This window comes from Parasteatoda tepidariorum, chromosome 9, assembly GCF_043381705.1.
Source record: "Parasteatoda tepidariorum isolate YZ-2023 chromosome 9, CAS_Ptep_4.0, whole genome shotgun sequence".
In the NCBI taxonomy this organism is placed as follows: Eukaryota; Metazoa; Arthropoda; class Arachnida; order Araneae; family Theridiidae; genus Parasteatoda; species Parasteatoda tepidariorum.
This window is the reverse complement of record NC_092212.1, coordinates 88,197,531-88,269,619: the sequence shown is the minus strand read 5'-3', so window position 1 is coordinate 88,269,619 and position 72,089 is coordinate 88,197,531. Positions and strand designations below refer to the sequence as shown.

General features: G+C 30.1%; 1 protein-coding gene across 2 annotated transcripts; it reads left to right on the top strand.

The window, feature by feature from the left end:
- Nucleotides 1-27,298: 27,298 nt before the first annotated feature.
- Nucleotides 27,299-68,794, top strand: LOC107455209 (syntaxin-8). 2 transcript variants are annotated; one of them, XM_071185214.1, is made up of 9 exons: nucleotides 27,299-27,490; nucleotides 29,317-29,416; nucleotides 32,968-33,056; nucleotides 38,372-38,476; nucleotides 42,430-42,554; nucleotides 47,465-47,557; nucleotides 52,681-52,782; nucleotides 64,021-64,092; nucleotides 68,588-68,794. In XM_071185214.1, the coding sequence occupies exons 1-8, from the start codon at nucleotides 27,468-27,470 to the stop codon at nucleotides 64,083-64,085; spliced, it is 702 nt and encodes a 233-aa protein (XP_071041315.1). In that variant the 5' UTR covers nucleotides 27,299-27,467; the 3' UTR covers nucleotides 64,086-64,092; nucleotides 68,588-68,794. The 2 variants fall into 2 exon arrangements, with proteins under 2 accessions (XP_071041315.1, XP_042908437.1); XM_043052503.2 differs by lacking the exon at nucleotides 68,588-68,794 and adding an exon at nucleotides 68,254-68,414.
- The last annotated feature ends 3,295 nt before the right edge of the window (nucleotides 68,795-72,089 follow it).

The following is a 72,089-nucleotide window of genomic DNA, read 5'->3' as shown; positions in this document are numbered from 1 at the left end:
AAACCAGTTTCATGTGTTTGGCCCTTTTCCCTTCCCTCTTCTCCTCTTTTCAATTGTATAGGAATGTACTACGATTTATTTAATAAATTTTCGTGAGGCTTTTCTTCAGAACTATGTAGTTTTCAGTTCCATATAGTTTTAACAAATTAAACGATTTTAATTTACATGAAAATCGAGATAGAAACCAACGTACTTCCTTCCTCTATGACTCTCCACACGAATTATCGCTAAGTCTTGTTGGGGAGAAGCTTTTTAATAAAAATCGCAGAAAACTACCAACTCGAAAGCTGTAGCTCATAGCCACCCCTGGGCAAACACACACATCTGCATTTTTTTTTTATCTGTAAGTTTAAAATTTTTTTATCTGTAAGTTTAAAATTTTTTTAAATATGTAAGTATAAAATCTATTTGGCACCTTAGCGATTGTAGTTGATGCGACAAATCACGATACGGAAATATCCCCTTAGAATTTATAAATTATAGATAGCTTTTATGAATGGCATGTAAGTAGGTATTTAATTAACGTCGCAATAGAGCTGCACAATGGGTTATTGGCGACGGTCTGGGAAATATCCCTGAGGATGATCTGAAGACAAGCCATCGCAATTTTGATACGCTGAAAAGGGAATGGCTCCTCTGCTTTTTTAGCCCGACGAACTGCGAGCGAAGTCAATCACTTTACGGTAGAGCAGTTTAAAGAGGACCGTTACCACACATTCTCGGTGCATACGCAGACCCTGACTAAGGTAGGAGCATACGGGGCAGTTGCCCCGAACCCCTACATTAGAGGGGACATCCAAATCGAATAGAAAGTTTATTTTACGTTACATTCTTTAATGAACTTTTTTAAAACAAAATATCAGTGCAGCGTAAAACCCAGCAGTTTTATGTTAGCTTCTTCATTAATCTATCGTATGAACACAATTTATATTTCATAGCTCTCTAAGGCGGAATTCAGCTAAATTTTCGCAATTACCATTGACAAATTATGCCAATCAAAAGCCTGTATTTCTACATACAACAAGATGCGATATTTTTACAAAAATACAGGCATCTGATGGGCTTAATTGAGCCATCGTAATTGCGTAAATTTCGTCCTAATGTCAGCAAGGATATGAATTTTCCCCTGCTAGATGGCTAAGTTAACAATCAGAAAACTGCAATCGGCATGATGCACATAGAATTATCAGAAAATCAATAAAATGGACCATTAGAGGGGAGGGACTTCATAGCTGTTTTTGGTTCTATATAGTTAATTTTCTTGTTATCCTTTACGGGGGGGGGATTTAAATACATCAAAGTTAAATACCTTTAAATTCCTCCATTTTAAATACCTTCATTAATGAAGTAGAGGGGCCCCGAAAGAAGTTTTTGCCCCTGGCCCCAATTACTCTTAGTCGAGCCCTGTCCTTACACAGACTGATCAAAGTGCTCACCCTCCCGTTTACTGCAGCCAGTGATGCTTGACTTCGGTGTTTTACTGGTCTTATGAATGGTAAAATTACCCGTAACTTTAAACCCAAATAAATCACATTAATAAAATAAAACTTCCTAGAAAATTAAGCCTGTTAACACATCCCCTCGAAAGCATAACATAAACTGAGGGATACACAGGAAGTAATCTAATTTTTTTTTCGGTTTTAGGAAGATGGTTATTGTTTTTATTCAGTTAACCATCCATATAGCCTTACTGAGGGTAGCATTTCATGTTTTCCTGCAGATTGAGGTCAGGAGAAAGGACAGGTCATTCATCACCTGCTCTCTATTATTCAAAAACCAATACTTTGAAGAATTTTTGTGTAGATGACGGCATTCTCTTGCTGGAAATTTCTTTGTTGATAAACATGAAACTCCTTAACTTTTGAATATTTGAATGAAAAAAAAAATTCTCAAATTTAAATAAGGGATTTGCGCATGTAGTACTTAAAAAAACATTGTTATACGCAATTGCATAATTTTCTGAAATGTTTTATAATTATCTGAATGTGAAAAATTTTCAAATATGAAAAATTTCTACAGTACAGTGCTAAAAAAATCATCTGTAGAAATCGCACTTCAGAATATTGGGATAATTATGCCTAGTTAAAAATAAATTTCCAAGCAGCCGTTTTCGTAAATTTTTAAGTATCTCAAGAATTATTATCGACCCATTTCATATCGAAAGGTACACTTTTCAATTGGAGATCGAAATGGGCTACTGGTGGCGCAAAGCAGAACTCTCTACTTATGGCGACACTTTTCATGCTTTCATCATTAGTGAGTGGATAGTCATAGGAGAAGGAAGTACGTTAGTTTTCGTCTTAATAATCAAATAGATTGAATTTTTTAATATTAGGATACTATATGGAACATAAAACTGCACTAAACATAGTTCTTAAAGAAAGCATCTTGGAAATTTTAAAAGATATTTTTGACAATTAACTGAGAGAACACACATTTTTATCACCCCAAAAACTCAATGCGTATAAAATAAAGCATTTTTAAAGCATGCATAATTTCTAAAAAAATTTAGATGATAACCAGTAGCAATCCTATAATAATTTTCCAAACCAAGAATCTAATTAAAGTAATTAAATTTAAAAAAAAAAACATAAAGGTATAACAAATAAAATAATCTAAAAGGTATGAATTATTTCGTCAAACTAAAGTCAGTTATTAAAACATTTTTTAAATACACATCAAACATAACCAGTTTAAAAGTTGCTGTCCCATATTTCTGCGTAATTCTAAACTCTTTCAATTTTATTGCTTAATTTAACTAATTATAAATACTAAGCAGAGTTGGTGGTGATCAAGCATATTTAGAGACATTCTGACATAGAGTTAAGTATCAAAAAACTTAATTTTAACGTAGAAAAACGGATTTCGGTGGACTTTTTAAGTTTTTTTGGTGATAAACTATTCAAATTGTATTGGTGTTTGCATGATATTCAATCACTATTTGTAGAAAAAAAATGCACACTTTTTACAAGAGAAAGTATTTATTTTAAAATATAAATAATGTAATGTTTATTCTTAGTTGCTTGAAATGCAAATTTATAAAAAGTTAGATTCACAAGGACCCTCTGAGCGCTTGAGGCTCTCCGGCACTGCACGGGGGTGCCCAAGCGTGGAGACGGTACTGAAATTTGGACATATTTTACATAAGAAAAAAAATTATTCTGAAAAAGCAGTAAAACTGGCATTCCAGGAACATTCCTTGACCAGTCCCATTTACAAATTAAGGAATATAGCAAATATATTTCCATGAATGAAATAGTTCTTATATCTATCTGCCAACTTTGATTTTTTTTTCTACAAATTTCATACTTGACAATCTAATAAGAAGCTTGTAAAATTATTTTTATCTGGCGATCTGGCAGACCAAGGAAGAGTTTGACAAGCTTGCAGACAGTTCATAGCAACACGTACCGTATGTGGTATGGCATTGCCTGCTGAAAAACCAGCCCAGGGCGCTGCAAAAGGAACCGTAGCAAAACAGGTCATAGGATGTCGTCAACGTACCGCTGTGCAGTAAGTACCTCTAATGACGACCAAAGGGGTCCGGCTGTCACTAGAAATGGCACCCCAGACCATAATGCCTTGTTGAGGGCTGGTGTGGCGTGCAATAGTGAAGGCAGGATCTGCCCTGTGCGTCTCCAAACACGTCTTCGATGATCGTCAGGACACAGTTGGAAGCAGGACTCGTCGCTAAAGACTATACGTCCCCAGTCGGCATCATTCCAGCCATATCTGTTCAAAACATTCATGCATACGAAATTTNTTACTGTTTATTCTAAGTGCAAGCCGTGCACCAACATACATTAGTGTTACTATATTGTTCGAGCAGCGTGATTAAGTTCAATTAACAAATTATCATTATGATTTGAATTTCGATACTGGTATATTGTTAACAATGTAAGAAGTGTCTTATAACGAATTTTTTTTTCAAATGACAATTCTTGCATCTTGAAATGGCGGGTCTCCAAAAGTCGATTCTTATAGTGATTCCTCTTTTAAATACAAATATTAAATCAGGTAACAAATACACGTATACAAAAAATACTACTCAAGCGAGTCTCAAAACACAATGATCAATGAGTCAAATGGCCTCAAACCACACCATAAACAGTAACCCGGAAGTATAGGCAGTCAAGAACTTGCAGCGCTCCCTAGCGTATAAATAACTATCTATACCAACAAAATCATCTTCAGAGCTGTCGTGAAAGCGGGGCATTTGTCCAGGGTCCAACATTTCTAGGACCCAATAGGTACTCAAGACGATATTTTAAAAAATAATAATAAGAGTAATTTTAATTTTTTTAAATTTATATTTACCATTGAAAACTTTGAAAAACTTCCTAACTATTGAAACATTTTGGATAATTATTTCAACGATAAAAATTTTAATGATAGAAAAATAGCATAAAACTTGAAGAAAAGAAAGAAAAACAAAAAATGCTGAGTTTTTTGTTCTTAGAAATAAATAAAGGAAAAAATTATATAAACTGATTTTCATAAATTTTCCAACAAAAGTTAATACGAGAATGGACTCGCGAAATACTCAGTTCCCCAAAAAGTCTAACGTCGGAGGTGACCATCTGAAAAGATAATATTTCACTAAAACTATTTTTATATTACAATTTTATATTACAACATTTTTATTACAACATTTATATTACAACATTTTATATTACAACATTTATATATTACAATCTGAAAAAATTTAGTTCACCGATACCCTCTGAAAGGGTTTTGATACTCTACTACGACAATCCGTATTTTATTATAACTGTTTATCAGGGTTATATTCTACTAAAATTATCGGAAAAGATTTTATTCTACTAAGACAATCAGAATGAATCATATTTTACAATAACCATTTGACAGAATTATATTCTACTAAAACAATCTAAAGTTATATTTTAAGAAGCCGTTTGAAGGATTCTGTTTTAATAAAACCAACTTAAAAAAGCATTTTTTACCAAAAGCATTTGAGAAAGCATAAGAAAAACATGCTAAAAAATTATTATTTTACTTTATCGGCACAAAGTAATCATCATTTTACTAAAAATATTCCTTCAAATTTTAAAAGTTCTCAAATTCCACAAAATTTAAAAACTGGGTAATGTCAAGCTTATTTTTCAACAAATGATTAACTTCTTAATAATTAGTCAATGCAAAATATTGTGATCTTCATTTTTATCAAAACCACCAGAAAATTTTAATTATTTTTCTAAGGGTTACAAAAAATTAAATTGAGAGATCAAACAATATATGACTTGAAATAGAATTAGGAAATTATGTAAAGGCGGCTTTGAATAAATTTTTCCAACCCACCTTTTCGTTTATAGAAGATTTAGCGAAATTTACATTCAGAATACGCATTACGTCTGTAATGATTCCTTAGAGCTCAGGAGTTAGAGGGTTCGCCTTCTAATGAGGTGAACCGGGTTCGAATCTCAGCGATGACAGGTCGATATGAATTCCACACCCTGCTCGCGCCGACCACAGTGCTGACGTAAACTATCATCTGTGGTAGACGGATCTTGGGGTAGAGTCCCCTTGTCGTCAAGCTAACCGTGGGAGGTTTACATGGTTTTCCTCTCCATGTAACATAAATGTGTGTTTGTTTCATCAAAGAAGTCCTCCACGAAGGCAAATATCTCCTAATACTTGATCCCGGAGTCTAGATTGGGTTCAAAATTACAAGACTACGGAGTTGAGCATTAGAAGTCTTAAACCTAAATTGCGTCGGCTGTTCAACAACGGTTATAAAATAAAATGATTCATAAGAAATGTTATGAAACATTGCAAAACATTAAACACTATTTTTTTGAGATTGCAATTATTAATTTTATTCTCAAGAGCCCCGGAGACCTCTTGCGGAATTATACAAATTTGGAGGTTTGTGACTATCTTCACCCCGACCTTACGTTTTTTCAGAACTGAAACAAAATAAGTATTACACGAAAGACTCGGTCATCCTTTTGAAGGAACGATATTGGAGCAATTCATCTTAATTCGTCTGCCCCACGAATCTGCATCGGCGAAAAAAGAATCACAAAACCAATTTTTTTGATCAAGAGCCAAGTCCTTCCCAAATGCAAATTCTCTACGTTTTACATATTATTCAGAATACACGTTTTGACTGAGTTTATTTAGGCGGCATAACTGAAGTTATCTGTGTTCAGACACAACAATCACGTATCAAACTTTTTCAGTTGTGGAGCATCTCTGCAAATTTTTAGTTGTATCTCGCGGCAGCTATATACTGTATATTTAATACAGAGATGCCAACTTTCCAATACTAGCCACCAATGTTTATAAAGAGTTAGCGTTTAGAAAAATCAAACTAGCGCAATTATAAGGTTTATAAATTAGTTCTATGTAGGCATACAAAATTATGCTATTAAATAAAATAAAAATTTAAAAGAGCTGCATATAGATAATGGAGCAATTGAACCACTAAACACTTTTGCTCACAGCAAAATGTATAGTGGTTGATGAATATTTTATTTTATAACCGTCGTTGAACAGCCGATCCAATTTTTTGAGTTTACGACGACAAATGCTCAATTCCGTAGTCTTGTCATTTTGAACCTAATCCAGAAGACAAGGAAACTCCTGGATCAAAGGGAAAAATTTGGCTTCGTGGAGGACTTTTCGATGGAACTAACCCGCATTTGTGTTACATGGAGAGGATGACCACGAGAACTTCCCATGATTAGTCCGACGGCAAGGGCACTCTAACCCATAATACGTCTACCACTAAGGATATTTTACGTCGGCATTGTGATCGGTCCAAGACGGAGGCGGGATAACGAACAGCCATCGCTGGGATTCGAACCTGGGTTCACCTCATTGAAAGGCGAACAATCTACCCCCTGAACCATCAAGGCTCTGATGAACATTTGAGTTAAACTCTTTCCTAGATGGCGATAAAATAAAGTCCTAGAATAACATAGGAAGATGAAATAATTGCTTTTCCTTATTTCTTGATTTTACCAAACCTTTCTTTTATTCATTTGTTTTAGAAATATTTAAGGAGTACAAAAAAAGTTATTGTAGATCAGTTGCAAACTAAACAATTTCATAACTCTCGATAGTTAAGAGGATTATTTTAAACAGAAACATAAAATTATTTTAAACAGATTATAACAGGAATTCTCAAAAACCGTAACTCTTAATACTCAACAGATACTGTTATCTCGTCTGTAAAATTGAAAGTGGCCCAGGGAATAGAACGCTCCGAACGCAGGGATAGAACGCTCGCCTCCCAATGAGGCGACCCGGGATCAAATCCCAGCAATGGTTAGAATTCGAATTCCGCACCCGTCTCTCCCCGACCACAGTGCTGATGTAAAAATATCCTCAGTGGTCGACGGATCATGGGTTAGAGTCCAGATTAACAGTGGGAGGTTTTCGTGGTCTTCCTTTCTATGTAAAGCAAATGCTGGTTAGTTCCATCAAAAAGTCCTCCACGAAGGCAAAATTTTTTCCAATACTTGATCCAGGAGTTCCTGCGCTGACAATTCAAGTTTCAATGAAAGGAAGAACGAATCGAAATTTTATCATCAAAATTATAACTATAGTCCGACTAACTAGAGTTCTCAAATAGCAAATCCAGCTCTCAGACTGGGTTACAAGACACATAACATTAGTTTCCTCGATGCAAATTTCAATCGTTTATCGAAATATAAACGAAATATATCGCCATACTGTCATTTATCAATACATTGTTTTAGCAATCAGGACAATACAAGTTTTATTCCATAACATCATTATCATCATAATTGGTCAGACACTCCAATGTGGGCCAATGCCTTTCTCTGAAGATTTTTCCACGACGACTTCCGACTCATCTTTGATCTCCAATTCGTTTCATTAATTGCAAGAAAATCAACATTCCTCACTTTCTTATTCCAGTGGGTCTAAGAAGCGGTATCTTTTTTATTGTATTGTCATCACTCACTCGAATCACGACGTGGGCCATCCGATTCATTTATTGTTATGTATTTAATAATATCGGGTTGTGTTTATAAATCTTGTACAGTTCAAATTTAATATCTTTTTCCGGTTATTTTTATTTTATTTTATAACAGTCGTTGAACAGACGACCCAATCCTGGGTTTACGACTACCTATTCCCAACTCCGTATGCTCGTAATTTTGATCCCAATCCATAAGACAAGGAAGCTCCGGAATCAGTACACCCAAACATATTGATTTGTTATGGGAACTCGGAGGACTTTGTGACTCCAAAAGATTTAACAAGAATCAGTCACCATTTACTACATGGGGAGACTTCGCCGGGCGCCCAGGGCCCATGGCGACATGGGCCCAGTACCCTACCAACCAGGCGATCCCGGCCCTTCCCCAGTTGTTTTCATTTAAACTACCGAATGTACTCCGCAAAATTCGATAGAAATACTACAGTAATAGTTACCGCTATTTACAAAATATACCGTCATGTTGCCACAGGACATTTATCGTAAATGAAAATTTCAACCAAGTTCAATCTAACTTAAATTTTCTCAAATTTTCACTGAAACTGTGTCCAATACATTTAAATATCATTTCAATATAGGGTGGTATTGCAAAATTTATCACCATTTTATGGTCATTCCAACCATTCTCCGATTAAAAAGAAAATAGAAATAATAAAAAAAGTTAAAAGAACTTAAGTTTACAATTAGAATTAAAAGGATAAAATAATTTTATATTTCTGACAAACCTAAGACAAAGAAGACGTTGAATACATCAATTTCGAAGGACGTGCGAAATTTTAGGTTATAATAAAAGTTTATTAATAAAGTGATGAAACCAACGTTTTTCGTTTTAGGTTCGACTAAAATAAGAATTGAATATTTACTGTAGGGTTGGAAAAAAAAACCGTATTTTTTTTTAAAAAAAGTCCTCAAAAAGTCAGGTTTTTTTAAACCGGGATTTGTTTTGGTTAATTTTTAAAAAAAGTTAAATGTTCTGCCCAAATTTAAAATAATTAAACCATTAAAAAGTATTTCACAGAAATAGTTTTAAGTATTGATTCACTTTTGTTTATAAATATTTCACTTTCTCAAAAGTGCAATTTTGAATTTCATAATTCACTTTTGTTCATAAATATGTGAACAGGATACAAAAGTGCAACTAAGGATATTAAATATGCATATTTATTATTTTACAACTCCTCTTAGCAAAAAATATTTAACAACTAAATATTTTTTAGTAGTCTCCTTAATTGTTTGTATACATAGAAATGTCGTAATTCAAGATTATTTAAATTAATATAATTATTTAGAATAATACAATTTGAAGCAATAAGTGAAGTATTGTGAAGTATTTAGTGGTGCTAAAATAAAATTTTTTTGTTTATTATTAATTGAATCAATACATATTTCAATATAGATGAGAGTGAGACATTCTGATCAAAATATTTTTCAATTAAAAAATTCATAAAATTTTGAAAAGAAATGAAAAATACAAATGGACTGCATAAATATAAAATTGTAAAGTTACGTTTCAGCACTTAATGATTTGAAAAGTAAATTTCTTTTTTGACATTTATTTTAAGATGATAGAGCTTTAAATTTAATAATAGTCTCATTAACGCATTGCAGCATTAAATAAATTTAGAGATAAAAATATTTAATACTTTTTGACAGAATAATGTATCAGAATATGAAGTTTAAATAAAATATGAAAAATTTAATTTGAAAATTACAATAAAGAATATAATTGTACTCTAATTCACGATACAAATTTATCTACACTATTGACCTAAAATAATTCCAAAGTTAAACTAAAAACATTACATTTAGAAAATGGGAAAAAAACTGGAAAAATCCAGGAAAATCAGTTTATTTGCTCTTTTTCGACTTCTTTTGTAACATTTTGGATATTCTAGCATGCATGGGGTGTTTTCTGTATGGAATAATAAAAAAAAAGAATAAAAAAATAAAATGGCTCGAGAAAGGGTCAAATTTCAAGACCCCCTAGCTCCCTTTAATTTCTAGGTATAATTTTCAAACTCGGACCCTAAGTAGGGGTCTATGGTCCGAACAAGGCTGGCGAAGAGAATTTTTATAGACCAATTAGGGGGGTCACAGTGGGCCCCTAAATGTATATTGCGAAGATGAGAGGAGAGTGCTTTTGAAGCGAAACTGTGGTTGGCTTCGCGTGTCATCGTGGACTAGAAGGTAAGCCACCAGACAAGCAAGTTCGCTGCTGGAGTGAGGGGTCCTGGGGTCGAATCCCAATGACGGACAAATTTTCAGAAAAATATTTTTTTTTCTTTGTTTATTTTAAATTTTATTATTTTTTTATGCGTTTTTCGATATTTTGGAGGGTTCTGCATGTAGGAAATAATTTTTTTTTATTGGGAATTTATCCCAATCTTCCCAATCAATATTATTAAATCTGGATTTATAACCTTAAAAAACATCAGTGTAGGGTATACCGAGCCACTTAAGGTTAAGTGCCACTGCCCGGTATACCCTACACTGATGTATTTTTAAGGTTAAATACCACTGCCCGGTATACCCTACACTGATGTTTTTTAAGGTTAAGTGCCACTGCCCGGTATACCCTGCACTGATTTTTTTAAGGTTAAGTGCCACTGCCCGTTATACCCTACACTTATGTTTTTTTAAGGTTAAGTGCCACTGGCCGGTACATATTTTACCGATTCTTGGTGTGTACCGGGCAGTGGCACTTAACCTTAAAGAAACATCAGTGTAGGGTATACCGAGCAAATGTAAATGTATGGCCCGATACTCCAAACACTGATGTTTCTTCTGATCTATCGTTATTCGATCGTTATCGATATTCTTCTGATTCGATATTAAAATATCGAATAAATGTAATTTTATCCATGAATAAATTCATATCAAATCGAATGTAATAAATATTTCGGACATTCACCAAAGTCACTATGTGATTGTTAACATTGAAGGGCATTTAGCAAATATTTCGGACATAAACCAAGCGACTACGTGAATGTCGACATTTTCGAGACTTCGGTCATTCATTGTAACATATATACATATAGAACATGAGATAATTTTTTAATTTAATATTAAGGGTGATGTTTTCGCATTTTGTAAACAATCATCACAATAAAGGATATGATTTAAGAATTATGAAATCCGTAATAGTGATTGCTGAAAGAAAAAAAAAATAGATGACGAAATCAGGCGAATTGGACTCCTCAAATGCGTGTTTCGTTTTGAGATTAGGTTGCAATTGATATCATATGAAAAATATCGGCCTTAAAAAACTATGGAGAAATCAATAGCAATAATTGCTGATATTTCGACAAATACTCAAATGCACGATTCGAGCTTTCCATATTGTGTGAAATATATCGGGATGTTTAAATCAGCGTGAAAATCAATCGAAACATTACATCGTTTTACGATACTATCGGCGAAAATTGAGAGCGTCAAAAAGTGATAATTTAAATGCATGATTTAAATATTACGCGAAAATTTCTGTAAAAAAGAAATTCTTTTTATTTTTCAAAGGAAAAATCTTTCTGCAAGAATTCTGCCACTGAGATAAAAACCTAGACTATCGCTAGACTAGAATAATAATTCGCATTCATACAGTTGCCACATATTCTTTCTGATATAGGCAAAATATTTATATATTTTGTAGCAACCATATTACTTTAAACAATGGATAAAATGTTAACATAGCTTAGTAAATCAATGAGATTTATATGGTTTCTGAATGACATAATCATCTAAGACTTTAAGTATATAATAAAATGTATCTGGAATAAATTTTGGAAATAAAATTATAAGAAGAATTAAAAATCTTGCTGAACTCAAAGTTTAATTCTCACATGAAAAGTTTAAAAAAATTCAATAACTTATTTTTAAACTAATAATTATTTTAAAAGAATTGATTCGCATATGACAGGAGTAAAATATTTTAAATTCTCATACTTTAAAAATATTTTTTTAAAAAGACTACTGAACTGAATTTTATACTTATTAATTGTGGATTGAGAAAATTGTTTGATTATTATTTATTAATCTAGCTAGAAGGAACATAGCTAATAAGCTTTCTTTTATAAACCTCAAATAATTTTTCTTTACTGATAAGAGTAACATGTTATGAAGTCTGCTATAAAATAAATGTTTTAAATTTTCGCTTTTACAATTTGTGAGTCATTCAGCGAAAAAGTTATACGAATTGTTGAAAATTTTCATGTAAACCTTAATGACGTCATCTATTAAATTGTAAAGTATCTACACAATAATTTATGGTTAGATTTAATTTGAAATTTCATGCTAGTCAAATGAAAAAGAATAAAAAAACTAGAGTTGATTCTCAAGGATTTTTTTTTTTCATTGCTGAATTCCAGTACAATCCCGAGGCGATCAAACTACAAGCTTAGAATGCAAGTAGAATTTTGTACATAATTTTGTAATAACGGAATTTTGTAATAACGGAGATATGCATACTGCAGAAATACAGTTTTTTCCCCCTCATTTAAGTGATGAAGAACAGGCACAAATCAAAAGGCCTCGTGATTGGTCCCATTCATTTATGCGCGAAAAAATACATCAGAAACTATGCCTCTCTACGAAAAAAATGCCGTGAGTATTAATTTTTCCTGAGAGAAAGCCTGATTTTAACACCAATAGAAAAACAAATTCAACAATCTCACTATTTTGGACGAACAGTACGAAACCAACCAGGCAAAATGTACTCAATCTGTAATAATTTGAGCTGTATTTTCCTTAAAATATCTTCTTATTTTAAAGCTGAGAAAATGTGAATTTTTTTTTCGGTTAATAAAAATTATCGGAGTATATTTATTGTAAACGTAGCGTAGAGCACAACTTAGGATATCTTTGATCATAGATCTTGTCAATTCTTTTAGAAATCCAGCGACATCTAACTCCCATTCGAGAGGTAGAAGAATCTTAGTTTTGTATTGGGTAAGAAAAAACATTCATGGTTCTACCAATATATATATATATCACTGTGCATAAGGATTAGACTCCACTCGTATTAGTACTAATTAAATTCGATTGTAGTTCATCTATATGCACATACAACAACCACCAAGTTGAAAAAGAACATACAACTTTGACAGCGTGTTTTTTAAAGAGATAAATATAAAAAACTGAATAATTCTTTCCTTTCAATAGTGTAATTAACCACCCTAATCGATAGCATCGCGAAATAAGGCGTATCAAGCAAATTAAAAGTTTAAAATATAAACACGTTCCTTATAAATCTATATTTCTTCTTCTTCGTCAGCACTACAGCCTAGTGCAGGCCAAGGCTTTCTCAATTAGCTGCCTCCAGGCAGGGCGACTTTATAAATCTATATAGATAAATTTTTTTAAAAAAAACTCAGTGATCATTATTCTATTTTACAGTAATGCAAAAAAAAAAAAAAAAAGAACGCTTTTACAATTTACTACTTTATGTTCAGCGCAGCATTTTCGGCTATTGTGCCATTAAATTAATTGTATTTGCGAGGACGAGATTTAATTTTTAAGTTTAAGTTTTGGAGGTAAATGAAGACACAACACAAAATATTACTATAATTACATCCACCAGTATATGAACAACCTGTCCAATATTAATTATTATGAATAGTGTTCGCACTTGCTCGAACCTATAAATAGAAGATCAAGTTCTGAAATGAAGAAAAATAGAGTTCAAGCGATGATAAATTGAGAATTACTTTTGTCGTATTTACATGCAATCTTGTCATATTTTTAAAAAATATAACTAATACGTTATTTTAGAAAATAGATTTAAAGAAAAATGCTAATAAATACGAATTTTACATTTTCAAACTATAATTCATTGAAATTTCTTCTGGGAAAGAGAATATTTCTCATCGATTAAAAAAAATATATGAATAAATACATTTTAATTTATCTTAAGCTTTCGAGCGTTGTTAAAATCTTACATACCTTACTCCCCCTTATTTCCTCCTTGGAATGTTCTAGCTAAAGTCGATAGTTCAAAATCTCTGATTTAATGTTCTTCATCAATGTTTGAATTTAATGACTCTTACTATATTTACAATTAGATTTGCCTAAAGTATATTAAAATAAGTTACGAAATGCTTTACGATTTTAAAATAAGCTGACATAAATCAAAACTAGATATTTTATTTCCCATTTCAATCACCTAGACGAAAGCATAGTTTAGTGAAATCCCGCTATAGTGAACACGGTTTACAGTGAACTCCCGGATATAGTGAACGAAATGTTTGCTACACACGAATAGTGTTATTTTTTTGTGGATATAGTGAATAAAAAAAAGAGAAAAAGTTCGATATTATGAAATTTTTTTCTGTCTTCAACTGATCTTTCTTCTTAATTTTTTTTTGGTAATAATTTTGAAACTTCTACTTCAAATAAATACATATACCGATCTAAAGCATGGAATGTCGCAATAAGCATTTTTTTCTTGTTTGCTTCATTATTGAATGGGTTCAACATTAAAAAAAAAAGCCGCAATCTTCCAGTATCTGAACAAATGCTTCAAGTCGAAGCAGATGAATTTGGTGAGACTACTTTTATGCTGACAGGTTGAAAAAGCGGAATAATTATAGGAGAAAAAATTCAGGAAAAATTATCGGAGTCAGGATATGTTTCCATATCTGATGTGGAGGATTGATCATGAGCTAATGATTACTATTTTTTTATATTTTGATTTTTGTACTCAAGACAAATAGTAATAAAAATCCAAAGTTAACACATTTTTGTTGCTACGTATTATTTTTCAGTCATTTTTGCATTTTATTTCATTGATCATTCAATTAAATAATAATATGTAATAAAAAGGGGGAGTCGGAAACCATTAGTTAAAATTGGTTGTGGATCGGATATAGTGAAGTCCCGGTAATAGTGATCCAAAATTTCGGTTCCTTGTAGGTTCACTATAGCGGGGTTTGACTGTAATATGAAAAAAAAATGAAATATCACATAGACGAAAATCGCATACCTATAAAAACAAATGATTTTATATATGTATACGATTTTCGAAATAGTTTTCATCATCGCCAGTTTATAAATGAAACTATACATCTAATTTTCTAATGAAGTTTTTCTACATCATTTTATTACTACCTTATAGTTAACTTGCTTCCGTACCTCTGAGAATCGAAACTTGAGATCAAAAATTCGTCAATTTCTCGATTGACAAGAGCCCTCAAATCTCATTTGGAGCACTGTACTTTATACTAGTTTTAATAGTTTCCTGCTTGCATTTTATGACCAAAATGAGTTTAGCGTCAATAAAAATTTCGACTAGTTTCCGACTAACTGAAATGCTTAAATGTTATGCCTAATAACGATAATCAAGTATAAATTATACATTAAGTACAAATTCACATATTTTGCATTTTAATTTTATATTGATATTTTGGATTCTAATTTTGTATCGATATTTTTTCAATTTTAATTTTATATTGATTTTTCCTAATTGATATTGTTATTTTATCCCCTTCATCGCTCACAAAAATAAAAGAAAAATTATGTTCTCATTTAATAAATTAAAAGTCTTTTTTTCATTTGATTGGATTTAATCAACAAAGAATATAAATTAACTTCTAAATAAAATGATGGATATCTGTATCAAAAGACATACCCGTTTTTTATATTTTTCTGTAATATTCATTCTTTAACAAAATTTTCAGGTGATTTAAATAAAATAATTTAAAGCAATTTAAATTGCACAATACTTCCTGATTTCAAAAAATTTTGGAAATGTTTTTCCCCTATAAGATTGAGTAGCTGAAAAATATAAGTACTACTAAATTTCAAAGAATTACAAAATTTACTAATTTAAATGACACTCTATAAGTAAATTGTGGATATAAAAATTACCTTTACTTCATCTTGAGAATTGCACTCATTTTATGCCCCCTTTCATAAATTTTTAAAAGAGTTTCAGAATAATAGTTTAAAAATAAATTCAGAATAATACTTTTAAAGTTAAATATTGAACATTCCCACGCTTAGCACAAGTCAGAAATAATGCTAAATTTGATAAATTTTTAAGAAGTTATTAAATTCAAAATATGACTCAACAAAACGTTTACCTATTTATCAAAATAAAAAAATGCCCCCCCTTTCTCTTTGACAAATCAAATTCGCATTGCTTATTTTTAACTTGCACATTTCGAACAAAAAAAATAGCTTATAAAATAATTACCTTTTAATCTTGTGAGGTTCTCTGTAGATATTCCATGATGTCAGACATTTTTTAAATGCATCGATTTCATCTACTCTCTCAATCGCCGTTTTAAATACAAATTCTGATGAAGTTTTTTTTTTCTTTTTTGCGTCTATAACTGTTGTTGGGAATTGCACCAACAATTTTGGTAGAACATCCGATTTAAAGTAGGAAAAAGAAAATTTAGTGAGTCTCTATTGCTTAATTATCAAGCACAGTTCACTCCGTGAAAACAAAGAGTTTTGACATAAGAATTTGGTCCGCTTGTGCCCCAACTAATTCGTCTATAATTTATTGCTTGGCCTCAAGTTTGCTTTTACCAAAATTGTTAAATGGAGCAAAGTTTGAAAATTATAGGGCATTATAGAAGCTAAATATAGGCTCCTATGTCTATACGGAAAGCGCACACACAAAAAAAGTTTTACATTACAATTTTTCCCCATTATGCCCCAATAAATCCGTCGATAATTTTAGAGCTCAGAGTTGTATTTACTTATATTGAATTAATAAATAAATGGGGCAAAGTATGAAAATTATTGGTTAATATAAAAGTAAAATGTAGTCCTTTATGTATATGCAAATTACAAAAAAAGAAGGTTCGACATTATAATTAGAATCCCTTACCCGAACTTTTTACCCGAAGACAAGCACTTTACGATAGAACAGTTTCACAAGGACTGATATCGAGCACAATCGGTCCCTACGCCGGCTAATCAAAGTGGTCACCCACCCGCTTACTGATCACTGCCAGTAATACTTGACTTCGGTATTCCATTGGGAACCGTTTCTTTACGATCAGTTCACTGCGGGACAAAAACTTGAGAAGGATAATGCAATGATACATTCAGGATGGCAATGGAATGCTTATCCGCAACTTTCAAGTTAGAGAGCATTTGGTGGAATGGTGAGACCACTTATCCAGGGAGGTCCCTTTTATCATTCTGTAAAAATTTCTTATTCTCTAAGTAACATTTGCTAGAATTTTCCCCAACCCAGAAAAGACACCTCATCTCGCTCAACTCCCAGAAGATATATTACAAACGAGTATTTTATTCATATTCTGCATGCATGCTTGTGTGCTGAATTACATGCATGTTCTCAATTACATGACATACATTCAATTACACAAGCACGGGTTTTAAGTCTTTATCATGTAGGTATGTAGGTGCTTTATTTACGTCGCACTAGCGCTGCACTATTGGCGACGGTCTGGGAAACATTCCTGAGGATAATTCGAAGACATGGCATCACAATTTTGATCCTCTTTAGAAGGGATGGCACACCCGTTTCGGTAGCCCGACGACCTGCACGCGAAATCGAGCACTTTAAGGTAGAACAGTTTAGCGAGGACCAATACCGCATAACCTCGGTCCCTACGTAGACTTATCCAAGTGGTCACCCACTCGCACACTGAGAGCAGCCAGTGAAACTTTACTTCGGTGATCTGCTGAGAACCATGTCTTAACGATCAGTCCACAGCGGAACACTTAAAAAGTAGGCCAAAAAGAATATTCCTAACCCTTCTCATATCCTATTTGTGTCACTATCGATTTTAGCGACACCTGTGCTAATGATCTAGGGTGACACGGACAAAAAAATTTTTTTTAACGATGTTTAATAAATATTTTTCATCATATGTATATATTTTTAGATATTTTGACACATACGCAACGATTTAAAGTTAATCCGAAAGTTCTCCTGTGAGCCCAAAAAACATAAAAAATCATTAAAATGTCCGCCAAATGACCCCCTCAAATGCAGTATTTAATATTAATTGGAAAGTAAAGGAGAACAATGTCTATAACTGAAATGGACAATAGTGTACTAAAAAAGTAGGCCAAAAAGAATACTCCCGACCATATATGGCAACGTTACTTTTAAAAAGTAACGAGTAAAAGTACAAGTATTTCTAAAAAAAGTAACGAGTAAAAAGTAAAAAGTTCTTATTTTAAAAAGTAACGAGTAAAAAGTACAAGTAAAAGTACAAGTACTAAACAAAAAAAGTAACGATTTAAAAGTACATTTCTAGGAAATCGAAAATTCAAAGTAACCTAAATTTTATTGAATAATATTCTTATGTTCTTTAGCGTTTTTGCAAAATTGTTGTTATTTATTTAATTATTTTTAATTTTTAAAGTTATGGACATTAATTTGTTTTTAAATTCGGAAGAATATTATAATGTAATTTTATAATGTAATTNACAATTTTGATCCTCTTTAGAAGGGATGGCACACCCGTTTCGGTAGCCCGACGACCTGCACGCGAAATCGAGCACTTTAAGGTAGAACAGTTTAGCGAGGACCAATACCGCATAACCTCGGTCCCTACGTAGACTTATCCAAGTGGTCACCCACTCGCACAAAGAGAGCAGCCAGCGAAACTTTACTTAGGTGATCTGCTGAGAACCATGTCTTAACGATCAGTTCACAGCGGAACACTTAAAAAGTAGGCCAAAAAGAATATTCCTAACCCTTCTCATATCCTATTTGTGTCACTATCGATTTTAGCGACACCTGTGCTAATGATCCAGGGTGACACAGACAAAATAAAAAAAATTTAAAGACGCTTAATAAATATTTTTCATCATAAGTATATATTTTTTGGATATTTTGACACCTACGCAAAGATTTAAAATTAATCCGAAAGTTCTCCTGTGAGACCAAAAAACATAAAAAATCATTAAAGTGTCCGCCAAATGACCTCCTCAAATGTAGTGCTTAATATTAATTAGAAAGCAAAGGAGAACAATGTCTATAACTGTTGTTGTTGTTCATTTACGTCGCACTAGAGCTGCACAATGGGCTATTGGCGACGGTCTGGGAAACATCTCTGAGGATGATCCGAAGACATGCCATCACAATTTTGATCCTCTGCGGAAGGGATGGCACCCCCGCTTTGGTAGCCCGACGACCTGCACGCGAAGTCGAGCACTTTACGGTACAACAGTTTAACGAGGACCAATACCGCACGGTCCCTACGCAGGCTGATTCAAGTGGTCACCCACCCGTACACTGACCGCAGCCAGTGTTGCTTGACTTCGGTGATCTGCTGGGAGCCGTGTCTTAACGATCAGTCCACTGCGGGACGTCTATAACTTAAATGGACAATAGTGTACTAAAAAAGTTAGCCATAAAGAATACTACCGACCCTTCTCATATCATATTATTATATCATATTAAATTTTTTCTCTTATAAAAATTAAGTTTTGTAAATATCTTTAATTAAATCTAAATCCATGTTTATAAATTATATGAAATTGAAGTGTACATTGCTTGAAAGTTTATTACAAAATTGTTTCTTAAACGTAAAGAATAATTAAATCTTACTTACCTAAATATTCCTTTTTATCATATCTATGACATAATATTTAAGAAAAATTAAATATTAGCCTAACAGAACTAATTTCGATTCATTGGTGTTTTTCCTCTAAACTATTGTCCAGTACACTAACTAAAATCTAAAATCTGTATTATTCAAAAGAATTGTTTTGGTGTGCCAGTTTAAATTCAAATCATTAAATTCAGAGAATTATTAAAACTTTCATTCGATTCTCAGACTAAACATATTTAGATGAATAAAACTTTATATCTGATTTAATTTTGGTATTACAAATTTTTAAATATTCCTTTTCAGTGTATTTCCACCCAATACATCATGCGTTACTTTCATATTTTAGAATCGATTGAAGTAAATGTGTGTGTGTGTGTGGGGGGGGTAATTTCTAATTCTACTGCTAAAATACACTTAATCTGAAGTTAAAGCAAAACTTAAGTAAAAAAGATTTGAGGAATTTATATCTAATAAACAAAATTCGTATCTCAAATTTGCAGGCTATTATTGAAAATAAACTAACTCTCAAACTTGTTTTAAAATCTTTTAAAAAAAAATTCCAGAGTCCAGGTCAAAATCGGTATTTATGAAATCAACATTTTAAAATTTCAAAACTCTTTGAGGTAACGAGATGCTTAGAACACACGGCATGAAATAGATAATTATGAATTAATCCCCACCTCACCAGTGAAATACTTATTAAATACCAGTTATAGTATTTAAGTTAACCCGTACTGTTCGAAATACCAATTATATCTTACTATTCCGGATCTATCGGTTCGTGTACCTATCACTTAAATTATTTAAAACCTTTCATGCTATAACGACTCGCTGTCTCGTCATAGTATCGCATTTTCCAAATTTTATTTTTGTCCCAATCTTAGTTAGCTTTGATAGAAAACAATTAATATTGTATAGTTAAGCTGGCACTTCACACATCAGGTCTTATTTTTATTTACGTAACTGTATTAAGATAAATTTTACTAAACAAATTTAAATTTAAATTTATAATTTGTTGATCATTTATATAGTATCTTTAGGCAATAACCATTCTATGTATTTATTTCAAATTTAAAAGAATTAATGTGCTTTATATATATATATATAAATTAACAGTTTAAATTCTTTTTACAGCCCTATAACTTAAACTGAAAGTAAAAGGTAGTGCCAATTTTATGTAAAATTGCAATCTTAAATCTGATTTAGTGAATCTGCCTTTTATATAAATTTACTTTAAGTTATATTTTAAAAAATTTAATTTTTTAAATTTTTCTGAAATTAAGTTTTAGGTGCAATAGAGACCTCTTAATTTTAAAATTAAAATCTTTTTTTCCTTAATTTTTTAAAAATATTTTTTAGCTACTATTTAAAATGACAAAATTGAGAATTAAATTTTAATGCACTCAAGTTCATTCTTTTTGTTCTGATACATATTTTTACAAGGAGAATTTTCAATAAATTATAAATATTCATGACTCTTGCATTGCGTAATTAAATATCTGATATATGATATATATGATGGCTTATTATACACTTTAAGAAATCCAGGTTAATATTTCGATTGATGTGTAAATAAAGTGCAAGTTTAATGTGAAATATTGCTAAAAGAAACTCTTTTGTAAATGTTGTTAGAGCTCCATGAAAAATAAGGAAGATATTGTTTAAAACTAATTTGCAAATGAGAGTAACATGTAATGCTTAGATGCAGTTTGAAATATATGTAATTATAAAATGTTTTAATAAAAATATTCGATCGACAAATTGGTTAGTTTTACTTTTCTTGTGTATAAGAATTTCTTTTTTTCCAGACTAATAAGTTGTTCAGTTCTAAATTACAACTTTGCAGATATTAATGATATTCAGAAATTTATCTTGGGATTTTATTTGAAATTTGTATTAGGGAAATATTATGATATTACTTGAACTAGTCTCTAAATACTTTTCGGACCCTTATCAAAGCAAATTTAGATTTCATCAGAACCGAATTTAGTTCAATGTTGAGACACTAGACAAGTATTTAGAAGAAATTTCATGCCTGTCAACATGAACACTTTTTAATCGCTTGAAAAACGTGCCACGAACATCATATTGCTTTTGTTCAGTGGCCCCCATCCCCCCCAAGCTCTTGGGTGCATTCACCCTCACCCAAAAAATTGCTCACTTCCCCCTTCCATGTTAGCTTGTTCGAAATAGTGCTACTTTGCTTGCATTCTACTCATAATATGACAAATGCAGACCTTGATCCTGATTGTGAATGCTGAAAATATGTTTAAGCAAAAATAAATAATTAAAAAAAGATGGCACAAAAAATAATTGAAAATGGGCCGACTAAAACTATTACAATAAAGGATAAGTTACTGATGGCACCTGTAGATTAATGAGCTCAGAAGTTTTAAACTAATAATTAAAAAAAAACAAGTTTATTGAAGTTACCAAACAATGCAGCAAATGCCAAGCAACAATCATCATGAGAGTAGGGAATTTTAGCACAATTAACCCTTTCAGGCAAATGTCCATTATAATAGACATGACTTCGAGATTTTTTTTTAGCCCTGTCAATCGCCGTTTTTTTTTTCAAAAAAAAATTATGCGAATGGTTCTTTATACCATTAAGAATGTAAACATATTTTTTAAAACAAATTTTCATTACCCATTTTTAAAAAAAATAATTTTTTTAATTTTTATTTTTTTGCTAGGAGAGAGCTTTTGAAGCGAAACTGTGGTAGGCATCATGTAGCACGGTGGACTGGAAGGTAGGCCACCACACGTGCAAGTTCGCCGCTGGAGGAAGGGGTCCAGGGTTCGAATCCCGGGAACGGACGAATTTTGAAAAAATTTTCTTTCTTTTTTTTGGCTTATTTTAAAATATATTATTTTTTAATGTGTTTTTCGATATTCTGGAATGTCCTGCATGTAGAAAATAATTTTTTTTATTGGGAAAGTGGAAAAAAAATTGGAAAAATCCACGAAAATCAGTTTATTTGCTCTTTTTCAACCCCTTCTGTAACAATTTGGATATTCTAGCATACATGGGGTGCTTTCTATGTGTGAAATCCAGCAAAGAAAACGTAATGGAATAATAAAAAAAAAAGAATAACAAAATGAAATGGCGCGAGTAAGGTTTAAATTTCGAGACCCCCTAGATCCCTTTGATATCAAGGTATAATTTTCAAACTCAGACCCTAAGTAGGGGTCTATGGTCCAAACATAACTGCCGAAAAAAAAATTTATAAACCGATTAAGGGGGTCTCAGAGGGCCCCTAAAGCTATATTGCGAAGATAAGAGGAGAGAGCTTTTGAATCGAATCTGTGGAAGGCTTCACGCATCACCGTGGCCTGGATGGTAGGCACCAGAAAGCAAGTTCGCTGCTGGAGGAAGGGGTCCCGGGTTCGAATCCCGGGGAAGAACAAATTTAAAAAAAAAAAAATTTCCTTTTTTTTTTGCTCATTTTAAAATATATTATTTTTTAATGCGTTTTTTGGTATTGTGAAGGCTCCTGCATGTAGGAAATAATTTTTTTTATTGGGAAAATGGGAAAAAACTGGAAAAAACCTGGAAAATCAGTTTATTTGATCTTTTTTTACTTCTTTTGTAACAATTTGGATATTCTAGCATGCATGAGGAGTTTTCTGTGTGTGAAATCCAGCAAAGAAAGCGTAATGGAATAATAAAAAAAAGAATAACAAAATAAAATGGCGCGAGTGAGGTTCAAATTTCGAGACCCCTTAGCTCCCCTTAAATATCAAGGTATAATTTACAAACTCAGACGCTAAGTAGGGATCTATGGTCCAAACATAACTGCCGAAAAAGAAATTTATAAACCAATTAGGGGGATGTCAGTGGGTCCCTAAAGGTATATTGCGAAGATAAGAGGAGAGAGCTTTTGAATCGAATCTGTGGAATGCTTCACGTATCACTGTGGCCTGGATGGTAGCCACCAGAAATGCAAGTTCGTTGCTGGAGGGAGGGGTCCTGGGTTCAAATCCCAGGAACGGACAAATTTTCAAAAAAATTTCTTTCTTTTTTTTGCTTATTTTAAAATATATTATTTTTTAATGTGTTTTTTCGATATTCTGGAGGGTCCTGCATGTAGGAAATATTTTTTTAATTGGGAAAATGGGAAAAAACTGGAAAAACCCAATAAAATCAGTTTATTTGATCTTTTTTTACTTCGTTTGTAACAATTTGGATATTCTAGCATGCATGAGGAGTTTTCTGTGTGTTAAATCCTGCAAAGAAAGCGTTATGGAATAATAAAAAAAAGAATAACAAAATAAAATGGCTCGAGTAAGGTTCAAATTTCGAGACCCCTTAGCTCCCTTAAATATCAAGGTATAATTTTCAAACTCAGATGCTGAGTAGGGGTGTATGGTCCAAACATGGCCCCAGAAAGGCTAGTTCGCTGCTGGAGGGAGGGGTCCTGGGTTCAAATCCCAGGGACGGACAAATTTTCAAAAATTTTCTTTCTTTTTTTTGTTGCTTATTTTAAAATATATTATTTTTTTAATGTGTTTTTCGATATTCTGGAAGGTCCTGCATGTAGGAAATATTTTTTTTATTGGGAAAATGGGAAAAAAAACTGGAAAAATCCAGAAAAATCAGTTTATTTGCTCTTTTTCGACTTCTTTTGTAACAATTTGGATATTCTAGCATGCATAAGGTGTTTTCTGTGTGTGAAATCCATTAAAGAAAGCGTAGTGGAATAATAAAAAAAAAAGAATAACCAAATAAAATGGCGCGAGTAAGGTTCAAATTTCGAGACCCCTAGATCCTTTTGATATCAAGGTATAACTTTCAAACTCAGACCCTAAGTAGGTGTCTATGGTCCAAACATAACTGCCGAAAAAAAAAATTTATAAACCAATTAAGGGGGTCCCAGAGGGCCCCTAAAGCTATATTGCGAAGATAAGAGGAGAGAGCTTTTGAAGCGTAACTGTGGTAGGCCTCACCTATCACCGTGGACTGGATGGTAGGCACCAGAAAAGCAAGTTCGCTGCTGGAGGGAGGGATCCTGGGTTCAAATCCCAGGGACGGACAAATTTTCAAAAAATTTTTTTTTTCTTTTTTTTGCTTATTTTGAAATATATTTTTTAATGCGTTTTTCGGTATTCCGGAGGGTCCTGCATGTAGGAAATAATTTTTATTTATTGAGAAAATGGGAAAAAACTGGAAAAATCCAGGAAAATCAGTTTATTTGCTGTTTTTCGACTTCTTTTGTAACAATTTTGATATTCTAGCATGCATGGGGTGTTTTCTGTGTGTGAAATCCAGCAAAGAAAGCGTAATGGAATAATAAAAAAAGAAGAAAAAGAAAATAAAATAGCGCGAGTAAGGTTCAAATTTCGAGACCCCCTAGCTCCCTTTTTTATCAAGATATAATTTTCAAACTCAGACCCTAATTAGAGGTCTATGGTTCAATCGTGGCCGCCGAAAAATTTTTTTATAAACGAATAAGGGGGGTCTCAGTGGGCCCCTAAACGTATAATGCGAAGATAAGAGGAGAGAGCTTTTGAAGCGAAACTGTGGTAGGCTTCACGTAATACCGTGGACTGGATGGTAGGCTCCACAAAAGCAAGTTTACTACTGGAGGAAGGTGTCCTGGGTTCGAATCCCAGGGACGGACAAATTTTCAGAAAAATTATTTCTTTTTTTTTTGCTTAATATATTTTTTTTTAATGCGTTTTTCGGTATTCTGGAGGGTCCTGCATGTAGGAAATATTTTTTTTTTATTGGGAAAAATTTTTGCCAAATTTTGTTTGGGAGTTTTGCTGTTGGATTGTGGGATCGCTCACGTATTTTGTGCGATTGTATGTAAGGGTGTTGCTGAATTGTATATAAGGGTGACCGCACATCCTCGGTCTGAGGGGAATTATCAACTTTCATCTATGTCAACCTTTATCTATCAAAAAGTACCTCTAGATAGAATCAAGTTAACATGTCTTATATACTAGTTCATTCGTTCGTTCTAGTGGAACTGGGAGTCTGAGGCCTTATGGCCCTTTGTCTTATATACTAGTAAATTGGTATTTAATATTTATAGTGGTAGTTACACCACATTACTCCCCTTCCAAAATTTTATCTCTGATAGAATTCGATGAACAATTACCACTAGTTGATTAATGCTTTTTTTTCATATTCATTTATATCATTTTCTGCTCATCATTTTTATATTTTTTATAGCATTTCGCTCATTATTTTCATTTTCTTTTACAGCATTTCGCTAATTTTTTTGTCTTCTATTCTTATAGCATTTTGCTTATTTTATTTTTCTTCTTCATTTTTGTTTATTACCGGTCCTTAGGAAAATTTGCCATAGAGAAACCTATGGTAATCTATGGCAACCTATGGCTACCATAGAAATTTGTATGGCAAGATACCATACGCCTGCGGTTATAATAGAGATTTGTATGGCACAATCCCATGAACTTATGGCTACCATAAAAATTTTTATGGTATGATACCATAGGCCAATAGTAACTATAGAGACCTGTATGGCATTTATATGGCACGTCACCATTCTCCTATGGCAACCATAGAAATTCGTATGGCAGTATACCATAGACCAATGGTAACCATAACGATTTGTATGGCAGTATACCATAGGCCAATGGTAACCACAAGGATTTGTATGGCACGTCACCATTGGTCTATGGCAATCATAGAAATTTGTATGGCAATATACCACAGGCCAATGGTAACCATAAAGATTCGTATAGCTATTTTATTTTTTTAAGCAAATCAACTGTTTAATATTGTTCATCCATCAATATTGGCAAGTTCTTATCACGTCCGGGTCACCATTGTGGAAATTGTAATTATGGACTATGTCAGCTTTTATCTATCAAATGGTACCTCAAGATAGAATCAAGTTAACATGTCTTATATACTAGTAAATTGGTATTTAATATTTATAGTGGTAGTTACACCACAGGTCCCTACGCTAACTGATCATCCACCAGTACACTGACCGCAGCCAGTGATGCTTGACTTCGGTGATCCGCTGGGAACCGTATCTTAACGATCAGTCCACTGCGGGACCATTTTATAATGAATAAGTGTAAGTATAAACAAAAGTTTCCGAAAAACAATGTAAATCGATGTATGCAAGCACGCTTTTCTGGTCAGGTTAGCGTCATTTTCCGCAATAAGTTGTCAAATCTTGTAGTTCTGCTTTAAGGAAAGTTTTGGCAGCGAAATGGCTGTGAAGTGAGCCTATATAATTCAGGGACTCTTAAAATCACAACATGTCTCACGTGTTGCGAGTGTATGCTAGTTATAAATATGATTAGTATTGTCAAAAGATAAAGTATTATTCATTTTCTTTTAGTCCCGCAATGGACTGATCGTTTAGACACGGTTCTCAGCAGATCACCTAAGTCAAGGGCGAGCATCAATGGATGCGGTAAGTATGTGGGTGGGTGATCACCTTGATCAGTCTGTATAGGGACCGAGGGTGTGCGGTATTGATCCTAGTTGAACTGATTCTACCGTAAAGTGGTCGACTTTGCGCGCATGTCGTCAAGCTACCGAGGCGGAGGTGCCATCCCCTCTGCAGAGGATCAAAATTGTGATGGCATGTTTTCGGATCATCCTCATGGATGTTTTTCAGACCGTCGCTAATAACCCATTGTGCAGCTCTAGTGCGACATAAATGAATGTGAACAACAACTATGACAACATTTTTTTCTTAGGTTTTACTTCGGTGTTCTTCTGCAACAATTCTTTACGATCAGTCACTTACGATAAACGAAAATACAGAAATAGGCAGCTAAAGTCGAAATAGTTTCTCTATAATTGGTTAATTGATTGAAATTTGTTGATAATTTTTTTGGTCATTTTCAATTGTCATATGATGAGTGTTAAAATCTTTTTCTTAGATGATGTTTGTACATAATATCTAGTTATTAATTTTCTCTCTGAACTAAAATATTAATCTAAAATGGCTTTCAGACAAGATTCTTGGTGAGAATGTGCCAATTTCTTTTTTTATTCTTAAATATGTACGATATAAGTGGCATGTCCATGTAAATTTCTCAGTTTCTTTACTTTATATATTATATGCATTTCTAACGGATCATTACAAATTGCGTAATTCTAAATGTTATTTCTTTTATATATACCCACTTTTATAGGTTTTTTTATTAATATATAAAAGCAAGATCACTCATCTAATTTTTCTCATTAGGAAGGGTGAAAAAAAAAGTCTTTCAAGTAGACTGAAAAAGAAAAAATAATATTATTTTGGCAGAATGTTTTTCGAATTACTTGGGAGTACATTTGGTGCTGTGATATATGACTAATATCACATACTGTAGTCTTTTTGTAGGAAGATATCCTTATCTTAACCAAAAAAGTTGCAAATTTTGGCGACAACGAGAGTCTTTTAATGATTACAGAAAGGCTCATAGCCAAATCACGACTTATTGTTAATTTTGAAATTCTTGCAAGAACAAAAATTCTTTTACTCCTTTATCATGGTAGTTGGTGCAAACTGGTGCTGATAAGAAAATATTCTACTGCCTTAAGAACATACTTTTTTTAAACTTCATGCCATGTCTCTTTTAGGTTTTGTGCCTTGTACATTATTTATGTCAGAAAATAATCAAAATTTTGATTAGGCGATAAAATAGCAATTAAATTTGTTTAGAACGATGTAATTTGTAATTGCAAAGCTATAGTTGAAATTTTAAAACATCAGCTAGTCTAAAAATGGTTAAAAGCTAGTTAAAATTGTTATGTTCATTATTGTTATGTTAATTGCTACAAAATAGACTGTTAAAAATATTGAATAATTTTATTGTGCTGATATTAAATAGAAAATAATAAATACACAACTATGATGAACACTACAAGTGGAAGTTTACTTTAAAAAACTGTTATTCAATTCGACCACGTCTTCATTAATTACTAAAGATAATCTTTTATGTCATTGTCTGATGCCGCCACGAATTATTTTCAGGGGTAATTTGTCCCATCACGCAATTAAAAAGCTCTGAGAGTGTCCTAACTTCTGTGCTGCTTATCATTAATTATAGAATCTAGAATCCCCCTAACACTATAATGTAAAAGATTTAGATCCAGTGAAGATGGGGGTCACTGTTCTGCCTTAATAAATTTCAAAAGATTGAGCCAAGCCATATGGCTCGGTGTTACGGTGCAGAATCTTGCTGAAATATTCTATCAGGTTTTGAATGCAGCATGTGGCAATAAATGTGTAGTCAATGCTTCCTTTTTGTAATGTTCAGCGTTGATTTTTACCCCTTCATCAATGAATTTCAGAGGAAATTTTCTTACATTACAGAATTCTTATTCTGAAAGTGTTGCACAGTTCGTGCACTTTCAGGTATTTCATCAAAGGTTGTTGAGCGTGCAACATTATTCTTAGCATTATGACTTTGCTCTGTGCAAAATATTTTCTCAGAAAAGATAATTCTGTCAACACATTTGTTACTGTGCCGGTTCAGCAATTTCTTACATTTTTGTAACCTTCCTTTTTAAATTTTTGTGTTGTCAAACCTTGAACTTTTCTTTTGCGATCAGGGCTAAAACCAGGTCTTCATTTAATATAACTTGCATAGTTCTCCAACTCACTTCAGCAGCTATTTTACTGAAGAATTAAAATTGATTTCTATTTTTTCACAGTATTTAGTATCCACCCTGTACTAAGAGAAGATTCTTTTGATGAAATGTCATGAAGTGTAAAAAGAAGTTTTTGATATCAAACAACACTTTGGATTCTAAATATCTATTCATCTGAATATCTATTCATTATTGTATATTTTATTTAGGATGGCTTCATATAATTCTTGTGAAAGTCTTGCTAGAGAAATTATGGAAAAGATATCTTATCGTAATCAGCAACCTAAAAATAGCGTAGCCAGTGGTAAGGTTAGTTCCTTTCAAAATTTTATCTATTTTTTTTGTTGTTGTTGTTCTTGTTGAAAATTCCTTTAGTCACATGGGATTGCTCTACGTATCCATTGACTAAGATTGGTTGAGGGTAATTATTACCACTAGTAACTGTTTTATTTCAATCTTTTTAATATCTCCTTTAAAACAAAATAAAGTGAAATTTTTCGGAAATTTTCTGACTTACTAAGAAAATAGAAAAAGTGGTTATCCAACTAAAAATCTGAAAGAGCTAATATTTGATGTAATTTTTAACCCATGTGACTAAAATATGTTTTTGTTGTAATTTCTCTCTTATTGTTGATTGGACAGTTATGACCACTAATGCTTATATTTGAACAATGAAGATTTTTATATTCACAGAGTTTTAAAGTGTAGTGATGGTCATTATTGTCCATTGGAGTATCAACAAAAAATTTGAGTGTTTTTTTTTTCATTAAACAGCTGTTTGTTCAAATTGAAAAGTAGATAAACTTCCAGATCCTGAATGGTTATTTTCTTTCATATTGGTAAAAACCGTCCCGAAAGTTCTTGTCGAAGAAACTCTTATATAATTACAATCTAATTTAAATAATTGTTCCTATTTACTAGCTTTTAATACATCATTTAGAAATAAGTAAAAATTACAAACAACAATTGGAAAGAAGAATAAATTGATTCTTAAGAAATAAAAACAACTGTTTTTTTTCAATGCTTTTTATTAAGAACTTTAGCAGAACTTAATTTAATAATACAATTGAATTAACAACGCATCATAATCAGCTCTACCTGTTCTAATTCTAATAGCATACTAACTTCGATAATCATCTATTCGGTATGAATTTTTAAAACATCTGTGAATTAATATACTAAAGATATTTATACATAAATATTTTTATACAGTATTTATTTTTACATATTTAATAATAAAATGAGTAAATTTATTGAATAAACTTATTAATTTTTAGTTGTGAGTATTGTACAATGCATATTGCAGGATTGTATGAGTATTGCACGATTGTATCTGCAAAATGCCAACGATTGATTGCCAACGCCCGGTGGCTGAGTGGTAGTGCTCCACTCTCCCATGCCACAGATCCGGGTTCGATCCTCGGGCCGGGCAAGATTGACTCAGTCTATCATCCCTTCCATGGGTCAATAAATGAGTACCAAGCATGCTTTGGAACTAAACACTGGGGGTTTCGCGTTCCTCTGACCTCCTAACCGGAACATCTGCTCCCCAGACCCCTAGGTCAAGAAAACTGAGAGGGGCAGAGTAGGCCATAGCCCTCTATGGGCTGTCCCGCTTCTGAGTTTAGTTTAGTTTAATAAGATTGCCGGATTACAAAATATGAAAAAATAAGAGTAAATAGATGGTTCTTTTATGGGGCATTCTTACTGAATCGGGTTTGTTTTGTTTGTTACGTGCCTCCCAAAAGTGATTGCTACACAGAGGTGGTCTTTCCTGATGGTTGCACTGTATATATATACATACAGGGGTCTCTCTGAGCCGAATTTACTACCGTTTAGCACTACCTTCACAAATTCAACTTTAGGGAAAACGGTAGTTTCACAAAATACTTTTTCTTAAAATTTTATTTTTACCATGTTTTTGTGTTCATTTTTTAATATAATATTTATTTTTCACAAATTATGTCTAAATTTTCACAAAAAGGTACCTTTCAGAAAAACCTAGACAGACCCCTGATATATATATATACATACATACACTCTGGATGATCATTTCATAAAGGAACAATTAGTATACGTTGGGTCTACCGCTCTAGAAGACTACATGGGGAAATGAACATTGTACCGTTTGTTTACTGACTTAATGACTGGCACGGTGATTCAGCTGGGTTAATATTAAGGTTCTCTAATTACGTTAAATATGACTCATTATTTGAAATTGCGTGTACACTAACGGCATACCTAGTCCTCATTCAAGATTATTTGTCGTTTGAAGTTTGTGCTGACAAATAGTCTGAAAAAAGTGAGTGATCAGGCAAAGGACAAATAATTTTAAACAAGATGGTGCATATAGAAGTGAGGGTGTGTAATAATCAGTGTTTTCATCTCAGAAAAAAAATGGGTGAGAATTTCTCACCCTTTCTCAAAAACAGGGTGAGATTTCAAAAAGTTAAGTGAGATTTCAAAAATTAAAAAAAAAAAAAAAAACACAAAGAGACTTGAAAAAAAAAATCATTTCTTTAATTATAATGCATTTTTAACATCTTCTAATTTTTAAAGCATTGAATATTTTTGCTGCATCATCATATGGAAAATGTTCTACATCTACTTTTTCATCAGCTATTCTCATTAGGTTGCTCAAATGCGTATTTGTTTCGTTTTGATCGTTTCTACCCACATTTGTTTCATTTTCATTTGTCCGTTTCGGAGTAGAAGATATTGGCTTTACAAGGTATTTGTCCATCTTACATTAACGAGCAAAAAATTTGAACGTCTTACATGAAGAAACCTTACCTACGGTAAACACGTGGTTGCAGAGAAATGCGTTCTGAAAGAGGTTCCGTGGTTCGGAAGGATGGTGTTCTGTTGTTCTTAAAGGTTCTGAACAATACTGGTAAATAGGGAAGCTAGATAATGGGGCAGATGTTGAAAATAATAAAAGATCCAGGAAGAAAAGTGAAACGGATTTTATTCTAAATGGCGCAAATGAGAAATTTTTTTCAAAATGCGAGAAATTCGCGAATTTTGAAATTTTTTTATAGAATGCGCGAATTTCTCGCGGTAATCATTTTTTAATGCGAGAATATTAAAAAATATGCGAGATTCTCGCGTTCTCGCGCTGTAGTGAAAACACTGATAATTGTATCTATGTAGCCGGTAAAGCCAAACATTAGCTGAACTTGGCAAGTCTATCAAATCAATAAGTCAGTAAATGGACTACATACAGTCCCTGGCTAAGTTATTAGACACACTCTAAGATTCTATGCTAAATCTTAATTATGAGGTGATACTATACAGCTTTATGCGACTGTTTGCGCTTGCTTATGCTCGTGTATCAATGGGTTAAATTAGACGATATGTAATATCAATTCGATGATTGGATAAATTACACGATATATTCTATAAATATAGAATCATTTATATTATCAAACATTATATTAGTATATTATAATAATTAGACCAAGTTATTAGACACACTTGTAATGTTTTAATAATTGCATGTTTTCCACGAGTTTATATACAATACTTTCATATTTAAACATACATGTGATGGGTTTTTATTCCGGAGATTTTTTATATACTTAATATCTGTATTTATTTTTAACTTATTGCATGACAATGTTAACCAATTATTACACGATCATAAACAAGTGTAAACAGTCCCGTAAGAACACTAAAGCTGTATAGCAACAACTGATAATTAAGATTTTAACATAGAATCTTATAGTGCATCTAATAATATGGCGAGGGGCTGTAATGCTCATTTTACCATATAGGCTTTGGGAGTCGCGGGCCAACAACCTGCTACTTCTAATTCATACTTATTGTTATAAATAATAATAATTATTTTTACTGTCTAGGCGAGTGCTCAGGCCAGGAAATTAATGAAGAAATTCAGTGACAATTTATCAAGCTTAAAGCAAACATTGCTTGCCTCAAAAGATTTACTGTATGTTTTATTTCTTTTTGGTTTTATTTCTGCTAATGAATGAGTTATTAATAACTTTTTATCTATATTTTTAATGTTTATTGTATTAAATTGTATTGTGCAACAGATTTTATTAGTGTTACTTTTAATTGATTACTTAATATCTAATAATCTAATCAATTAATCTTGCAATAATTCTTCATTTTTTTCTTGACTAATATAAGGATGTAATGTAAATAGTAAAGGCCCGGATTTTGATAATTTTTCACTTTTATTTTTTTTTTAAATTTTTTTTACTCTTTCTCTTGAATGGCACTAAAACTTAGGAGTACCTTTCTTTTAAATGTTAAGATTTATTTGCTAATACATCATTTTTAATGAAATTTTTCTAATAAATTTTTTTATTATCTCCTTTTTCCTTTTATAAAAGCACTTAAAGGTGCTTTTTTCATTGGGTGTTTTTAAAAAGTGCTTCATTTTCCCTTTTCTAAAATGAGATTTTTTCTGCATGTATTATGCAAAAGCGTGCTATTCACATTGTTCTATTCAACGTTTTCACAATTTATTCAGCCACAATCTCTTTCGGCTTACCGTCAGTCCATAGTGTAGGAAAGTGCCAATCATTTTACAAGTTTAATGAAATACTTGGAAGTCTGCACGTGTGTCTACCGGGCTGGGTTCGGCGAGATTATTGCACTTTTATGCAACTCTGCTGCATTGCAATTGCGAAATGCAACTCTGCTGCATTTCGCAAGATATTCTCAATTTCAGGCTTCATTTTCCACCCTCTGATATCAAACCGAAAAATCTCTCGAGCATTTAATAATAGTTCTTTGTCAGAAACTAGTTATTTTATCATGATCACGTAAAATCTTTGAAAATTAGTTTGCATTTTGTTAATGTATATAGTGCTTAAAAATATAGTTTGAGTGCTTAAAAAGTACTTAAAAGGTGTTTATTTTTTGTTGAAGGAATTAGCTAGGCAACCTGATGCTGTAAATCTCAATATCGTTCACGATATTGATTTCTCCATACAAGACTTTTTTTTTCCTTCTCACATTTCACATTAGTTTCAAACTTTTCAAGAATATCAATAATGTTTTAATGCAATCTTATGTAAGTTTAAAAAAAGGAAATAATGTTTGAGATTTAAGTTCTTGTTTGATTTTAAGGCATATATTTCTTTTTCTTTTAAATCTCTATTTAAGGCATTTAGTGATTTTAAGATCATCAATGTCTGGCTTCTAGTATTTAGTATGATGTAATTCAATACATGGTTACATTGAATGCTTAGATGTTTTATTTTAATCAAACATTATTTCCATAATATTAAAGTGAATTGAAATTAACAACTTTTTTACTTATAAAATGTGAACTTTCTGAGTGTACAAATTAATTATTTGAATGAAATAAAATAACCAGACAGAACAAGACTCGAATTTAAATTGACTTTGTGCTTTCTTAACGCTAAGCATACCAACACTTTACAATACAATACAATACATCTTACAATAACTTTTGACTGGTTATGGTATGTTTAGTGTAAATATTTTTGTTATTAAGTTATAAACCAAATAATAGAATAATATATTTTAAGGGGTCACAGTATAATAAAAATGACCAAAATATCGATTTTTTTTATTGCTTATAATAAAACTTCAAATGATTTCAAATGCACTGGAAAAAAAAATCATCTCTCAATCTAAATTTTTAAAAAAGTTATGAATGATTTTAAATTGTCCTAATACGGAAACTTGCTTAGCAGACGGATTTTAAAGTGATTTTTCTCATAGATGATAATTTTGTGTTTTAATCTTAATCAAATCCCTCAGGAATTTTTTCTATTTAAGGTAAAGCTTTGAAGTAAAGTTTATTATCTTAAGTATAATACACTTATTTAAACTGTGCATGGAATAAGCATTTTAGGAGGTATTGAATTTTTACATCATGTTATATATCTAACCGGAATTTTTTTTTCCTACTCTTTTACAAAATAATCTATAAAAATATTCTAATTGATATATTAACAAATGAATGCACAAATTTGTTGAGATGAATATTGTAAGCATGAAGAAAAAAAAATTTCTGAAAATATGTTAAAATAAAAAAGCCTTAGGGATTTAAAAATTGTTAATTTTTTCAAATTTTTTTTAAATTTGAAAAAAATAAAACAATTTAATTATTTTTTTAAGACTGAAGATAAATTATTGATTATAAATTAAATGAGCATGTAAAGCATCCGCAAAATGAGTGATTATACCTTTATTTAAAAAAAGTGTTTCAAAGGTACTGTGACCCCTTAAGCTTGTTTGAATAAGTTCATTTATTTATTTTTGTGGCTTATTTTTAGTTTTCAAAAATTTAAAAAATGTATAATTGTTCTGATTTGTTTAAATTGTTCTGCACTCTAAAATAGTGCTGTTATGTAGCAGCACCTACTTGGTCTTAGGAAGAAAAAAAAATTCTAATTTTCAAGAGAGCACTTAGTTCAGAGAGTTCTTAGCAATCTTACAATTTTTCTTTTATAAATTCAATATGTTTTGTATCATAAATATGTTTCCCATAAGTTATCAAAATAGAATATAGATATTTTTACATCATTCACATAGATATTTACTTCACGTAGATATTTTTTTTATTAAATTAGCAGTATCGTTTATTCCCCTTGAAGTAATTTTTAGATATTGATGAGAAATAAATAATTTTAAGATAATATTAATCTTTAAATTATTTGGAGAAAAAGAAACACAGATATTTACAAGTAGTTTGTTTGTGCTTAAGATAATGAAATTATTAAAACAATATTTTGAAATCTTGCTTTAAAGAATTTCTATAGTTATTGCAGAATGTTTGCAATTTTACCATCAATCACACTAAAGGTTTCATTTGACTCCTCAAAAAAACTTTTTATTAAAATCTATTTCCATCATATAAAAGAACAATTACATTGATGAAATTAATTTGTGCATTCCATGCTTGTAATAAAACAGGGATAGCACGTACTGTAAAAAAAAAAAATTCCCTTTAGGAATTAGTCATGGAAGAAATAGGTTTCTTCTAACCCACTATAGGGTTGCCACTCCACAGAGAGAATAGGGAAAATACAGGGAATTCACCTAAAACAACAGAGGTAATGCAGGAATTTGTTTCTTATTTTTGTCTTTTAAAAAATGGTGACAACTCAAAGCGTATTCTATGACAGTAGTTTCCAACTGGCGGCCTGAGGGCGGCATCCGGCTCACGAACTAAAATATATTAGTTGTCATTTTTTTGCAGACAATTTTCATAAAAACTCTATATGGGTTTAAAATACTTTTCTCGTTAATAAAAACCTAATTTCTTCATTTCTGTGAAATTTAACATACCAACGGTATAAAAAAAATTTTATTTCTCATGTTTTGCATCCAAGAAAATATTTATTCAAATACAAAAATAATCGTGTATGTTACTCTTTTTTATTTATTTATTATTTTTTTTTTTGGTATTTTGTCAATATAATTTAGCATATGCGTATCAGAAATTTTCTCAAAGAAATTCTCTAATTTAACTTTTTGAAACCACTCATTTTGGATGAAAATATTTGAACACACATTTGTAAATTTTAAATTTAAAATGTAAATATCTATTCTCTGGTGGTTGTAGCAGACAAACCTCAATTTTTTCATTGAACATTTTGTGTGCTACTATGTAAGTTTTAATACCTACCTTTTTAAAATTTTATATCTTAAAGATTAGATATCTGTTGCACATTAATTGTTTAATACATAGGTGCACATTAAAGTTATTGTAGCCTAAATTTTTTAATATGCAATTAAATATTTTTAAAAATCAACTTCATATTTTAATTTGTAATTCAATACTTTTGTTTTGTATAACCTGGTAAAAATCTGAAGTAATATTTAATGCTCCTTCAAACATAAAAAGAGTCCTATATAAAATTTTGGTAAATTTGCTGCCCGCCATTTGATTTGTGTTTTTAATTGTAGCCCCCGACTTCGTGTAAGTTGGAAACCCCTGATCTATGGGATATTTAACTATGATATTTCAGCTATACTAAGCTATTTGCTATAGCATTATTTAAGTACGTCTAGTTTAAGCAATATTATTGATTTTCGAGCTATTTAATATGTTATTATAAACTGTGTGGAATTAATTAGAAAAAAGATGAATAATAAATTATATTATATAATTATTTAATAATTATATGAAGAACTTTTAAAATATCTTAACCAGTCTTCATTAATACCACTAAATTAACAAATCACAAACTAAATGTATACATTATCACAAATCACATATTAAATTCACAATTACAAATAGCTCTAATTTATTCAAATGCTGTGAAGATTCAAATTGATATTTAAATAATTTATACAGACTTTAAACTTCTGTATATAACTAAAATAAATTATATGGAAGCAGTAAATTTTTTCAAAGTGAAAAACTTTTTAGTACTATATTAAATTTGATGTGTTCAAATTTAAGCTATTGCATGGTTCAAATATTGTGTGTAAATTTCTGTAGAAAAGAAAATAATTTTTTCTTCTTTCTACTTTTCAAAAGAAAAATCTTTCTGCGAGAGCTGTAAAGTTTTGCGATATAANTGCCTGTGTTGGTGGATCCGGTTTTGATGTCATCTTATCAAGCTTCTGCAAATCTGATTTCTTTAATTTGCTTGGCCGTCCACTTCTTTTTGTCTTTGCATTATTTTGCATCAATCCGAGTTTTGAATTCTTGATGCGACTGATATGACTGAGTGAAATCGAAGTACCTTTCTTTTTAAAATGGGTTTGCATAATCCTGTGGCTCCATTGAAGTTCTAAAAATGCTTTTACTTGACCAATTAGCTTTTTGTCAAATTTCTTCAAAGGTATCTTTGTGATTTTATGAAATAGCATTGCAATTGAAAGTCTAATAGCAGAGCTTTAGATCAGTATGCTATATATGTAAAAAGGTTTTAAAACTTTAGTGGTAGATAAACACAAAAGTGATCCCTATACTTTTTTGTTGCCCTGTAAATTGAAAAGTACTCAAGAAAATATCGGGTGTAAAGAAGCAAAAATTTGGTGAAATAATATGAGTAGAAGTTTGAGAACTTTTAAAGAACATGTGTTTTTCAGAAGTAAAGTTTTATTCTAAATAGTATTCACTTGTCAAATTAACTTGTCATTTTGACTTAATAATCTTGAACAAATATTTCTTTCAGATTATGCAAAAAATTCAAAATTAAAATTTACATGTAAGGCAGGCTGTTTATAAAATTATATTAAAATTTATTGAATGAATTTAATTATTTATATTGGTAAAGTAATTTTTAACTGATTATTTTTTAAAAGGACGGAAGGGGAGTTTGAAAGACGAGAGAGACTCATTGATGGCCTAAACAATAAGAATACTCAAATCAATGACGCCTTCAGTGGCAGAGAAGAGGGTGGAAACAGGTATTTATTTGCTTTGTTTTGCATATTTTTTGCATTTAGTATTTATTTCTATTTATATTTTTTGCACATAAATGTTAATTTAATTTATTTTTGAAATAACTAAAATTAAATATTGACTTTATAATAGGAGGGCTACTTTTTTTCTCAACCAGAACACAATAGAAACCACAGAGGAAATAAATAATGTTTTATTTGCAATATTAATCTACACACCTTTTACAGTAATTCCTTTATACCTCCTTTCCATAAACCCATTTTGCACATTGTTTTTACTGCTGTTTTTTATGGTTTTACATGCTTTTTCATTGTTTTTTTTTCTTTTTCTAAAGATGTTTTCCTTTTCTTTTTTTTATCACTTGGGAAAGAAACATAATTTTCCTCTTGATTTTTACAATTTTAAGAAAAATATTACTATTTTTTATTATTATTTACTGTGTACATCTTTTAATAATAATAAAAAAAATCCTTAAATGAAGAAAAATACCAAATTAAGAATATTAGTGATATCTCATTGATGAATGGTCAGTTTAGAAATTAATGCTCTTTAGATTTTTGGCATAGACATATTGTTCATCACTTACAGATGAATAAATAAAATATTTGCCTAACTTTTGGTCAAATTTTTTTTTTTTATAATATATTTTTTTGCAGTCTGGTTTTATATAATCACGAAAACTTTAGATATAACTTTTTTAATCTTAATTTCTGATGTATACATTATCAATACTCATATTTGTTTTTTTTTATGAATTTAAAAATATTTATTAACTAAACTCAGTGGCGCTACAGCCCATAGAGGGCCAGGGCCTACTTTGCTCATCTTAGTTCTCAGCTACCTTGGGCTCTGGGATGCAGGAGCAGATGTTCTGGTTAAGTAGTCACAGTCAGCCTATCACGGAATCCCCCAGTGCTTAGTCCCCAAGCGTGCTTGGTACTCATTTTATTGACCCATTGAAGGGAAGAAAGGGTGGATCAACTTTACCCGGTTCCAAGGATCCAACCCAGGATCTGTGGCACGTGATCACTCAGCCACTGGATGTCAATTTTTTTTTAAATATTTTGAAAATATTTGAAATTTGTAAACTTTAATTTCTCTTGAACGAATAATTCATTTTTTAGAAATTTTTTAACAGTCTACAATCTTCCAATTTGTGATCTCTGAACATTCTACAACTAAATGCAAGTTTTGCAGCTTTTCTGTACTCCTAGTCTATTTTCTAATTTAGTGTGAATATATGAAAAGTTTAACAATCAATTCAGCCAACTTTTATCACTTGATGAAGCATTCATTATTAATGAAATACACCGAAAATCATATTGCAAAAAAGGAAGTTATTGAAGGAAGAATGGCATACTCATGTAAAAAAAATTTTTCTTGTTTATTAGCAGCTAAAAAATATTGGAATAATTCTCAGTGTTACATTGCATAATTTGTTTTTCCTTGATGCGGGTGTTTGATCAGTCTAAATAAAAGTCTTGAATGTTTAAATATAACTCTTTTATTCTTTGATTTGACCATCAATAGGTAAAATTATAATATGAATGTGCCTATTACTGGATGAATGAAGAGAGAATTTATAATTTAGATAGGAACCGTTGTTAGTAGAATAATTGTTAGTGGATCCAGAACCATTGTTGGTGGATCCAGAAATTCAGAAGTCTGAAGGATTGGTAGTTTCCAGAGTCTAGCGGAATCACTGTAGATATAAAATTATACTTTATATAAATGTTTTTGACACATTCAATGATTTTTTTTAAGTGTTTGAACTAATGATTCTTTTTTTTAAAAAATAAATAAGATGATTTAAATCTTACCAAACCTACATAATTCTAATCAAGTTTAGGATGTCATGTAAAATCACTGATTTATAGAGAAAGTATGGTATGAAATAAAATTTTTCAAGGGATCTTAACATGCGAAGATTTCATTTATTCATTCATGTGTTTCATCATTATTTTTGAAAAAGCTATTTGAAACTTATGGAATTACAAAACAAAACCTAAAATTTGAATAAAGTTATTGTGTATAGGATGCGGAAGAAAAAACGAATCACCCTGAATAACTTTTGATCTAATGATGTACTGGCACTTAAACTTAAGATTTCAAAGGGGTGACCTGAAATATAGTAATCAGGTAGTGTAGACAATAATATAAGTTACAAAATCAAATGTAAAAAATACTTTTTTGACCAAATTGGACATCTGACCCTCAAAATATGGAAGGTAGCCGTAGTCTGAAAAAATATGGTCCCAAAAGTTTGTATCCCTTAATGTTAATTTTACTTGTGTATTTTGCCATACCTGGAGAACTGTTAAGGTGAATTGAAAAATTTTTGTACACATTTCATTTATGCAAAAATAATTTCATACAAAAAAACAATTTTTAATAATTTTATTAATTTATATACAGGGTTCTGTCTAGGATAAATTTACTACTGTTTAGCGGTACCTTCACAAATTTAACTTTAGGAAAAACGGTAATTTCACAAAATACTTTTTCTTAAAATTTAATTTTTGTATCTCGAAAAAAAGGATAAATCCATATTTTTACCATATTTTTGTGTTTATTTTTTAATATAATTTTTAATTTTCACAAATTACGCCTAAATTTTCACAAGTTATGTCTAAATTTTCACAAAATAGGTACCTCTCAGAAGAACCTAGACAGACCCCTGATATAAAAATAATCAAAAAATATTTGAATGTATGTTTAGAAATTTCTACATCCTTTTAAAGAATGCAATTTTATATCGCAATATTTTTTCAAAATTGGTGGAAATAGTTCCTGACAATTCCAATTTTAAATAACTGACACTTTTAGCCAACTATTATCAAATAGAATAATAAAAAACAATAAATAATTATTAAAAATTATTATCGAATATAACATTTTCTAATGGTTGGCAAAATATGCAAAAAATAAATAAAGGTTCAAACCTCTCTAGGTTAGACAGCTCCCCTGGACCATATTTCACGGATTGTGCTCACTTCTTTTATTTTGAAGTTAAGAAATCACAATCAGTTGAAAAAACGTATGTTTATTTGGAAAAAGTGTGTTTTTAGAATTAAAGAAGTATAATTTGACTCTGAGTCCTTAAATATATTTTATTATGTTTCTTAACTACAGGTTTTGTGGATAGATCTGCTGTATTTTTCAAATTTGTAACATATTTCAGTTTAAAGAATTTATTGTTAACTTTTTGTATCATCAACTGTGAACATACATCATTATGTTTACTTTGAGAGTTCTCAATTTCAGATTAAGAAAAATCAATAGCAGCACTATTATCACCAAACAAACAAACAAACACTGAAATAGAATTTTTGTACAGATTATTGCTTGCTAGCTTGAATATTTAAATTAAGTATTACTAATACATAATGAGGCGATTCTCATTTATGGAAATGAGTTCCAAACTTTTTTTGTTCTAAAATGTTCAGTTTATTTTTATTCAGAACTCTCTTTTAAAATTAATTTTAAAAAATCTTTTAACTATCTTTGATTAATTAAATGCCTATTGATATTTAAAATTATAAGTAAACATAATACATAACATATCAGGTATGTTTAATGTCAATCATAACTGGAAAATATTGCAGTTTTTCTATTTTGATGAGTATAAAATTTTCCTTTGCCTACATTATGCAACAATTATCATGAAATTAGTATTATTTCGTAAAATCTACTGGATTTTTTCCTATCCATGTTGGCAGGTATGTGCAAGTGTCAAAGCACTCAGTATATGTTAAAGGTTTCATAAACCTTTAATAAATTTAACCTTTTTTGATCAACTTGAATGGTGGCATTGTTGTCGCAGCTGCATAATATTTTTTTCTTCTGTTAACACACTGTTTTCTGTTTTTTTCTGTCACATGTGTCCAATTGTTGTTGGAAAATTTCTAGACTAGAATGAAATTCTCTTGAGACTAAAAATTCTGAATAATTGTTGCAGGCAAGCTCTTCTGGGTGCTGAAATGGTGACTCCTTCCACGAATGTTTGGGGAATGGAAGAGGACGAGAGAACCAGGGATTTGAGTTTCAATGAAATAAAAGAGCAACAGTTAATGGCTATTCAGGGTATGTCACGTTGCAAGACGAAAGTTATCAGATTCACAGCAGATTCTCGTGAAAATTTCTCACTAACACAATAATGAAGTATTTAAAATCAGGGATCTGTCCAGGGTATATTTACTACTGTTTAGCGGTACCTTCACAAATTCAATTTTAGGAAAATGCTTTTAATAGAGCAAGTTCTCATGCAAACCCCTTTCTCATTGCAATCTAGGGAAAAGAGTAGTTTTTTTGCCATATGTTTTTTATGAAATGGTAGCACATGTTTGGTCAGATAGTGCAATATGGTAAACCTAACCGGCCGCTCACACCATATCAAAGCTAGTTTTTTTAAAATGAAACAACGAGGGTGTCCCTCTGTAAACTTTACAGGAAGTCAACATTCAATCATTATCTTAAACACTATTGTAAATTTATTCTAACAGACCTTTATTTTTTATGAAACATTTTTTTTCTCTGTGAAACTTTTTTCTGTATGATCTAGTCGAAAATGTTCTCATAATGAAAATAACTTTTTGTGCTAGAACTGTTAAATGCGTATTTTTAATAAATTCAAGTTGAAATTTAACTATGGACCATGACTTTTATGGAATTTTAAATTTGGATGCAATTTTAAGCCCACAATTTTACAATAGCAAAATTATCTTTTTCAAATGGGGAAAAACATACAGAAATTTACCTGTCATAAATGATTTTTATTTGAAGTGACATTTTTTGAAAATATTTTCTTACTTTACCATATTTCTGTGTTGATTTTTTAATATAATGTTTAATTTTCACAAAATAGGTACCTCGAAAAAAAACCCAGACAGAACCTGAAAATAGATTAAACAAAAAATTTTTAACCTAAATACTACCTCATTTCATTTTTATTTCCTGATTTTTTTAATATTTTTTTTTTGTACTTTAGGGAGTCTTATCGATTTAGGATTATTAGAAAGACAGGATTTAGACTTGTTTTGAACTATTTTCATTTATTACTCCAATTTGTGTAAATATTTTTGGTAGTGATAGAAAAATTTATATGTATTGAAAAATTTCTCCTGCATTAGTAAATTTCATTTAAAGTTAAAGTTGCCCATCACTACATTTAAATAATTCAAATATTCATGTAACATGCCACTTAGTTTGAATTATTTTGCATTGAGTCTTTTAATATATTGGCAAAATTATCAATTATTAAAGTTATTTAAATGCTATGAGGTTTAAAATAAAAAATGATTTTGAAATACCTTTTACTTTTTTAATGAGTATATATATATCTTTTAATAAATCTGATTCTTTATCTTATTTTGAAATAAAATAAAATACAATATTTTGATTTTTTTTTAAAAAGTAAATAAATAATCAGTTTCTAAAACATATAAATTATTAAATTTCGTATTGGATCTATGTTACATATTAAAAATATTAACATATTATTAGAAATACGTTACATATTAACAATTTAAGTTTTCAAAGTTTGTAATTTAATTTTATTTTTTATTCTTTCTTAAATTGTGCAAATTATTTATTAAAAAAATGTTAACACATACATTTTTAAATTAAAATTTATTTCTTAAACAACATTTCAGAAACCTAAATCAATGAAAACTTTATTAGGATTCAATGAATGGAATTACAATGTCAGTGTTACTTGTCAACTGCAAATAGTGTGCGTTAAACAAACAGCATTCACTTAGCCAAACTGAAATTTAAAAAAAAACGAAACAATAATGATAAAAATTAATTTCCTGTTTTAGTACGATAAATAGGTCATTTAAATGAGTTCTTACCCATTCCTATAACTTAAAAATTTGCAAGTCTCTGTGTATAAAAATTAGAAGCATCAAAAGTATTTCTCATTTTTTAAAAATCTAACTTGAGCGCATTTCAGTAATATTTTAATCAAAAATTAAAGGTTGCAGTAATACAGTCTCAATCAATTCAAGGTTACAGCAATTGCAATTAATCACAGGAATACTCCTGATTACCAAAGTCTTGACATAAAAATGAGGAATGAATGTAAAAAATTAAAAGAATTGCTTTTGTTGTGGTTTATTTGCGTTCTGATGATACCATTGAGATATATAAAGTGGTGGCCAAAAGTGTGGACACTTTTTGAAAGTTTCATGTTTTTCAACTTTGTGTGCTTGTAGAATATATTAATTTTCACTTAAATACAAACGCTTATCTATCAAATTGAAGGTAATTTAATGTAGAATTTAATAATAAATGCAGTGTTACAATATCTGTATTTCAAAAAAAGTTATGCTATTAATAGTAATATCTATCTTAGATTTGCATTTTTTTAAAGTGATACTTAGTGATACGAGTGTTTTTTTCTTGGAATTCTAGCTTGTAGTCCAAATCCTGATAAGCTTCTCCTTATTGCTCTTGAACTTACTGCAATACCAGCTGTATTCATTTCACATCTAATGGCATTTGACGACATTTTTCTATCTTGAAGGCATAGCCATTTAATTTTTCTATCGGTAGTAGCACTTGTGCATTTTTTTTCGGCCTGATTTGGCATCCTGAATGCCAAAAAATACATCGAAACTGTCCTGAAACCAAAATTGATACCTTCCATCAGGGATCTCTTCCCCAACAACGAACCATTTATTTTTCAGCAGGATTCAGCTCCATGCCACACAGCAAAAGTATGCAAAGCATGGTTTCAAAATAAAGGCATAGATATATTACCATGGCCAGGAAACAGCTCTGATCTCAATCCAATTGAAAATTTGTGGCGACGTTTGAAAATTCTTGTACGAAAAAAACGTCCATCCAATAAAAGACAACTTATTGAAGCTATAATTGATTCTTGGCACCATGTGATTACAAAAGATGAACTCCAAACACTCGTTCACTCATTGAAAAGACGCTGTGAAGCTGTCTTAAAAATTAAGGGTTATCCTACTAAGTATTGTGTAAGTATCACTTTAAAAAAATGCAAATCTAAGATAGATCTTACTATTAATTGCATAACTTTTTTTGTAATACAGATATTGTAATATGTATTTATTATTAAATTCTACATTAAATTACCTTCAATTTGATATATAAACATTTATATTTAAGTGAAAATTAATATATTCTACAAGCACACAAAGTTGAAAAACCTTGAAACTTTCAAAAAGTGTCCACACTTTTGGCCACCACTGTATATATATCTGCGTGCATGTGTGTGTTAAAAAATTTCCTATTTATTTCCCTGATAAATAAACAGCCCATAAACTGCATGCCCAAATCAGCCCCCGTCTAAAGTAAGTTTTCATTTAGAAGAAAACTTTATTGATATCATTTAGAAACAAAAACAAGAAGTTAGAAAATAATTCCTTTGACCTTCTCAAAATCTTCTTATCAATATCATTGAAGTCTATCTGTTGATTGACAACAGTGACATCTCTCAAGTTGACCATCCTTGTAAGTTAACTAAAGTTGACCTTAGTTATTAAGAATTGTCCTAGATAACATAAGGCCTTTGTTGACCACCTATCTATCTTGTATGTTCACCACTAAAATAAATTAAAATTGTCCAACACTGTTATGAAATATTCATAAATTTTCTTACGTTTATTAGGGAAGATAATTTTTTTTTCCGGTTAATTTTCTATCCCGTTTTGAATTTCCCTAAATAGTGTGAAAAGCTAACATTGGTAAGTTAACCACCTGGGGAAACTAGAAAAGGCTTATCTATTTTCAAATAACATCCTTATCTTTTAACACCCTTTCTTTCGTGTGTGAATTGAAAAGCATTTCTTTCTGTTAATATAGTTGACATCTCAATAAATAAATTCCTTGAATTATGATTTGATCTTTCTCTAAATCAGTGATTCTCAACCACTGTGCCGTGGCACTTTTGTGTGTCGCCAAATTTTCGAAATGATATAGTAAAAATTATAAAGCTTTTCTTATTATGAGTTGAGTTTAAATTAAAAAAAAGTATATATATATGTATAATCTTTTATATATATATATACTTTTTATAATTTTTCAATTCTTTAATGGCGTGAATATCTTTGTTGGTGATAATCTTGTTTCTGACAATCTTAAAATAAGTAGGAAATTTAATGACTATTAAAATTATTAATTAACAAAGAAATAAAAGCCAACAATTAAAATATGCTGTGTAATTAATAGTTATTAAAATTAATTAAAAAATGATAACTAACAAAAGAAAAAGCTAACAGTTAGTAATTAGCAAAAAAGCAAGTTAACAAGGAATCACAAAAATGTAACAATTAATGTAAAAAACCTGACAATTAATAACTAGGAAAAAAATAAATAACAGTTAACAGCTAAATAAAAAACGAAAGAACTATTAAGCTATGTGAGGGAAGAAAGGTGAAATTAGAGCTGCACAAGTTGAAAGAGCTAATTAATTCCTTAATAAAACATGTTTTTGTAGTACAGTTTATTTTATTTTATATTCAAAATTATTATCATCAACTATTTTGCACAGTGTATTATAGGAAAGTAAACAAATTTTAAGCATATTTTTTTCTTTGTGTGTCATCAAATTCTGAAATCGCTAAAAGTGTGCTATGATAATAATAAGGTTTAGAACCACTGCTCTAAATCAGTAAAGAAATTCTTTAAAGTATGCTGAGCAGTTCAAACTGAGTTTCTGAGCTAGGCAATTTTAGAAACAGTTTGAGATAAACTTTTACGTAAAATAGTTAAAAAGAAAACTAGTTGAACTTTCAATTGGTATAAAGCATGGAATATTAAATTTGACTGAAAATGGAGAAAACCAATAAATAATAACTGAAATTAATGAAATTTCAAAAGTGTCTAATATAGTAAAGAATAGAGAGGGAATAAATAAGATGTGATTAGAAAATTGTCATTTAAATTTAAAGTGTGTTTAAATTTCCAATAAATTATCATTGTGATTGATCTTAGAGTAAAAATGTTTCTCTTCTTCGCAGAACAAGACAAAGGATTGGACACATTACATGATGTTGTGGTTCGGCAGAAGCACATGGCAGCAAATATTGGCCAGGAGCTGGATTTGCAGAATGGTTCGATATATTTTTGTGTGTTAATTTATAATGATTACATAGAATGGTCTTGATTATGGGTGGTCTAGCCGTGCAATATTTTTTTCATGGTTGCCACTCTTCAGTCCCGTGGACTGAAATCAGTCTTGAGAAAAGATCAGTGGACTGGAGACAATAGAAGGGCTAGGTCACTCCTTGTAGTCTCCTGCCACTCCGAGCTTCTGATTTCCGCCAATATCGTCACGGCGGCGCAGCATCAACTTCTTGCTTTAAAAATGAATTGTTTGGCATGTAACTAGCATTCTTTTTTTAAACTTATTTCAATACATTCATTGTTTTCTATACTTTTATCTGTATTTTGAGGGGATTTTGTTCTCATCTGATTCCAAAAATTTAACAGTAGTAGTCAAATATCACTGGCAAGAATTATTATAAAACACAAAATGGGAAAACGTAATTTTCTATGTTTTACTTCAGAAAATATAAAGGTGACATCAAAGGAATCATAAAATGTACTAGAAAAATTTATCCTGCTGTGAATAAAAGCATTATGTTTCACGTTTTTTGTTTAGACATTTAAGAACTTTTAATTTTGCCATCAAAAATTATACAGTGTCATAACTTTAAACAGAAAAGAAGAAAAAAATGTACGAGGTCAAAGAAAATAAAATCCTGAACTTAAAAATAAAGGTAGTTAATGCTTAAAAATTCTTCCAATTTAATAAGATATTTCTTAATGTAATTATTCAAAATATTTTTTTTAATTATAACGCCTTAATTTTAAATATTTATGAGCAAGTGTAATATTTTCACTATTATATACTGAAAGATTATTTTTTTAGTAATTATCATTTAAGATTTTTGTTTCCTAGTGATGATATATACAAAAAAATTACAATTATAAATAAGAAAATATATTAAAATTAGGCATCCCAATTGATAAAATATAAGGACATTCTTATAGTTTCATATTATCAGACAATATGTTACTATAAAACTGTTCTTATATGCTTTCATTTATTTAACAATGAAAGTTAAAAACTAAAATTAGAAAATAATAAGAAAATGATGACGACAAAAAATTGAGATATTTTTACTACTTAAATTTGTTTTAATACTATTAAGGAATGCCAAAAAATGTATGAATACTATATTTTTGAATAGAAATAATTTGTGTGCAGCGTAAAGTTTGAACATCAGAAAAGTGTCCTTACTTCAACTCATTTCTTACTGAAAGTATAAGCAGCAAAGTTTTCATATCCTTTAATTGTGAGTTTTGAGATTTGTGTGTGGCATGACGTCATGTGGTGGAGAATTGTAGCTTCAGTTTTGAGTATGTATAGAACCAGCCCTTCTATATCTTTTTTTTAGCCCTGGGACTGAATTCTATCCTCCAATTAATATTTATTTCTGGTTTGTTTTGTAAACTAAGTTTTCCAAAAAATTTTAATTTCTCTTTTTCTCTTAAAAACATGAAACTATTATTTTCTGATGAATTTTTTTTCTCACTTTTTATGAAATCAGTATTATTTTTCATATTCATTGCAAAATGAATCATGGCAAAGAATAATTTATTAACACATTGAAAGAATGGGATTATCTGAACATCAACATTTGCTTTTATAACCAAAATTTGTATTGTTGAATCTGAATTTCCTTGAGTTTGCATCCCCCCACCCCCCTAAGATTTTGATTTGTTGGGTAAAGTTAATTAATGATTATTTTTTTTAAAAAATAAAATTTATAGAAATAGGACAAAACTTTATGATGATAAAGTGAAAATAAGTGGAGATATGAATAGCTCCAAGAAAAAAATTTGTGGTGTAATTCAGATATTAGTGTTAAAAAGATATGAGGTTAGCTGTTATTTTTGTTTTGTTTGCTGTTAAAAAATAAAGAATATAAATGTATCATTTTAGAAAAATAATCTAGTCATTGATATAATATGTGGGTCATTCTTGTACAAATTGAGCTATAAATTGCTGAAAAATTCTGCTAAATAACTCGAGACCATGTTAGTTGGTCAGAAAATAAGTTAAGTCTTGAAATTTTTTTATAGTGGCACCCATGTTTTTTTTTCTACATAAAAAATTTGTCTTACAAAACTTTGATTGGAAAGATGGTTAATTTGTTTTTATTTTTCTTTTACGCTGAATATTGTTATAAAACTTCGTAGATTAATATTTATTTTTTTTAAGACTATAAAACATACTGGTCATACCAAGAGTGATACAAACAATCATTTTCTTAATTCCTCTTCAGGTAACAGAAAACTACTTATCTATATTGTTTGTCAAATGTTCTGAATGGTACTGAGTATCTCTTGATAATTCAGACAGCCCTAGGGAAATTATTATTCTGATTAAAAAGAATGCAACAAAAAATTTTTACTGTAAAAAAGTGTTATAACAAAAATAACTTTGCATGCCAATTTATTTATTTATTAGTTTGAATTCCTTAAGTTTATAAATTAGTTTTATAAATTATTACTGCTTCAATATATTTTGATTTCTGTTATTTTTACACTCTTGCTAGTTTATTTAAAAAGAGTCTAAATAAACTAAATGATTTTTTGTAAAGGAAAAAAAATTAACGATATGCTATGCAAAAATTTTACTTTATAAAAATGTTTTGAAGAAGTCATTGTAATTTTTTTTTTTTTTTAAAAAAGATGTTTGGGAAAGTTTCAAAATAAAACAATTGTGTTCCAAGGAAATATTAGGCTTAAAAAATTTCCCGTACTTCTGTTAAGAAGCCTTAAGAATGGTATGTTTTTTTAGATTTGTTGGGCAAAATTATAAATGCTTAAATTTAGTTAGTTTGGTACAGGACAATAATAGTTAAATAAAAAATGCAAAAATATTTTATTTATATTTAATACATTGTAATTGATGGTTGATAAATAAATGTTGTTAATCAATGAGGCAAGGTTTGGATTTTATGCATCCTAAATAAAACATTGTTTGTTCTAAAAAGTATTAAACCTATATTCTTAAAATGGCTAAAATATTTCTACTTGTATTGTTAACATTTATTACATGTAAATAATAAATATCTAACTATAATATTTTGCTGATATCGAATTTTAAATGTATCAATATTACCCATTGAAATCCCACAATTCATTGTATTTTTATAACCATGTTATAAATTTTATAGCTTGTATCAATCAAAGTAAAAAAATAAGTTTGAAATATCTAAAACTTTGACTGATGCTTATGTATTTTTTCAAACAGAAAAGATAACATCAAAAACCTCAATTCTATCATCAAAGATTTAACTCATTAACTTTATGTAAGAATTTTGCAATATTTTTTTCATGAATTCAATTATTGTTTTACAATAGGGGTGCACAACCTGTGTCCCGCCGGCCACATGCGGCTCTTCCGACTGTTGACGTGCGGCCCACAAGATCTTCTGAACGCACTAAAAAAAATTCACATTTCTTTTTTTTTTTTTAAGTATTACAAATTTTCGTTAATTAAAATATTTAATTCAAGTTTATATTACTCAATAAAATGCATATATTTTTTTGTACTTTCATTTTGTAAGCCTCCTTTTGGTTAGAATTTATATTTAATAATATTTATATTTAATAAATTAATTATTAAGAAAAATGGGAAAAGTTTTTTAAAAAAAGTTTCAATTTTTTTTAGTTTCAAATAAATTCAAATAACTAAAAGTTTTGAATTTTCNTTTAGATAACTTTTTCTTTATGAATATATATCAGGGGCCGTTCAAAAAGTACGTACATCCCGAGGATATAAAATGTTTTATAAGAAGCTTTTAACAATGCTTAAACAATATATAGAAAAGACACGAAGAAATGAGTCCTAACTTCATTTCCAAAGAGGGATCCTTTTGAGGCTGTTATGAATTAGATCTTTTCTCAGAAAATCTTTCGATGACTTATTTTTTTATTGTTAGAGACAACTTTTTATCATAATTTTGATACAGAATCACAGGCAAAAATTTGAATGATTTATATTTGACTATATATCAAAGATATATTGCATGAGCTTAAATAATATCCGTAAAACTTTCTACTTAACGTTATTGCTTTGAATTATTACAACAAAAGTTTACAACTGTGAGAATCCCAATTAGAAATTATCTTTAATGCCATTCTCTTTTTGTGTAACACTGCAGTATCTTCTAATTTAACCCATTTTAGGCCAAGCATAGAGATTTTATGAAATGTCGTGTTATTTTAATTGAAATACGCTTGCATTGCATTCATCAGGACACAAAAAAATTTCATGTATGAAAAATTATATCAGTCAATAAAATTAAAAGAGCAAATTTCATAAAAAAGAGCGTTCAACTAAGTGATTTGTTCATGGATTTAATAAATGGTGCTTATACGTGCCATTTTATTTCTTAAATAGAAGAAATAAAATGGTACATATAATAAGCACCATTTACTAGTATACCATTTAGTTTATCGCTTGTTTTTTTATGAAATTTGTTTTTGTTTCTTATTTACTAACTTGCAACTTTTATATATATGATAAAAACCTATGATAAATCTCAAAAGGAGTAATTATACATTTAAAAAAAATTCCTTTCTTAATAACCGCTTTAAATTAATAATCTGGAGTAGTTTAAAAATTTCTTAACAGAAAGTGTTTACACTGATTGAATTACTAATATTTTATAGATGTCTTCAGAACCCTCCATCCATTATCTATTTAATCTATTCCTTATCCATATTTTAAGAAAGTTTAATAATTTAAGTTAATTTAATGCTGTTATTAATTGTTAATTTTTTAATATTTTAGAATTGCTTAGATGAAACTTCTATAAAAAGGCAACTGTAGACAGATATGGTTTTTGATAATTTAAATGAGAATTTTGAATTGAGTGGTTTTGGACAGAATCATAGTTTTTATTGCAGGTTTTATAATTTTGACCAAACCTTTATCAATTCTGCAAAAAAAAAAAAAAAAAAAANAAAAAAAAAAAAAAAAAAAAAAAAAAAAAAAAAAAAAACCCTGCAAAACACAAACTACAGTGTATCTTTTTTGCATGTAATTGAATTTTGGTATCTTTTGAAAAATATTTTAGTTAACTTTTCAAGAATTTGGAAAGAATTTAATGATTTAAATTATTTTGTTTTAATATAAAACATTTTGATGTCTTAGAAATAATTGATGACATTGTGGACCATGCTGATAATACCAGGGAACGTCTCATCAAAGAAACTAGACACGTTGCCATTGTCGATCGAAAGTCTGGAGAATGTTGTGAGTTTTTAAATTTATTTATATCAATTTCTCTTGATTTCAATGAAAGTTTCTTCTGTTTATTTTAGTAAATTTGTATGATCTGGAAAAATTCATGGAAATACTACATGGTACATATATACATATTTTTTAAATGAATATTAATTTTCATTTAAAAATTAATTCAAATATTTAGCTTTTATTTGGAAATTTTTTAACATCTATTCACTGTAACTTATTATAAAAATAAGTAGCAATTATCTAATAATGAATTAAATTCTAAATTCTATTCAAAGTTTTAAATTTATATTCAAGTATATTTGATGTCTATTACAAATGGGAAATGTTAACCAGCAGCAATATATATAAATTAACATTTAGGTATTAGAGTTTTATTAACTTTTACTGGATTTTTTTTAAAAAAAAAAAAACTTCTCTACTTTTTAAATTTTATATTGTGTTATATTTTGCTGTAAATTTTTATTATTTTTTCTCTTCTTGTCCTTTTGTGTTGCATAGCCGTTAACTATTAAGATTTTTTTTTTGGAAAGATTTTTCAGGGTTTCATTAGATTTCTCTTTTTAAATTCATCTTTAGATATTCATTTAGTTTAACGATATAAATTCTATATTATATACATTAAATTTGTTGAAAATAATCTATATACATATTTCTGCATACATATCTCAAAGTGGTTTAGAAGTTTTCTGTATTTTTCTCATGGCTCAATACTACCAAATTATTGGTGCCAAATTACTACCAAATATTCAAATAGTGAACCAGAAAAGTGAGGAAGTTGGATGTAATGAACTTTTTTATGTCTTTGACTAATTTTTTTAAAAATTTGTTTTTGTAATAATTTTGAAATTTCTACTTCGAAATAAATACATATACCGATTTTTAAGACCATCTATTGAGGGGAATGTAGCAATAAGTATTTTTTCTTGTTTGCTTCTTTTATCTCACTTTCCTCCTTTCTTTAAACAAACCAAGCAGATGTTTCCAACCCAGGCAAATGATGCACCTGTAAGGTGTCAGTGGGATCAATATGCATTTTCTGTCAGAGGGAATGAGGATAAATACTCATTATTGGTCAAAGGGTTGGATAATGGGTTGGATATGTGTTAATAATGTGTTGGATATGTGATAAAGGGTTGGATACGTGTCAATAAGGACCTCATTTCAACTTTTTCCTCTCAGTTCAGTTAAAAAGAAGTCTGAAAACAAGTCTGAAAACAAGTGTCTCAAATTTGACTAAGGCGACCAGTAAACGTAAAACGTTCTCCATTGATGATAAAGTGGGCATAATCAGAAAAATTGAAAATGGATGCAATCAAGCTGATATTTGCAGGGAATATAAACTATCCAAATCTGCAGTTTGTAACGTATGGAGAAATGGGCAATTAATAATTTCTGCTCATGAAAAAAATTTGGATGGCAGAAAAAGTTGAGAAAAGCAGATCACAAGGATGTTGAAGAAGCATTACTGAAGTGGTTCACCAACCGAAGAAGCCGCAATCTTCCAGTATCTGGACAAATGTCGATGAATTTGCTAAGCAATTTTATGAGACTACTTTTATGTGCTCGAATGGCAGGTTAGACAGGTTTAAATAGCGGAATAACAGAAATTCATGAAAAATTATCTGAGAGTCAGGAAGTGTTTCCATATCTGACGTTGAAGATTGCTCATTAGCTAAAGATTACTAATTTCTTTTTGTACGCAAGACAGAGAGTAATGAAAAATAACACATTTTTTTGCTACTACATAATATTTTTCAGTCATTTATTTGAATAATGTGAAATAAAAGGGTGGAGTTTGGGAACCATTACTTAAATTGCCTGCGTAACGGATATAGTGAACTCCCGGTTATAGTGAACAGAATTGTCGGTTCACTATAGCGGAGTTTGACTGTACTCCCAAATATTCAACACTACCAAATTATCGAACCAATAACACAATCTCAATGAATTAAATCTGAGATATTCTTTATACATTCATGCTAAGTATGTGCACATCTGCAATAATGCCTAAACTTACTAAACTCATTTATAAATTTATTCATTAAGGGGCCGTTCAAAAAGTACGTACATCCCGAAGGGGGGGGGAGGGGATTTGCTATTATGTACGGTTTTGTACGATGGGGAGGGGGGGAGGTATTATACAAAGTACGTACTTTATAAACATACACCAAATTTAAATTTGACTTTATCCTACACCCTCCTTAAGTAAATATTTAATTTTATTTAAAACATAATTATTTTAATTTTTATGAAAAAGGGGGGGTAGACTAATAAAATGTACGTACTCTAAGGGGGGGGGGAGTAAAACCTTATGTACGGTAATGTACGAAGGGGGGGAGGGGTTTAAAATTTCTCCATTTTTGTGTACGTACTTTTTGAACGGCCCCTAAATCATTCAACATCACAACAGAGTTAATTAGTTAGTTAATTAAATTAGAATTTAAGTCTTCATTACTAAGTCCTGACTCATTTGAGAGAATTGTAAGAAGAGCACTGTTACTCCACATGCCCAGCTGAAAGCTTGTCAGGATCTCGAAACACTGTGGGAGAAAAGGAGCGTCAGCCAGTCCGTTTCTTAATTTACATGAAGAAAACAATGCAAGCCCCATTCTCTTTGCAATCTCTGGAAAAAAGGAGCTCTTCTCTGAATAGGTAGCACATGTTCGGTCAGATAGTACGGTATGACAAGCTTAACCAGTTACTCACACCATATTATAGCGATCTTTTTTCCCCCACAGAGTTTTTAAAAATGAAATAATGAGGCTGGCACCCTGTGAAGTTTACAGGAAGTCAAAATTCAAACTATTATTTTAAACCTTATTCTAATAGACCTTTATTTTTTATGAAACATTTTTTTCTCTGTGAAACTTTTTTCTGTTTGACCCAGTCAAAAATATTCTCATAATGAAGATAACTTTTAGTGCTAATGCTATTAAATATATGTTTTTATTAAATTCTGGTTGAAATTTAACTATAGACAATGCTTTTTATGGAATTTTAAAATTGGATACAATTTTAAGCCTAAAATTTTGCAATAGCAAAATTCTCTTTTTGAACATATGGGGAAAATAGAAATAGAAATTTACAAGTCATAAATAATTTTCATTTGTAGTGTCAATTTTTGAAAATATTTTTTTATCTTACCATATTTTTGTGTTGATTTTTTTATATAATTTTTAATTTTACACAAATTATGTCTAAATTTTCGCAAAATAGGTACCTCTTAAAAAAACCTAGACAGACCCTGTATTTTCATTGTGACAGATGATTAAAATGGAATGCAATGCTCTTAATTAGAAAATAACCCTTTTTTCAATTTAAATTATCCCATAAGAAACACAACTTAAAACTATTTACCATTCATATGGAATGAGAGAAAATATCTAAAAACTTATCTGTATGTTTGCCTTTTTAAAAAGTTGTCTCTGAGTCACAATCCATGTTGTTTTAACAATCGCACTCAAAATTTGGAGTTCTAACTATATTGTGTCCAATGCACCCAATGAAATAGACACTACATATATCCACATAGCTGCCAACTCTTTTGCCATAGCTCTCAACAATGGATTTTCCAGTAGACTACAGGATTTTGCTAGTTTCTCCTGGTTTACTAGTTTAATAAATATTCTCACAGTTTTTGTACACTTTCGAAAATTCCCTAAAATTGAGAAAGTTTCTTTAAAAAATCCCTATTAAAATAGAATTTTTGCATGGATTGTTGCTTACTTAAATTTGTAAATAAATAGTATTTGTAAATAACTAATATATATAGAAATGAGCTTCATTTATAGAAATCTGTTAAGAACTTTTTTTTTGTTCTGAAATGTTCAGGTAATTTTTATTCACAACTACCTTTTTAAATTAATTAAAAAATTTCAATTATTTTTTATGAATTTAAATGCCTACTACTGTTCAAAATTATGAGTAAACATAATACATTGTATTTCAAGCATATTTAATGCCACTCATGACTGGAAAGTATTGCAATTTTTCTTTTTTGATGACTATAACTATCCCTAAAATTCCCTATGTGTAAAATATTTGATACGTAATGCAAAAATTATCATGAAATTTATTTTATATTTCGGAAATTCTACTAGATTTTTTTCCTATCTATGATGGCAGCTTTGTATATACATAAAATTGCTAAAAGTACCCCACTGTTGGAGTACATTCACCCACACTTAAAGGCTCTTTCGGGGGGGAAATTACAAATCGAACGTTTTTTATTTTTTTATTAATTTTTTTAAAATCATGAATGGTGTGCAGAGATGGTCTCGTAGGGGAAAAATATTCAAAATTTATTGATAATTTTTTTAATGAAATAAAAAAAATTAGAAGCTAGAGAATGTGTCAACTAACTCCTGTTTCCCCAAATAGTTTTTATCAGAGTCGCCACCCATCTGGAATTATCAGGGAATTTTTTTACACTGGAAAAAAACCTGGAAAAGTCAGGGAAATTTGAATGAAAACTTGAAAAAATCAGGAAATTTTAAGGAAAAGCTGGGATTTTTTTCTTAATTTAAATTACTTTACTATCCGTTATATCCACTTTATTTAGACTGAAATTTATCGTCAAACAGTTGAAATATCATTAACTTGGCAATATTTTGCTTGCATTAAAATTCTCTCCATTATTACCCTGCTAAACTAGAATGCCATATTAAACTCACCCATGGTTGCTAAATGAATGGAGAAACCTTTGACCTCCTTGGAGGTTATGGGACTATGCAGTTTAGGAAAGACAAGCATTGTGGTGGAGGTGGAAGATATTAGTTCTTTAGTTCGGATATTTGCTTCGGTTTTTAAAATTAGTTTTTTTTTATAAAAATTTTTTTTTCTTCTAGTCTGTGGGCTTATTTCATTTATTGTTCAAGTTTGTTCCATTGCTTTGAGGGTATTTTTTGTTTTTAACAAAATTATTTGAAATGTTTTAGCATTTTTAACTGTATAAAATTCTATAAAAAGTAATTTTTTTTATAATTTAATAGATTTTTTCTTGCACTCTTTTTCTGAAAGCTTTTGTACTCTCATCCAATGAATTATTTTTGCTCAGCAAAGCCAACTAGTCACTCATTTTGTTGAATTGCTAGCACTAAAATTGTTAGAATTGTTCCATTAATGTTAATTTTCTGGATTTCATTTTAACCTTTTATGACATATTTTATTTATTTTAAACCAACTAGATGTTTACCTTAAATTTTACTGTTTTGTTGGTAAATATTTTATTTTTGATTCAAAATTCGAATTGTGTATTGATCACCATGTTGAAAGTTCGTAAATGTTGCTTATATTCCAGAGATGATATTTCCAAAACTGTTTCTTCTTTTACCCTGAAAAACTAGCAAAAACCAAGGAATGTATGGAAAACATGTTGAATGATGTAAAAACTTAGAATATTAAATTAATATATTTATATTTGTTCATTAGAACGAAGAAAAACGAAACTTTTTTTTTTGCTCTGCACTGTACAGGTATAGGTTTTAAGTTGCACAGCCAGTTGACCACAATTTTAAACTCAATATCAAGTAAACAAGCTATCATTTCCAAGGTAAAAAATTAAAGATTTAAAAATAATGACTTTAACTTATAAATATCAGTTTTCAATAAGTTATAGGCTGTTAAATGAAGGGCTACATCATTTAAAAAATTTTACCATGATAAGTGAATCTCAAACTAAGTACAGTTTTTTTAAAAAAAAATTCACACTAATAATTAAAAATGGAAAAAATAGTAATTGAAATGAATTTTAACACAACATGATATCTTGAACAAATGTATAGAATCATTTCAAATTACGATTTTAAATTTTTTTTCGCAAGATAGACTTTTACACTTTTACAGATATTTTATGTGCGACACCAAAATATATAATTAATTGTACTGTGCCACTAGGATTTAACATAATTAAATTATTTTTTCTGTTTATAGCAAGATTTTGATAATAATAAATATTTTTATTGTTAATTAATGATCAATTACTTTTACCTGAGACACCACTGCTTTTCTTTTCATTACATTTGTTTTTATTTATTTCCATCTCTTGTTTTACTTTTTCTTCATAAAATAAAATGAAATGTAAATAGAAACCATCTAAATATTCCTTTAGGTTAATTTACAACATTGTATTTCACCTCAGTAACAAAAATAAAATTTGTTTATGCCATACTGAAAGTTATTTATAATCTAACTTAAAATTGTTCAATGAAGTTTTTATTTATTTATTTATTTATTATTTGACGTAAGCAACTCAGTTTTAATTTTTTACGAAACAATTTAACTTTATTTAGAACATTTTAAATCAGTATTTTAATTATAGCTTATAAAATGTATTTATTATAAAAAATAAAAATAAAAAAAATATTTCAAAACATTCTGTAGTTATTTATTTAATTATTTATTTTTTAATAAAGGAAAAAAAATTGAAAAAAATAATAAACCTACTTGCATGGTAAACTACTACTATAATAATACTCATCCTCTTAAATTTTTAGATAAATGGGATAAAAATTGTTAGTAGTTATTGGTAAATAAAACTGGAGAGAGGGATACTAAAAGTAGATAAAAATTGATTGTGAAAATCCCATTAAGTTTTATTTCATAAATTTAGCTCATCTCTAATGCTATAACTGGGGGCATATGCTCTTTCTTGTTCAGCACTAGTTATGCCAATAAATACAAGTAAAAGGTATATCGGTTAATACCGTCTGCTTTGAAACATCAAATACAATAGATTGTGAGAACTATGCAAAACTATCATTTAATTTAATGCAAGAATTAAATAAAGCTATTAAATTGTCATTTTTCCAATTTTTTCTGGGTACATAATTATATAAAATCTATGTATGTATTTGTGTGTAGATTATATTAAGCATTTATAATTACATTAAATCTATAAATATTTTATATAAATATGTATAAAAATCGTCATTGTTGTAAAAAATTGTTTTTTCTTTTCCCTTTTAATGCAAAGTGACTATTTTTTCAATATTTTTTTTTTTTATTGTATGTAAAAATAAAACTTTTTTGCATCCTTTTTTTTTTAAAAAAAAAAGAAAGAAATATTTAGCAGTTTATTTATTCCAGGATTTTTTTAAAATTACTAAATTTAAGGTAATATTGCTTAAATATGAGTTTTATTTACATTGTTGTTAATATATATTGCACAGTTAAAATTAAAATGAGTGATTTTTCGGCAAAATTTTTTTACAAGATGGAAAATTTTATAAAATCCATTGATAAACCATATTACAACAATAAATAGAAGACAATTTAAATTCAAAGAAGCTGATAAATTGAAAAATAATATTTATCGCAGTGATTCTCAACCACTGTGCGTGTGTGTACATGTATGGAAAGGAAAGTTAATCATTAAAGTAAGCTGTGCAATACATAGTTATAAAAACAAATTAACAATAGATAACTAACAAAAAATAAGCTAACAAATAATAATTAGCAAAACACTAGTTAACATGAAATCACAAAAAAATAAGAATTAATGTAAAAAAAACTAACAGATAATAACTTTAGAAAACAAGCTAACAATTAATCTCTTAATAAACGTGCTTTTGTAGTACATATTATTTTATTTCACATTCAAAATTATTATCACAAACTATTTAACATAGTGTATTATAGGTAAGTAAACAACTTTTAAACTAATTTTTTTTCATTGTGTGCCGTCAAATTTCGAAATCGTTAAAAGTGTGCCACCACAAAAAAAAAGGTTGAGAATCCATGGTTTATAGTATTAAGATTAAAATAATTTTCAGTCATTATAAATGGAAGACCATTTAAATTTAAAGATGCTATTCAAGTGAAAAATATTGTTTATAGTATTCAAATTAAAGTAATTTTCAGACATTATAATGGTTACCATTAACCTATATTTATGTCCAACTTGAAAAATTGCATCTGACATGAAAGTAAAAAAAGTTCAAATTAATTATATATCATATTTTAGTTAAGAACTGCAAAGAACTTTTTATTTAAATATCAGCTTCAAAATTTAGTCAAGATTACATTTAAATTACAAACAAATTCACAGAGTTTAGACAATTTGTAAATGAGTAATAATTTTTTGCTTTCTTGCAATTTACATCTAACACCAACAATTTAATTTGAACTTATTGCTATTAGTTTCTATAAAAGAAATTGTTTTTTGATAGGTTATGATGTACTAACTTAATATAAAAATTTGATGATTATAAGCCTATGTTTTATAAGATAGTTCTAAGAAATTTACTTTAATTTTTTTACGTCTGGCACCATGGAATTGCTCAGTTGTAAAAACAATTAACTAATCTAAACTAAGAAACCATGTAGTTAGCGAATTCTTTAAATATTCTAATTTCTAATGAGAAAAAAATAATGAAATTTAAAGAATTTTATATAGTTTTTTTCTGTAGAATATGCAACAAGAAATTTGACAGTTTTGCCTTTGTGAATACTGAATGTCTCCTAAAATAATAATTTGACTTTAGATATTGGTTTAAAGAAAATTATATCAATGAATTTTATAAAGAGCACTATTTGGATGAAATACAGTATAAAATGGCTCTATATTGAAATGTAAATAAGTGTGAAAATTTATTTGTGCATAATCAGCTGGAATTATTTGCCTTTGCATAAGGAAAATATATTAAACAGTACTTATCCAAGATTTATTTTGGTTTACTCTGTATTTGCTATTTGGTACATTTTGTGCTTAAACTAATTAACACTTTAAAAAAAAAATTATTCTACAAACTAAATATGTTATTTTCTCCACATCTATTCAAGTTATTACATCTATTCGGTTAAAAAATGAAAAAAAAATTAAAATGAAGCTTTTTTTTTAAAAGTCTTTTAATTGGCCAAAATTCTTTCTTTTCCAACATAAAATTGCCAGTAATAAAATAAAAAAACATACATTTTGTTACCATTTTGAGTATAAAAATAAAATATTTCGGAAAATCCAGAAGAATCGACAGCTGTGTGATTTACTTGCTTTGTGTCAACTATTATGATTCTTATGTACGATAGAAATCGCCAATGTTATGCTTTAATATATTACTCTGGGTTTCAAAAATTTAATCTAAAATAATTTTAACTACTGCAACATAAGGAATTTAAAAAGCATATCTAGGAACTCTGAAAATTATGTGTGACAAAATTTTAAACAAAAATTTCAATAACTTTTCTATGAAAAATCTTTGCCTTTGTACATATTCACTGTTTGTGAAACAATCTTGTTTAGATATAGTTTGTCTACAGTAAGAACTCCCCCCGCCACAAAGTTTGAGATCCTCTGCTGCTATGGAAACAAGAAAAGCTCATTTCAGGGAGGGTAGCTTCTTTTCACTCTAGGGCAAACACAGTAGACTGAAGAAAAAGATTCCCTTTCTCTTGCTGATCAGACCCAAAACAGTGACCCCACACCCCTATTTGAAATAGTTATACTTCGTTACCATAGTAACTGCCATGGGTCCAGGCAAATGGTTAGGGGAGTGTTTACTTTAGACAAACTGTATTTATTGTGTAAGAATTTAATACAATTTTTTTTCTGTGATGTCTTTTATTGTAATAAATGTTTAAAATCTGGTTAGGAAGCTTTTTAAAATTTTGTAGCTGTTTTTTTTTCTTCCACCAATGATGTGTGTGTGAATACTCAGAGAATTTTTATCTGGAGTATTAAACCTGTGTGGATAAAACAAGTCTTTTGGTGCAGGAGAACTGCTAGCTGAAGGGAGAAAATGAATCTAAACTCAATGTCAATTATTTTCAAGCACCTTCTTCTTTTAAACTTTTTCAATAAGAGCACATTTCGAGTGTTAAAATGGATCCTTCAAAATCATATATAAAAATAGTTTTTTGTTCCAGTGTTATTTAAAACAAATATTACCCATTGGCAAAATGGGTGTTGTTTTGGGTTTGATGGCGTGCGCACCTTATTTGAACATCATCACGCTTTTCAACTGTGTTCAAGAGTAATAGTAAACAGTGCGCATACACCGTCATTGCATGCATTATGGGGACTGCTGCAGTTTTATAATTTTTTTAGAATTCTTTTTTTTCACTTTCAATTTTGTTATACATTAAGCTGGTGAGTTTATTTTTAAGATATGGGACTAGAGAGATTCCATAAATACTTCTTGATTTTTTTTAAATTTTTTTTTAATATAAATTGATTAATTTTTATCTGAAACATATTTTTGTAAGTACTATAGCAAGAATAATTGTTTTTTCTTCTTATCATGGACATTTTGCATTATGTGACAAAATTTGACTAATTTTTGATTTTTAACAAAAATTTGAGGCACAATTTTTTTGTAATATACATAGATGTTAATAGATTAGGAACAAGTAATGGTATGGAAATTTTAAGGAAATCTGCTAATCGAATAAAATCCCATCACTTTGTACAAATTATTATTTACTTAAGGTTGATTTTTGAAGACTTCATTGCCGTATGCTTTTCAGTGTATATAACTGTTGTGAATGGATAATATTCGCTGTTTTATCCGTCTGCACTTATGATAATTTCTCAAAATGTCCGTATGAAGAAAAAGCTTGGAATTAAAAATTGAAAGTTTGAGAAATTATTCCAGCTTTACTACATTTGGACTTTTTAACGCTAGAAAGATTGAAACTTAGTATATATACCTATATTGCCCAAAGGCAGTCAAAATGACTACATTGTGAAAGGATGACTAATGTGTAACGAAATTTGCTTAAAATAAATTTTTAATATTTTTTTTATTATTAACAGTTATATAACAAGTTATTAGTAAATATTAACAATAAAAAAATTTGAAAGAAAATAGTAATTTATGCATTATTATCTGTAAATTTTTTGCAAATGAAAAAGCAGTTAAAAAGCAGTCAATATGACTTCCGTTAGGCAACCAAGTGTTAAAAAAAGTGCAAAAATTGAGTATTTATGCATTATTATTTGTACATTTTTTGCAAATGAAAAAGCAATTAAAAAGCATTCAGAATGACTTCCTTTAGGCAACCTAGTGTTAAAAAAAGTGTAAAAATTGAGAATTAATTTTTTAGTTTAAATGATTTTTATCTAGCATCAAAAATCTTGTCACAGTGGTGACTTTTTTTTAATGGTCTCATAATTTCTTAAATGCTGAAGCAATTTTTCTATTTTTGGGCACAAACAACTTTTTTTCAGAAAAATAAAATAAGTACAGTTTTAAATTAAAACCTTGCCTTGTCAAAACTTATAAGATGTTTATTTGATTATAGGTTATTGGGTCATAATTGTTTTACTTTTTATCGCCATTGTTGTGATTGCTGTGATACCCTCTTAGTGGACAGGTGAGTTTATCTGATTCTCACTTTTATGCATTTATTTTTTTATGTATATACACTGGGGTAAGAAATTAAGAGAGTTTGCAAACTTGGTAGATTATCATTAGAACTACTGGAGTGATTTTAATGATCTGTACATACATTGATACAGTACAAAACAAATAACAATTGTAATACACATGCATGATCGTGTGTACCACTCGTTGGTGTCGGAAGGTATGAAATTGTCGCAGGACAATTGTCATGATAAATTGCCTGTATATCTGTAAGAGGGGACCATACCCTCTATTAACTCTATTTTTTTTTGTTTATTCGGCAACCGCTGTTTCATACCTTCCAACTCCAACCAGTGTTACACACGATCATGCATGTGTATTACAATTATTATTTGTTTTCTATTGTATCAATGTATGTACAGTCCAGTAGTTCTAGAGACTAAGTCTGCAAATTCTCTTAATTTGTTACACCAGTGTATTTTATTGTACTAGACAGGCTTTAATTTCATTCAAACTATAAGAATATGTTATAGTATGTTTATGACAGTAGTTATTGTCAATTTGTTATTGAATATTGCATGTTTTGATGTTTGTTTACCTTAAAGACCTGTTATCCGGTAAAATTTATTTTCTGCATTTGCAGAATTCCTAACAATTCCAGATATGCTGTATTCATTTTTTTTATGTACATGCATTCTTTTGCTACCTAATCATGGTTACATAATTTAGTCTCGCTATTTGATTAGCAAATTTAATATTGTTTCATAATTTTGTTTATGTGTAGCAGACAGTTTCGAGAAATGAAGTTCAATTAAATATCGAGTCTTTCTGACTCCAGTGTCGCTAGGGTACTTGATTAATCATACCTGCCAAGTCTCCTGTTTTTTTACGATTATCTCCTGTTTATCTGAATATTCTCACATTTCTTCATGCTTGTTGAAGAAATTTTTTAAAAAAATTATAATAAGGGGTTAAAATATCCACTGATGGCAAAAAACAATGGTGGTAATACCAGTATTGAATTATTTAAGTCAAGCCATGATGGCTCATTGAATACGGTGTTTGCATTCTGCATCCAGCTTGCACCGACCACAGTGCTGTCTGGAAATATCCTCAGTGGTAGACAGATCACCGGTTAGAGTCCCCTTCTCATCAGACTAACTGTGGGAAGTTTTTGTGGTTTTCCTCTCCGCGTAACTCAAATGCGGGTTAGTTCTATGAAATAGTCCTCCACAAAGGCAAATGTCTTCCGATACTTGATCCAGGAGTTCCCTTGTCTTCTGGATTGGGTTCAAAATTACAAGGCTATGGAAGTTGAATACTAGTAGTTGTAAACCCAAAATTTGGTCAATTATTAAAATCTCCATTATTTTATTTCTCTAATGTTGTCTGGATCTGTTGCACAAATAAATTGATGAATGGGCGGTCCCAGAGATTCAATTTGTCCCAGGAGTATGATGTCACATTGTTCTGTTGTTAGATGTCACCATACTCAGGAAAAACAATTTGCATATATCTATCCTGCCTTCCACACCCCGAGAATGCTACATAAACATACAGCTTGTATCCTTCTGGCAATTGTTTCTGAGTTATTTTTTTTTTGTGGACCTTTTTATGCCATCAAGGTTGCCACTCCACAGGGAGAACAGGGGAAAACCTGGAAAATACAGCGAATTTAAAAATCATTTAAAATAACAGGGAAAATGCAGAAAATTTTGATTTTTTTTTCTTTACAAAGTGGGAAAATACAGGTAATTTTGTTTCTTATTTCTGTCTTGATATTTCACCATGATATTTCAGCTATACTAAACTATTTCATATTTTGTATTGCATCATTTAAGTATGTTCAGCTGTTTTTTTCAGCAATTAAAACTAATACATATAGTTAGCCCTATACAGCTCATACAAGAGCGCAGTTATTGTGTGTTTCCTCTTAATATATTGTGTATAATATGTGCAGGGAATTTCTTTTTCCAGATCTGAGTGTCAACCCTGGCCATATACGTATTTTGTATTTGTAAAAATTATGTCAATAGTCCAAATTATTTACCTTACCAGAAATTTGAATTGAGATCAGATTGAGAAACATGGCTCTAGAAATTAAGAGTTCTTGCCCTGATTGCATTCAAATTGTACAACTAGAAATAGACATTCTAGCCCAAAAGGGGTTGATCCTCATACTAAATTTCTATTTGGCTAAGTATGATGTTGCTTCAACGGAGACCCGTGCTTAAATCGAACGAACATAAAGCCTGGCATTCAAGCTTTAACTGAAATCCCACAAGGCTGTCATTGAAGAGGTAAAAATAAACAAATTCAGTTTAAATTTTTTTTTCCTTAAATTTTAGTTGTTCATTTTATCAATTCTTCTAGATTGCATTCAAAAATTTAATTAAAAGCAATGTATTCTTGTTTTGATTATTTTGCTTCAAATATCACGTTTTTTTTTAAAAAAAAAAAATTAAAAAGGTACAGAAAAAATTTTTAAATTTTGAAAGTGACTGGTTAAAATTGCCACATTATTTGCATTTTATTTTGAATTAAAATCAGATATAATTTATTAATGCTCACTAGCAACAATCTATGTTTTTTTTTCTTCTTTTGAGCGAAAAGGATAAGTAATGCACGTCAGACAACCCTTAAAGGGAAGTGATATACCACAAGAGTTTGGGAACCACTAAAGTCAGTTCCCTTTCCTCCAAAGAGAAAGACAATTTAACTTTTATCTCCAATGGCTACTAACTTATTCTATTGTGTTTTGTTGTATAGAAAATATATGATAATATATATCTGTTAGTGCAAACAGCTTTTGATTTTTTTTATTACTTTTAACTGTAGATTAACTTCGATAAGCTATCTACATGGTGCATAGCGTTTTTAGAAAGTGTTTAAAGGTACATATTTTCGTTTTTTAAAAGCCCTTAAGGGTGCTTTTTTTTATTAAGTGTTATTAAAAAGTGCTTAGTTTTTCCTTTTCGAAAATTAGATTTTTTTCTTTACCATGTCAATTTTCACCACTTATTATACAACATTCTTTTCACATTGTTCTATTCAACGTTTTAACAATTAAATTTTCCGCAATTCATTTTGGCTTACATTCCATCCGTAGCGTTTAAAAGCGCCTATCATTTTACATGTTTGATAAAATCCTTTGGACTCCGCAGGTGCGTCTACTGAGCTGGGTTCAGTGAAATTATAGCACTTTTATGTGCAACTCTGCTGCATTTTGCAAGATATTCTGCATTTCAGGCTTCATTTTCCTCCCTCTGATATCGAACCTAAAAATCTCTCGATCATTTTATAACGGCTAATATAATCAAGAAAAGAGTTCTTTGTCAGAAACTAGTTATTTTATCATGATCGTGTAAAGTCTTTGAAAATTATTTTGCATTTTGATAATGTATATAGCAGGGCTCGAAAAACCACCCGTCCTCAGCTGTCAAAAATTCCCAGAGGACAACAAATTTCTCGATTCCGACTTCCGCATGGATGGCCATTTTCCCATTAATGTTCGTGATGCATTTTCAATTTTTGTTATCTTACAATCTTTTTTGAAGGAGTAGATAAAGAAAATTTTTCTCAAGAATGGATGTCATTAAAATTTAAGATACATAACATCGTTAAAGACCAGAAAACTTTAGCCCTCAGAACCCAAGCTATTTATAAAGACCTAATGCTGCAAAATACGTCATATTTGTTTCGTTTAAAAAAACGCAGTAACCTCGGATAAATTGACATTCCAGATAACTTGACATTTGTCATTTAAATTATTTCATAAAAGAAATACTAGGTTACTATTAGTAACCCAGTATTTCTTTTATTATTGTGTAATGTAATCCTAGTAACTACTAATTCGTTGCGCAATTTATATATATGTTTGTAATAAATAAGAGAAAATTATATTTTTATTTATTTAGAAGCTACGGGTTAGTTTCAAAGGAGGACGGGTACATTGTTGGACAAGCCGTCCTCGGGGACGGGTAAAATTTCTGAGTTCTTTCGAGCCCTGGTATATAGTGCTTAAAATATTTTTTGAGTGCTTAAAAAGTACTTAAAAGGTGCTTATTTTTTGTTGAAAGATTTGGCTATGCACCCTGTATCTAGTTGTTACAGAACTATCCTTGTTCTCAAATTCCACTGAAATATATTCAATTTGCAAACTTAATTTTAGGTCTTGCGTCGTAAATATAGTAAGAAGCTTGAACCGAGCCAAGAACCAATGAGTCATCTTACCAGGTCTTGATTCAGCTTAAAAGAAAATGTTAATATTTACAAACTTTTGTATACAGATATATTTTTATTTTATCAATAAATATTTCACATAATGCTATATTTAAATGTCATGTCAATTAAAATAGTGAACTGTTTCTTAGAGCTCACTTCAGAGACAAACAACATACTTTTTCTCCTGGAAATTATGAACTGTATTTTCAAGAAATTTTAAAAGGATTAGATTGCAATTGTCAAATAAATATTAATGTCTCATTATAAATGTGATTTTTTAGGAATCATATGTTATATAAAAAAAAAATATATAACTATACAAGAGAGTGCTCACAGATATTTTCATAAGGAAGTGCAAGAGAGGACTAGGACTAGTAAAGTCTAGAAATATTCAAGAAAAAAAAACTTGGTAGTTTAAAAAAATATGCATGTCTGTATCCGAAATTTTGCAAACAATTTTAATAATTTAATAAAAGCAAAAAAAATCATGCTTTATTAATTCATTTACATTCTTTTTTTTTTTAACTAAAAATAATATGAACAATATATATCTATACTAAACTAAACTCAGTAGCGCGACAGCCTATAGAGGGCCAAGGCCTACTTTGCCAATCTCAGTTTTTTTGGGCTCTGGGGTGCAGGAGTAGATGTTCCGGTCAGGTGGTCAGCCGAACGCGGAATCCCCAGTGTTTAGTTCCCAAGCATGCTTGGTACTCATTTATCGACCCACTGAAGGGAGGAGTCAATCTTGCCTGGCCCGAGGATCAAACCCAGGACCTGTGGCACGGGAGCGCGAAGCTCTACCACTTAGCTGCGCATTAGTCGTAAGTATATGGAACTCATAAAACAAGTTAAAATATTGAGAAAATATAGAAAATAATAAAGATTAACAACAAGAGGAGAAGAAAATTATTAAAATAAAATTATTTTTAAAAAATATTTTTTTTTATTAATCTAAGAAAAACTTATTAAAAATCCGGAAAACAAAATAAAGAAAAGATATAATCGCTTCATCAGCTCACATTAATATATCCTCAAAAAAGAGTGCTTTCTAATATTGTATCAATAAAACCAAAGCAAAATATATAAATACAATAGTGTGGGGAGCACTGAAAAGTAAACAAATTTTTTTGAGTGCTCCTCACACTATTATGTTGATATATTTTGCTTTGGCTATATTGATACAATATCAGAAAGCACTCTTTTTTGAGGATATAATAATGTGAGCTGATGAAGCGATTATATCTTTTCTTTATTTTGTTTTCCGGATTTATAATTTTTTTTTAGCTAAATAAAAAAAATTTTGATAATTTTATTTTAATAATTTTTCTTCTACTTAATTTTACTTCTACTTCTTAATCTTTATTATTTTCCTTTTTTTTCTCAATATTTTTTTAATAAATATCTCTGGTGAGTGTGTGGATATGTTGTGTTATCTTTTATTGAGTTACTGGAGTTAGGTGAGTAACTGAGATAACCTTTGGATAAAATCAAAAGAAATGAATGAGTGCAAGCTTTTTTTTTTTTAAAAGCGTCATTGAACAGACGACTCGATTTTGAGTTTACAGCTACTAATGTTCACATGGCCTTGTCATTTAGAACGTGATCCAGAATGCAAGGGAACTCCTGGATCAAGTAATGGGTGAAATTTCCCATAATGGAGGTTTTTTAGATTGAGCTAACCCGCATTTGCGTCACATGGAGCTACAAACATCCCACGGTGACGTCAAAGAGACTCCGCCTAACACTGAGAATATTTTATGTCAGCCCTGTGGTCGGTGCAAGCGGGATTCCAAACCGGTTCACCTCATTGGAAGACAACGCTCAATCCCCTGAGCCATCAGGGCTCTAGTGCAAGCTATTTTATATCCGTCGTTGAACAGTCGACCCAATTTCGGGTTTACGACTGTATTTATGTTCAACTCCGTAGCCTTGAAATTTTGAACCAATCCAAAAGACAAGGAAACTCCCAGAGGTTTTGATTTGTTATGGTAACATGGAGGACTTTGCGACTCGACAGATTTTACATGCATCAGTCACACAGGGAGTCTTCGCCCGGCCTGGGATTGAACCTACGAACTCTTGGATATGGGCCCGGTGCCCTACCAATGCAGGGCTAAAGAGAATAGAAGGGCTAGTTCACTCCGCTCTTAGAGCTGAAGCTACGATCGCTCTTAACCTAAAAGATAAAAAGAAACATTCATTTTTATTAAATGGATGTCCAATATATATTTTTTTTATTAATAAAAGTAGAGAGAACGAAACAAACGTTAAAGTTTATATCGGCGGTAAATTGATAATGACTTTAATACGAGATATGTGTTTTTTCTTATTTCGAGTTAATTGTCTCGAATATTCTGAATTACATCAGAAAAAAATTGAAAGTCAATTATTCCCCCTTGTAATTGTGTTCATTTATATTCAGGCAAATTAATTAATTTTTTTCCTACAACATTTAAAAAAAGACAAACAATGAAGGAAATGCAAAAAAAAAATGAACAAGAATTCTATCTTNCATTAATTGTTGGGAACACGCGGAAGCTTATATTTTTTCCTTTTGTTTTTCTATCAAAATTTTTTCAAGTTGCAATCGCACAAACTGGCTTTTTGATAATAGTTTTAAATTCTTGTAAATTCACTGCAAAAACTGAGGAAAGTCATTATAGAAAATAACAAATGCCTTAGAATATCTCGCAAAAAGAAATGCTCCAATATTATTTAGAGCTAGTAAGGCCAAACACTCGGTTCTTGAAGTAAAAGTGCGAGCTTTGCGCCAAAGTGACGTCACTAGAGAAAATCGGAGGATTGGCGCGGCAAGAGCTACTTCAAAGGAGTGAACCAGCCCTTCTATTCTCTTTAGCCCTGCTACCAATGAGGCTATCCCGGCCTAGTGAAATCTTTTGTAGTGAATGGAGGAAAATAGGCAAGCGAAAAAGAAAAATTCAATGAAACTAACTACATATATCTATCAAGCAAACTAAAAACATGCCTTAAAAGAGGAAGTAATTAATTTTGATTTAAAATTATGTCCAGTGTTGGCAAGTTTTTGACTATGATGGTTTTATCCGGTTTTAACCTTAGTTTTATCTGTCATGCAAAAAAAAACCTTTTTTAAAATTGTCAAAAATCGAAAATTTTGTTGTAAGGATTATCTATTACTAGGAGGCTTCCCCCCTGATCGCTGGCGCTCGCCAACCCCCGGAACTGCTTTCGCAGTTCATTTCGGATTGCATCGCAATCCGATGCTCACTTTGCTCGCGCATTTGATACGTTCCTAACGTCTAGCTTTTGTATACTTTTTTGAACACTGAAGTTCCGAAAACTTTAACTATAGAAAATTCTAAACCTGTGCATTTCAATATTAATTTGAAATTGCAAACACTTCACATATTTTTCTTAATCACACTATTCTAAATTTCAGTTGTTGAGAAAAGTAACTTTTGTAAGTTTTGTTTTAAAGTCTTTCCCACCAGAGGGCTGAAACCATGTGTTGTAAAACAATATGAAATAGTACTGAACGCCGGATGTAAAGCATCGGCTTCGATGAAGATAATTTTGTGAGAATTTTTTTGATATGAGAATTCACCCGATTAGACATATGATATGCTTACTATGTGCTCTTGCGCGCCGAAGCCTATCAATTAAAACGTATTAACGTTTTATATAATGTAGATTAGCCATATAATGCTCACTACGTGCTCTTGCGCGCCGAAGCCTATAAATTAAAAATGAAAACCGTTGCCAACGCGAGAAACGAAATATCGGTTTTATTGATACATACGT

Bases quoted from the DNA above. Each gene is read 5' to 3' on its own strand.
- LOC107455209 (XM_071185214.1), top strand. From the start codon at position 27,468: ATGGCTTTCAGACAAGATTCTTG. The intron at 29,417-32,967 runs GTTAGTTCCTTT...TTTACTGTCTAG, and splicing joins ATAGCGTAGCCAGTGGTAAG to GCGAGTGCTCAGGCCAGGAA. The intron at 52,783-64,020 runs GTGAGTTTTTAA...ATTTGATTATAG, and splicing joins TCGAAAGTCTGGAGAATGTT to GTTATTGGGTCATAATTGTT.